The 72,089-nt window shown below is 39.7% G+C and overlaps 4 protein-coding genes and 1 non-coding gene across 5 annotated transcripts; all 5 read left to right on the forward strand.

The window, feature by feature from the left end:
- Positions 1 to 10,138: 10,138 nt before the first annotated feature.
- LOC102279312 (olfactory receptor 2A5) lies at positions 10,139 to 11,071 on the forward strand. The gene has a single exon (XM_005886740.2). It carries the CDS (start codon positions 10,139 to 10,141, stop codon positions 11,069 to 11,071), a length of 933 nt encoding a protein of 310 aa, XP_005886802.1.
- A 12,099-nt stretch (positions 11,072 to 23,170) lies between these two features.
- Positions 23,171 to 24,100, forward strand: LOC102279598 (olfactory receptor 2A25). The gene has a single exon (XM_005886741.2). The coding sequence runs from the start codon at positions 23,171 to 23,173 to the stop codon at positions 24,098 to 24,100; it is 930 nt and encodes a 309-aa protein (XP_005886803.2).
- Positions 24,101 to 39,850: 15,750 nt separating this feature from the next.
- On the forward strand, positions 39,851 to 40,783 carry LOC102279874 (olfactory receptor 2A12). Its single transcript, XM_005886742.1, has one exon. It carries the CDS (start codon positions 39,851 to 39,853, stop codon positions 40,781 to 40,783), a length of 933 nt encoding a protein of 310 aa, XP_005886804.1.
- A 19,622-nt stretch (positions 40,784 to 60,405) lies between these two features.
- On the forward strand, positions 60,406 to 60,478 carry TRNAG-UCC (transfer RNA glycine (anticodon UCC)). Its single transcript has one exon. It is a non-coding gene; the product is annotated as a tRNA-Gly (tRNA).
- Positions 60,479 to 70,510: 10,032 nt separating this feature from the next.
- LOC102280159 (olfactory receptor 2A14) lies at positions 70,511 to 71,443 on the forward strand. The gene has a single exon (XM_005886743.2). It carries the CDS (start codon positions 70,511 to 70,513, stop codon positions 71,441 to 71,443), a length of 933 nt encoding a protein of 310 aa, XP_005886805.2.
- The last annotated feature ends 646 nt before the right edge of the window (positions 71,444 to 72,089 follow it).

The raw sequence follows: 72,089 nt of genomic DNA on the forward strand, positions 1-72,089 counted from the left end.
TCTTCTCCTTTAGGTCTAGAGGTTATAAAAAATTTTATTAATAGCTCAAGTTTTGGCACTAGCCTAGGATCTTGCACTTTCCCCTGTGGTTTTCCCACACTTTGCACATACATTGTACATAGTCCCTTTATTAAATGTTCCTCAAATTATCACATTTGAGACTACCATCTGTTTTCAGCTGTGGCCCTAAGTGATACACATGCCTTGAGCGTTCCTTTCTCTCCATCACAGGAATCAAAGTGAAAGTAAAGTGAAAGTGAAGTCGCTCAGTCGTGTCCGACTCTTTGTGACCCATGGACTGTAGCCTAGCATGCTCCTCTGTCCATGGGATTTTCCAGGCAAGAGTACTGCAGTAGGGTGCCATTTCCTTCTCCAAGGAATCAGAAATCAGAATCACAGGAATCAGAGAGGCATCAAATAGCTCTTCAAGCTTTCATGCTATCCCTCCTTATTTTCCCTCATGGTGTTTTCCTAGTAAATCCCTTGCACAGCTAATCTTGTCTTGGCATCTGCTTCTTGGAGGACCCGGACAAACACTAGCTCATTAACCTCAAGTGTTACCCCATGCCTTGGGCCTTAGTTAAGGCTCACAGAAGAACTAAGAGGGGTGAATAATTGGGCATCAATTTGGTATCTATCTATTGAGATGATTCTATTGTAGCATATAAGCAAAGGTGTCTGATCTGATCTGATCTGATCTGATGGCAAAAAGATGGTTGTGTTAGACCTGGGATTAATACCAATGCAGACAGACACATGATAGCAGCAGGAAATGTTGAAATGGAAATAATGTTGCAAGAAGTTCTAGGTTTTATTCATCCTCATACTTCCTTTAATGTTGCTTTGTTTTGTCTTCCTTACTGTGGCTGAAAATAAATATACAGGGAAGCTGTTTGAGTAGCTGAACTTGAGAACTATGAGATGGTCTAGAGAGACCATGCTTGAGTTCATACTAGACTCTATTAACAGAAAGATGGAAAAGGCATCAAAATCAGTTTTGAATCGGGAGGCTGTCACTTATATGATCTTGGATGAGTTATTTAGCTTGCTGAGATTTGCTTCTTTTATAAATAGGCAGGTAATAAACATATACTTTAAAATGCCATTTTGATGATTCATAACAATTTGTATAAAGCTCTTAACAGTGTGCCTGGAATAAACTGCAGTTATTTGGTTTATTATTCTGTTGTCTAAATGTGTGGATGGGGAAAGAGCTCAATCTATTGGTAAGATACTTGGAGTCCCAGTCTCCAAGGAGGGTGTCCCCACACTCCACTTAAACATGAACTCTGGGGCCCCACAGGTGAGCAGCCAGGACTTTCCCCCAAAACTCCAAGCACCCACATGCTTTCCTGTGCAATTGCCCACTGAGAGCTCCGCTGTTGTGATTAATAGTGGCAAAGTTTTAATGAACTCCGCAAGGAGATTTTTACTGACACTTACTTTTTAGATCCTGAAATAGTCTCTATTCCTTCGAGATCAATTAAAAAGTTTTTTTTTTCTATCTTCTCCAAGATGCCTGAGGTAACTTTCCAGCTGTGTCTTTTTTTAATGAGTTCTCTAAGAGGCTCCTGTGCCTTGAGATTCTATAGCAAACAGACTGAAGTTGCAGGAGTTCTTGGGGAGTAAGGGTATGAAAACTGAGAAACCCTAAAGGTGATTTCCCTGGACAGGCTGAGAGGTTGCACACACCTTTTAACTCAGAATCTCTCTAGAATCATTTGCAGTCACTGAGGGAGGGAGGAAGTGAAGGAGAGTTCTTTGGAAGTCTTCAAAAAGTCACTGATAGGCAAGGCTCTTCCAATTAGTTTCATACTTGAGTACAGACTTTGGGCCTCTGTCCTACTGGCTGGCAACTGGAAGACCTACAGCATTGACCAGATCTACACTGGGGAGCAGAAGCACATATGCTCGCCCGCCCCATCCCCAGACTCAGGCTACCTCAGGGCTTTCATTAATCTGATGGCTGTGTCAAGTGATCCCCTCATCCCCAAGAATCAGCAAAGATTTAATGCATATATGTATGTGTACATATGCTATGCCATATGTGTATGTGCTTTTGTTGTTCTTGATATTTAGAGGCTAAGTCATATCCGATTCTTTGCGACCCCATGAACTGTAGACTGCCAGGCTCCTCTGTCCATGGGATTTCCCATGCAAGAATATTGGAGTGGGTTGCCATGTCCTTCTTCAGGGGGTCTTCCTGATCCAGGGATTGAACCTGTGTCTCCTGAATTGGCAGGCAGATTCTGTACCACTGGGCCACCAGGAAGCCCATGTATATGCTTCAGTTCAGTTTAGTTCAGTCACTCAGTCGTGTCTGACTCTCTGCGACCCCATGAATAACAGCATGCCAGGCCTCCCTGTCCATCACCAACTCCCAGAGTTCACTCAAACCCATGTCCATCAAGTCGGTGATGCCATCCAGCCATCTCATCCTCTGTCATCCCCTTCTCCTCCTGCCCCCAATCCCTCCCAGCATCAGAGTCTTTTCCAATGAGTCAACTCTTCGCATGAGGTGGCCAAAGTACTGGAGTTTCAGCTTTAGCATCAGTCCTTCCAATGAACACCCAGGACTGATCTCCTTTAGAATGGACTGGTTGGATCTCCTTGCAGTCCAAGGGACTCTCAAGAGTCTTCTCCAACACCACAGTTCAAAAGCATCAATTCTCTGGCGCTGAGCTTTCTTCACAGTCCAACTCTCACATCCATACATGACCACTGGAAAAACCATAGCTTTGACTAGACGGACCTTCATTGGCAAAGTAGTGTCTCTGCTTTTGAATATGCTATCTAGGTTGGTCGTAACTTTCCTTCCAAGGAGTAAGTGTCTTTTAATTTCATGGCTGCAATCACCATCTGCAGTGATTTTGGAGCCCAGAAAAATAAAGTCTGACACTGTTTCCACTGTTTCCCCATCTATTTCCCATGAAGTGATGGGACCAGATGCCATGATCTTTGTTTTCTGAATGCTGTGCTTTAAGCCAACTTTTTCACTCTCCTCTTTCACTTTCATCAAGAAGCTTTTTGGTTCCTCTTCACTTTCTGCCATAGGGGTGGTGTCATCTGCATATCTGAGGTTATTGATATTTCTCCCAGCAATCTTGATTCCAGCTTGTGCTTCTTCCAGCCCAGTGTTTCTCATGATGTACTCTGCGTAGAAGTTAAACAAGCAGGGTGACAATATACAGCCTTGATGTACTCCTTTTCCTGTTTGGAACCAGTCTGTTGTTCCATGTCCAGTTCTAACTGTTGCAGATTGAACATTTGATTGAACCAATCAAGCAATTCATGATGACAACCATTTAATTTAACCTCATTTGTAGAAGCAAGTTTGGGTGATGAAGCAGGTAATGGAAAGGACTGATATTTCTTGCTGATGTGACCAGTTCTTCCGAGTTCTTTGACCTTGCATTTACACTGGTTTTCATACTTAACATCAAGCATACCAATGGAGCAAGATTAGGATTAAAGTAAATAGAAGAAAAACCTAGGATAAATTCAATTTGTTATATACAGTCCAGGCAGGAGAGACATTGACAAGATATTGCTGATGGAATTTAATAAAGAAGATCTAGACCATTATGTAAAAACAAATAATTTCCCCATTTCTGAAAAACCTCCCCCCAAAATAAGCCAGCAAACAACTAGTAGTCAAAAAAGCTTCCTGAATATGCTAGGGTTCATTTCTTGTGTAAAAAATTAGATGAATTAAATTCAATTTATTTTAGAGAAAGATAATCTTAGGGTGAAGAACTACTTGATAGAAATATAGAATTTGAAGTGTTAAGTATTCTTTTAGAGCAAGGAAGCTTTATCGTACACGAGTATCTTTTCTTCCTTCACTGATATAGCTAATGGAGCAAAAGGTATAATCCACAAGAACAAACAGAATGGCAGAGGAGACATAAGAAACAAGAGAATTGTAACATTAAGATACATTTATAAGAGTACATGGAGGAATGTTAGCTAATATATCAGAGAGGAAGCAACCAAATAACAAGCATGCAGAAGGGGAAGCCACTAAGCAGTAAAATGTGTTACCTCGCACAGCCCCTGAGAGTCTGGAGACTTGAGGCTGGAGACAATGAAATCACTGCATATTTTTGTTGTATTTCTGGTTAACATCTTAATGACAGTCTCTTTGGAAATTTACATTTTCTATACATGTTGAATAACATTCACACTTGTACAGATCAAGGCAAGTGGAAAATGATGTGAAGAAGTATTGTTTGTCTTAAAGCATGATAATGCCTGTTTCTTAGTGACTTTGGATTCATTTACTTGCGTCTATAAATATTACCTTCAATGTAGCTCTATGCAGAATATTCTTGTACCTAAAAAATAAAGTTAGAATTACTCATAGGATTGAAGTGAATAGTTTGCACCCTGGCATAACATATAACATAGCTCACTGGGTTTTTTTTAAATTCATACTTTCTGGTTTGTTACTCATCTCTTATCTTTTCTTAGCTCTCACTGGGAGATTAACTTCCTCTCACCATCTCTTAAATATTGGTCTTTTGAAAATTGAAGTATAGTTAATTTATAATATTATATTAGTTTTAGATATACAACATAGTGATCCAATATTTTAATATATTGTATTGAACTCCATTTAAAGTTTTTTTTAACTTTGGCTGCATTTCCTGGGCAGTGTAATATATGCTTATACCTTATTTATTTTATACATAGCAGTGTGTACCTCTTAATCCCCCACCCCTATTTTATCTCTAAGCCCTTCTCCCTTCCTACTGGTAAGCACTGGTTTTGTTCTTCATGTCTGCAAGTCATTTGAGGATGTGTTACAGTTATATCCATTTATATCTTCACTTTTTAGATGCCAACATGTAAATTATAATATAGTATTTGCCTTTCTCGGACTTATTTCACTAAGCATAATGCCCTCCATATACGTCAATGTTAAAAATGGCAAAATTTCCTTTTTTTTCTGGCTGAGTAATATTCCATTGTTCATATAGACCAGTCTTCCGTATCCATTCATCTGTCAATGGACACTTACGTGATCCCGTATCTTGGCTATTGTTAATATTGCTATAATGAACATTGGGGTGCCTGTGTCATTTAGAATCAGTGCATTAATTTTTTGGATATATACATAGGAATTAAGTTGCTGGATTATATGGTAGTTCTATTTTTAGTTTTTTGAGCAACCTCCATGCCATTTTGTACAGTGCTGTAAGCTAAGTCGCTTCAGTCATGTCTGACTCTTTGCGACACTGTGGACTGTAGCCTGCCAGGCTCCTCTGTTCCTGGGATTCTCCAGGCAAGAATACTAGAATGGGTTGCCGTGCCTTCCTCCAGGGAATCTTCCCAACCCAGGGATAGAACCCAAGTGTCTTCTGTCTCCTGCATTGGCAGGCAGGTTCTTCACCACTAGATTCTGTACTGGTTTACATTCCTATCAACAGTGTACTAGGATCCCCTGGTCTCTACATCCTTACCAGCACTTCTCATTTGTGACCATTTTGATGATAGCCATTCTGACCGGTATAAGGTGATGCCTCATTGTTTTTCTGATTTACATTTCTCTGATGATTGAGCATCTTTTCATGTGCTCATTGGCCATCTGTACATCTTGTTTGGACAAATGTCCATTCAGGTCCTCTCCACATTTTTAAATTAGGGTTTTTTAACATTGAGTTGTATCAGCCGTATAAGTCAGATTCCTGGGATGCATCCAGGGTCTGCTTTTCTCCTCACCACACATCAAAGAGTCACAATACTGATACCTGTATTTCTTTTACATGTTTCATATACATTATCTCCTGTCCTATGTCTATAAACTACTACCTTAACTCAGGTACTCCTTACTCTCACATGATAACCCTTCAGGTAGCTTTGCTTCATAGTCCCCATCCTTATTCTTTTAAATAGTACTCTACACTTAGCAAAAAGTGTAACCATATATTTAGTCATATCATTATAATTATTTAAAATGAAGTCCAACATCTGACATGTTAGGGAAACTTGTCTGTGAGTCCCCTTTCCAATATTACTCTTTTGCTGTGCCCTCCTCACACCCTCAGATGCAGTCTGGCATGCCATATTCATCTTACAACTTATTGAAGAGGGTTTAAGCATCTCATTTACCAGGAAGCATGTCCCCACCACCTTTCAGAATAATCTAGCACCATTGTGTACTGAGCATACTCCTATCATAGTTCCTTAAATGTTTATTTGCCTGGCTAATTCTGTAGGGAGACTACAAGATCCTTGAAGATCAAGGCAATGTCTCACTAATGTTTGAATCTTTAGTGTCAAGGACAATGGCTGCATACAGCAGATACTCAGTAAATATAAATTGAATGAGTGAATTATGAATGAATGACATTTAAATTATTGTGATTCGTATGAGTAATCATGGATATTAACTATTCATGTACGAGTACTGTGTAGAAATTAGAAACCATCTTGGCAGTATTTTATTTAATTCTCCACTTTGGAGTAGTCAATTTCTTTTACCTTGTTAAGTTCTTCAGCTAGTTTCCTAGCCATGCAAAGCTTCTAAATTTTTCTAATCACTCCTCCAGAGATTTTAGGACAATTATTCCTTGAGCTTCTTTATTCTACCCATACAAATGTATGTGCTATGAATCCTTGATTAGGCAACCAAAAACTATAGGCATATTTCCTTCCATGTCTTTTTAGCAGAGAACCACATTGCTCATATGTTAACAATCTACTGGGCTGGCCCAAAAGTTCATTTTATGGAAAAACTTGAATGAACCTTTTAACCAATTAAATACTTCTCTTCTCTTCAGTAAAGAACTGGCTATGTTCTTAAAACAGAGCTTTGGCTATTTCTCTCCAAAACTTTGCCCAATAAATAAATGTATATATAAATATTCACACTCATACAGACACACATACAAACATACACACATATATATGTAGGTGTGACACACGTAAGAGAGACAATAAGAAGAATTTTCAAGAAACCCTCTACTGTTTTACTATGTGACTATAAAGACAACACCTCAGTCCAAGGCATCATTATATCACAAGGTTCACTGAACTTTTGAGTGTATCCCTGCTTATTTAACTTATATGCAGAGTACATCATGAGAAACACTGGGCTGGAAGAAGCACAAGCTGGAATCAAGATTGCCGGGAGAAATACCAATAACCTCAGATATGCAGATGACACCACCCTTATGGCAGAAAGTGAAGAGGAACTAAAAAGCCTCTTGATGAAAGTGAAAGTGGAGAGTGAAAAAGTTGGCTTAAAGCTCAACGTTCAGAAAATGAAGATCATGGCATCTGGTCCCATCACAAATAGCACAAATAGCATGGCAAATAGATGGGGCTTAAAGCTCAACATTCAGAAAATGAAGATCATGGCATCTGGTCCAATCACAAATAGCACAAATAGCATAGCAAATAGATGGGGAAACAGTGGAAACAGTGTCAGACTTTATTTTTTTGGGCTCCAAAATCACTGTAGATGGTGACTGCAGCCATGGAATTAAAAGATGCTTACTCCTTGGAAGAAAAGTTATGACCAACCTAAATAGCATATTGAAAAGCAGAGACATTACTTTGCCAACAAAGGTCTGTCTAGTCAAGGCTATGGTTTTTCCAGTGGTCATGTATGCATGTGAGAGTTGGACTGTGAAGAAGGCTGAGCGCCGAAGAATTGATGCTTTTGAACTGTGGTGTTGGAGAAGACTCTTAAGAGTCCCTTGGACTGCAAGGAGATCCAACTAGTCTATTCTAAAGGAGATCAGTCCTGGGTGTTCATTGGAAGGACTGATGCTAAAGCTGAAACTCCAATACTTTGGCTACCTCATGCGAAGAATTGACTCATTGGAAAATACCCTGATGCTGGGAGGGATTGGGGGCAGGAGGAAAAGGGGACGACAGAGGATGAGATGGCTGGATGGCATCACCGACTCAATGGACGTGAGTCTGAGTGAACTCCGGGAGTTGGTGATGGACAGGGAGGCCTGGCATGCTGTGATTCATGGGGTCGCAAAGAGTCGGACACGACTGAGCGACTGAACTGAACTGAAGGATATGAATTAGACATTTGTTGCCCTTCTACCAGATGCCTCTACCTGATGCCTCTTCAACACTAGCTCTACTCTGCTTTCTTTCCTTCCTTTCTCCTAACACCCTATATCACATTTCAGGTACAACCTGTAGAAGACTCAGCATCTTTCTCAGCACAGTGCAGGAAGGTTGGTAGAAGTGTTCTTATCTATTAACACTGACTTAGAGTTGTCTTAGGAGGAAAGGGGAAAGAAATTACTGCCAATTTCAAGTCAATTTCTCATTAAGAATGATGTTCTGCTTCCTCCTAGCTCCACTAAATCCATCTGGGGTAAGCCTGAGATCCAGGAACACACCACCATCGGAAGTACCTGGGGAGTGTAATTTACAACATGACCCCGGGAGTTTGTTTGTTCTTACTACTTCATGACTTTGATGTGCGTGAATTCATCTGGGTATTAAGTTATCACCTGCCAGCTTCTTTTTTCCTGAACATCCATCCCCAGAGTCCAGAGGAATGGAGACAAAAAGTTAAGTAATTTTTGTTCCCCTGCTAGAGATGGCATCTGTGTTTTGTATGTCCTAGTCCCCTCCCCCTCAGGGACACTCAGGGGACAATCTGGGAGGATTTGGGCAGAGATGAGCATAAAGCCTCTACTGCTGGTGCTGCTAGTGAGCAGGGATCCAGTCCCTGCATCCGCCTGTGTGAAAAAAGCGGGGATAATTCCTGCAGCTGCAGACCCCCTCATTCAGAGGCAGCTGAGGGGAGCCAGAGCCTCAGCTTGGATCTTCAAAATCTCTCCTGGCCTCTGTGCTGTTTCCTGTACATATAAACCTATCTCTGGGTTAAGACCAGTGCCACAGTGAGTAAAGGGCTTTTGGCCAAGTGTGATCATTTAGAGAAGCTGGGATCTGGAGAAGGGAAGGACTCCAGAAATCGGCACACTGAATGGGAAATTCGGGCCAGCTTATGGGCAGGCAGATTTCTGGGCTTAAAACAGCCTTGGGATTTGCAAAGCTGGGTCATAAGCTGCTCATTGAGAATGATCACGTATATCATGAACTGTCAGGTAATAGGTGTATACTTCTATGGAACATTTCAGGTTCTCCCTTTCTGTCACACTTCTCACCTTGTTAACCATGGGTGGCCATAAGGTTGGTGGAGTGGTAGCCAAAAAATTAAAGGAGAGTCAAAAGACTTGATTAAATTCCAGAATATGCTCTGGATGTTATTCCTAAAGTAATGCCTTTTATCCATCCTTTACCATCCATCCATTCATCCATTCAACAAATGCACTGTACAACTGCAAAGGGCCCAGAAATAACATCTCTCTAGAACCAGGGAAGCAGCCCTGCAAGAAGGTGGTATAGGACAGGAGTAGGAATATAATAGAGATCCTTGCCCTGATCAGAGATCATAAACAACTTCTGTGAATGCTGACCAGATCAGTGATGGCACTCTGCTCGTGCCCAGCATGGAAAAAGCTAGATTTTCCTGCATAGTATCAGGAAGAAAAAACTTGGTGTCAATTTCATTTGCTAAAGCTTTAAACCTAGTGGACACAGAAGGAAATATACCTCCTTGAAGTTGCATTTGTACATCTCATCCCCTGTTTTATTGGTGTATTTACTTCATGATCATTTATTGAGCAACTGCTGTGTGCAATGTACTCTGCACAAGCTTTAAAATAAGAGCAAATCAAATGATAAAGTATGAGCAAAATTTGAGAACTGAAGAAATAAGAAAGCAAAATGAGAGTGTAACTATGCGCCTTTCTTAAAAAGTAAAATGATTAGTCATTATGGAGAACAATTTATTCTGTGGCTGCCATCTTGACTGTATGAGTATAAACTTTGCAATCAGAGTTACATAAAATTCTGTAGAAATGGAAATAATGCATGACACCCTGTGTTCACTGATCCTATTTATGGGAGCCTTTCTGCTTTACTGTGGATTAAAAGACTTGACATGATGAATCTGAAAATGATTGTTAGCTGAGTCAGAACACAGTGCACACCACAACTTCCCTCTTTCTGTTAATGGCTAATCCAGACCCGCCTTTGTTTCTCAGCCCACAGGCACTGCAGCAGCTGTGATCAGCACAGGCACTGTCACCAGGGCATGACAGAAAATCAGACATGGGTCACAGAATTCATTCTCCTGGGATTTCCGCTCAGCCCAAGCATGCAGATGCTCCTCTTTGGGCTCTTCTCTCTGTTCTATGTCCTCACCCTGCTGGGGAACGGGGTCATCCTGGGGCTTATCTCACTGGACCCCAGACTGCACACCCCCATGTACTTCTTCCTCTCACACCTGGCCATCGTCGATATTTCATATGCATCAAACAATGTCCCGAAGATGCTGGTGAACCTTCTGAACAAGAAAAATACTATCTCCTTTGTCCCATGCATAATGCAGACCTTTTTGTACATGGCTTTTGCACACACTGAGTGTCTCATCTTGGTGGTGATGTCCCATGATCGGTACGTGGCCATCTGCCACCCTCTTCGTTACTCTGTCATCATGAGCTGGAGAGTGTGCACTGTTCAAGCTGTTGCTTCCTGGACATGTGGCTCCCTCCTGGCCCTGGTCCATGTGGGTCTCATCCTAAGGCTGCCCTTCTGTGGGCCTCATGAAATCAACCACTTCTTCTGTGAAATCCTGTCTGTCCTCAAGCTGGCCTGTGCTGACACTAAGCTCAACCAAGTTGTCATTTTGGCTGCTTCTGTGTTTGTCTTAGTCGGGCCCCTCTGCCTGGTGCTGGGCTCCTATGCGCGCATCCTGGCCGCCATCCTGAGGATCCAGTCCGCTGAGGGCCGCAGGAAGGCCTTCTCCACCTGCTCCTCCCACCTCTGTGTGGTCGGGCTCTTCTTTGGCAGTGCCATCGTTATGTACATGTCCCCCAAGTCCCGCCACCCTGAGGAGCAGCAGAAGATCCTTTCCCTGTTTTACAGTCTTTTCAACCCCATGCTGAACCCGCTGATCTACAGCCTGAGGAACAAAGAGGTCAAAGGTGCCTTTAGGAGAGTGTTGTGGAAGGACAGGCTAATGTGAGGGATGCCAGGGAGAGTCCTGAGGGTGGGAGGTTTGTTCTCTGCGAGATTTGGGAGAATGGCACTGTACATGCCTTAAAATCTCGTGTCTTAAATCTCTGGCATTAAGAATTTATATTGATCAGATGCTGTTCCTAACTCCTAAACATGGAGTTCTGTGCAGACCACAAACATGAGCAGAAGGTCACGGAGAATACAGGCCATGAGAGAAGAATCATGAGGAGGTGAATGCATGGCAGAGAGCCATCAATTCTCAGGGCCAGTTCCCAACACTGAGGTCTAGTTTCTTTTCTTTTGAGGTTTTGTTGTCTCAAATCTCTTCTTAAATTCCGTGACAGTTTCCTTCTCCCTTATAAATATATGCATATGCTAGTAATGTCATAATAAATGCTGCTACCTCTAACAAGACAGAATAAACACTGACCTTGGTTAAGCATGGATCCTTTTGGGAAATGCAGTAAGAACTATAGAAAGAGCCAACTACTTGGTCTGGAACTTAAAATCTAAGGAGGATCCCATGTGTTCTGAAAAATCACCTGAATCTGAGCCTAATGAATTTATTTGTGTGAAAACAAAAGCTTAATTTTGAGAATTTTTTTGATATGGGAGACAAAAAAATATGAAGATCTTTGTTTATTTCATTTAAGTTTGCACCATTTAATTAGAAAGAGTTTGTGTTTAGAATAACAGGCTCTCATATTTATATGAGAGTTACCTTTATAGGGAGAGTTACCTTTTTCAGAGTTCAGGTTACGAAACTGGGAGTAGGTGACAACTGACCCTTATGAAGAAATATTATGGGGTTTAGAAAATATTATAAAGGAAGTATCAGGAGGGGCTAATAGCTTGACATAATGTTGTAGGCCCACATTTCTTGATAAAGCCTTGCAGGAACTTCAACACAACTCCAAAGAGCGCCTGCTCCACGTGATATAAGTCGCATATTCTGGACCCAAGTGATCAGAATGATAAGGGAAGATTTATTTCCTTTTAACACAAGTTCAGGAACTAAATGGCCAACACAGTAAGGCAATGGTGATTTGTTCAACACAGAAGGAATGCTGTCTTTTGAAACTTCTTCTCTTCTCTTTTCTTGTAGCATCACATGCCATTTGAGTGTGTGATATATGATGATGGTATGATTATCTTTCTGTAGATCTTTGTTTTCACCCTAATTCTTTCTTGAGTCATTTCCATTGTACATCTTTCTTCTCCTATGAAATTAAAGAATCAAAGAGGAAACTTTTCCCTTCCACCTTTTCTCCTAACGCACTGTTTTCCGCTTGGTTCCCAGAAAGCTCACTTATTGACTCTTTTTATTGACTGTTCTGTTCACTAATTAATTTGGGCAAATCATTTTGTCTCTGGCCATTATCTTAGTCTTCTTACCCCAGCAGTATCAGGAAATTGCTAGCCCCCAGAAATCCACATTTATTCCAGGTCCCTCCCCACCCAAAAAGAATACTGTGAATAAAGAGATAAATATTAGCTTTAAATGTAACTTTTAAAGCACTATGTAATTATTATGTATCCTATTTTAAAGGTAGGAAAAAGCAGGTTAATATTTTCATAAAAATGACTTTTTAAGTATAACTAGAAAAATTATGTTCTCTGAAACGTGTATGTGAGTGCTCAGTCATGTCCTACTCTTTGCAACCCCATGGACTGTAGCCCACCAGGCTCCTTTGTCCATGAGATTCTCCATGCAAGAATACTGGAGTGGGTTGCCATGCTCTCCTCCAGGGGATCTTCCCAACCGAGATATCAAACCCACGTCTCTTAAGTCTCCTGCATTGGCAGGTGGGCTCTTTACCACTGGTGCCACCTGGGAAGCCCCCAAATATGTATACCTTATATTAAAAGAAGAGGAAGAGGAAAATATAGGATAATTTGCCTCATACAAAACATAAACCATTGGTTTGAACTCAGAATTTTTCTGTAAGGACTCATTAGAAAAATCAAGGGATTTTATTCACTCTTGTGTCAGTTCAAAAATACTTGAGAAAGAATTGACCAATCTTGTATGAAGGTAACTGGGGTAGATGAATTATAAAGAAATATCCTGTATCAAGTCTGAGGAGTGGCTCTGACTAAAAAAAAAAATGCAACAAAACTATTTCGTTAATAAATTGCATAAAACGCTTAAATAGATGAGAGATTACTATGAATTGTTTTAATATTTGTGTTATGAGATTTTAATAAACAAATTATATTTTGTTGTGATCCATTATATATATTTTATTTTAACACTTGCCATAGTTTTGAAAAGGCTGAGGGCAAGAGGCAAAAAGGATACATTTACTTGATGCTTAGGATTCTTCTGGATGTTTCCCAATGTTATTCTACTCACCTTTCACTCTAATACTGTAAAGTAGATTTAAAAAATTTACTGAAGAATATTTGCTTTACAGTGTTGTCTTAGTTTCTGCTTGCAGAAAAGTGAATCAGATATACATGTGTATATATATATATATATATATATATATATATATATACCCTCTTTTTGGATTTCCTTCCCATTTAGGTCACCACAGAGCACTGAGTACGGTTCTCTGTGTGGTTACAGTAGGTTCTCATTAGTTATCTATTTTATACACAGTATCATCAGTGTACATATGTCAACCTCAGTCTCCCAGTTCATCCCCTTCTCATTCCCCTCTCAGTGTCCATATAATTGTTCTCTAGAAAAATGGCACAGATGAACCTATTTGCAAGTAGAAATAGAGACACAGACATGTAAGGAAGGTATTATTTTCTAAAGTTTGGAATGATTTAGTAGCTTTCTCACACCTCACCTCACAGCCAGTAATAGGACAGAGTTGGGAGTTTAATATCATTGTACTGATTTCAAACCCACACTGCTTTTTAGTTTTCTTCCTGAAACATCACCAATTTTACCTGAACCTGTCTTAGGCTTGGCATCTGCATGACAGCAGTGTGGCAAAGAAATATATTATAAAAAGAGTAGAATGGAAATCTAAGTGATCACACAGTAAGATTATATGCTGATAAAACCCATGATTTAAAATCTACATTGTTTTGGAGAAAGTCTCATTCAAATGAGGTTGAAGAACAGTGCATAGGAGCCTGGATCTAAAATGGTTTTCATTGCTGTTGTTCAGTTGCCAAGTCATGTCCGCACTTCATGACCCCATAGACTGCAGTACATCAGGCTTCCCTGTCCCTCACCATCTCTCAGAGTTTGCCCAAGTTCATGTCCATTGAGTTGATAATGCCATCCAAACATCTCATCCTCTATGGTATCCTTCTTCTCTGACCTTCAATCTTTCCCAGCATCAGGGTCTTTTCAGATGAGTTAGCTCTTTGCATCAGGTGACCAAAGTATTGGAGCTTCAGCTACAGCATCAGTCCTTCCAATGTTAAGGACAGAGAAAGGGTATTCAGAGTTGATTTCCTTAAAGATTTACTGGTTTGATCGCCTTGCTATCCAAGGGACTCTCAAGAGTCTTCTCCAGCACCACAATTCCAAAACATTAATTCTTCGGTTCTCTGCCTTCTTTATGGTCCAGCTGTCACATCCGTATGTGACTATTGGAAAGACCATAGCCTTGAGTATATGGATCGTTGCCGGCAAAGTGATGTCTTTGCTTTTTAACTGCTGGGAGAAGTTGAAACTGTAAGAAGAAGTCTACATAAACTGTACACTCTGTATGTAGTGGCATTTGCAGAAGGATTCATGAGATAGCATCTAGGATAGGAAACACATACAAAAATCATCTCTCCGTAGTCTGTGGCTTTGTTACATTCACTTCCCTACCCACAACTAAGACTTCTCACCAGCTGTATGTCTAGAATAGCTCTACTAGGGAGTTTCAAGTTCTACATGTGGAAATATAAATTCAGTGTTGTTGTAACTTGCACATTGGTTGAAATTTCAGCACTTTTAGAGGTTTGCTCATTGTATAGCTTTCTCTGTCCTTAAGATTGCCTGCCAAAAATTGTTGTGAGATTAGAAGAAGAATAAATAGATGAGCGAATAAACAAATGAACAGATAAAACTTTAAAAGATACTATTAGTATTTAGGCTGGAAAAAAGAAATAAAGAGTTATTTTCAAATGCCCCACAGAATATCCTTTAAGAGGTAAAAGTGGTAGTTTATTGCTTCCCTGGTAGCTCAGCTGGTAAAGAATCCACCTGCAATGCAGGAAACCCCAGTTTGATCCCTAACTGGGAAAATTCCCTGGAGGAGGGCATGGAAACCAATTCTAGAATTCTTGCCTTGAGAATCCCCATGGACAGAGGTGCCTGGTGGTCTACAGTCCATGGGGTCACAAAGAGGTGGACACAGCTGAGCAACTAAGCACAGAGGGAAAAACTAGAATCAATAAGTAGGTATACAAGGAGATGGAATAAAAATCCATGTGAGAAAATGTTTTCTAGCATTGCAAGTTACCCAGCAATTATATCTTATTAATTGGTGTGCAGTCTTCCTATAAATATACAAGCAGAGGGTGAATGAATATACCTGGATTGAATGGATATTTGGAATATATTTTCTCCAATGCCTCTTCAGTCTTAAAAAATTTTTTTATTTCACAATAAGCTTTTAAATTTTATTTTTCACTGTGGGAAAGCTCAAATTGATTTTAAACAACCACTAGAGATTTTTAAATGGTAATAGAATTTGTCCATGTCAAAGTCCAAACTACCCCGTTCTTTCAATTATTGAGCCAATTCATCAAAAGAAAATATTGAAGTGGGAAAGAATGGTTGTATAAGCTCCATACTGGTGGTTCTCTTACTTTAATTTTTACACTGCCACCATGCTTTATTTCTGAATGTAGGTGGCTTCATATTTTAAAATACTAACTCAATCTCCAATCATAGTAGCTCAAAGACTTTTGCTTCAAACACAGAGCAGCAACAGATAAAGTATGAAAAAAGAAAATTAAAAAGACAAAATCAGCCTGCAAGGCAAGATAAACATCTGTGTGGACCAGAAAGAAAGCATATAAATGACCTGTAAATGATGCTAACACCATGGGTTTGCTGGCTGAGCCTGAAAGCTGTCAGGAGAGGCAACATCTTTTCTCTTAGAAACAAAAGATAATGAAGCACTCCGTGTGATAATGAGGAACTTGGGTCAGGCTTCTTCCTTGAAAATAAGGTATGAGGAGGGCAGGAGGGAATCCCTCTGTTTGTTAATGGAGCTCAAAAAATTTTTTTCCCCCAAACAGCTTCACAATATAGCCTTAGGAGAATTGTAGGATAAGAATGTCAGAACCTCCAGGCTTAACACTGCAGCCTGACAAGGAATCCAGCCATCCACTCTGTATGTACTGGATCTCTGAAATACTGAATATCACCTAGGGAAATAATCCTAAACTGTTAATATAGGATCTAAGTCTGGATATGATGGCTCATAAATTAAGCTAAGACAGTCTGTAATCTTCTATATGAGAGAGAGAGAGGGGAAGGAAGGGAGGAAGAAAAGGAAGGAGGGAAGAAGAGAGGAAGGAAAAAAGAAAGGAAGGGAGGAAGAAAGAAAGGAAGAAACTGGTCTGAAGAATAAGCTTTGAATCTATTTTCATGACTTGAGGAAATCAGTGCTGAGAAAAACAGCCAAAAACATCAACTGTAATACAAACTCACTTCTGATGATATTCATTTTGTGACATAAGGAATGAGCAATTTGACAAACACCTTATATTTATATGTTTCAAATGCATAAACAGACTTTTTAAAGCCCTGACAACTGTTTTAAATGACCAGGGAATTAAAAAGATTAGAAAATAACAAGTAGATTTCAAAAAGAATCATTTAAAAATCTTAAAACTATCATCCCTGAAATAGAACAGAATAAAATCAACAAACAGGATGAATTCTAGACTGAGCACATTAGAAGAAAGAGTTTGTGAAATACAGGATGTGAAGTGAAAGTATTAGATACTCAGTCATGTCCGACTTTTTGTAACCCTGTGGACTGTAGCCCACCAGGTTCCTCTGTCCCTGGAATTCTCCAAGCAAGAATACTGTAGTTGGTAACCATTCCCTTCTCCAGGAGATCTTCCCAACCCAGGGACTGAACCTGGGTCTCCTGCATTGCAGGCAGATTCCTTACCATCTGAGTTACCAGGGAAGCCCAAAACAGAGGATACTAGTGAACAATTTACTAAAAATGCAACATATTATTTTTTAAGAAAATTGAATAAAAATCATATACAAGCTAGACTGAAATGCAATATTCATTTATCTTATAGGAATTCCAGAAGGAAGGACAAAATGAGGCAGAACACTAGTTGAATATATCACTCTTGAGATTTTTTTTTCTGATTGATGAATGTGTGAATTCTCAAATCAAGAGAGTACTCTGAGTATCAAACAATGGTGAAGAAAAATAAATCCATGTCTAGACATATTATGCATAATTAAAACTCAGAACATTAAGGAGAAGGAGAAAACTTACAAAAGTTTCAGAGGAAATAATAGCTACAAAAGAATAACAATTAAAGTAATAGCAGACTTCTCCTCAGCAAAACAGATGGCAGAAGAGATTTTTCAAAATGATGAGGGAAATGTCGAATTGTGTGTCAAATGAAACTTGAACAATTGAATAATGATTTTTATGTCCTTTATTTAAGGGAAAACAACCCATGGATTGGAGGAATGCAGTGCCTCATAACCAGTGGAGCACTGTTCCCAAAGGATTTTGGACAAGAGCAAATTTTATAAAGTGTTGGAAGAGGTCATACAGGAACAGGACTTGATTGGCCAGGAGGCTGGGGATTTCTTTATAAAGCTGGCAGGTCCTATTTCCTAGGGTAAGGTAAGCCAGCTAAAGCTGAGTTGTAGGACTCTGTTTAATGTATGTTAGGTCTCCTTGACAGGTGCTTCCCATAAGTACAGGCTGAATTAGGTTTATTTTGTGGTGTGTATCAGGTCACTGGGGTAGCCTACATTCTGTGGGTCTTGATACACAAATTAACTTTATCACAGAGTATGGTAGTGAGGGGGCTTCCCTGGTGGTTCATACAGTGAAGAATACACCTGCAATGCAGGAGACCTGGGTTTTATCTCTGGGTCAGGAAGATCCCCTGGAGAAGGGAATGGAAACCCACTCCAGAATTCTTGCTTGGGAAATCCCATAGATGGAGGAGCCTGGTGGGCTATAGTCCATGGGGCTGCAAAAAGTCAGACATGACTGAGCAACTAACATTTCACTTTCATAGTAGTGAGGAGGTCCAATGGGATGAACCTTATCAAGAAGGCAGACTAAGTACAGTTTTGAGGAATTCTATTTTTCTTTGGGAGGCATTAATTCATGGTGGAGGATTTTGCCTTTCATTAGAGGATGAATTTCGTTGACCACGAGAGCAATGATAATGACAGCATTCAGCTCTTGCCTTGAATGGATAACCACCCAGTTAATGTCATCAAAAACCTTCAAGGAAAATGAGCCCAAATAAAGTGAAATTTATAATCCTAAAATAAAATATGTTGTTCTCATTAACCTGTTAGATATGCAACAAAATCTGTCAGTAAACACAATCTATGAACCTACAGAAAATATAGTTGGTGGAAACCGGGTGTTGAAATGAGGATTTATGAAGAATATAAAAGAAGGCAAAAACTGATGAAAAGAAAAAGGGAAGAGAATAAAAAGCATGGAAGGAGTTCTTGCCCTTGGCTGAACTTTGAATCACGTAGAAGCTCTGGAAAACCTGTGGGCACCCACAGACTAAATAAATCAGTTTCTGATGATGAGTCCTAACTGTCAGTAATTTTTAAGGCTCCCCAGGTACAAGATTGTAGAACCATGACTCTAATGAGAATATATATCACATTAAAATCAGTATAAACATTGCAAAAATCAAATGTATTAAAAAAACCCTTTAGATTTTCAAAGAATCAACATCACTAGAACTCATTATTTTACCACAATACATTTAAAATTAACAGAGATAATACAAATATTTGGAAACCAAAAATATACTTCTGCATAATTTATGTTTTATTGACAATGTTAATGATAAATTTTCTGGATAACAAGCAAGATGTATAACTAAAATGGTATTATAAAGTGCAAATTATTTTTAAAAACCACACTTAATAATCAGCTCAGGAATATACAATGACCAAGAATTGAAATAAAGAGAGAGTATAGTTTATTTAAGAGCAGACTTTACTTATAAAGTAAGGAATTATAAAGATAATTAAAATAAAAACCTAGTTTTTACAAATGTCACCAAAATAGATTGATGACAAAAGAGGGGAAAGTTCTATATATACAATATTAGTAATAAAATGTAATATGACCCCAAATAAAAAATTTTAAAATGATAATATCAATATAGGGAGCAATTTCTTTCCAATATGTGAGGGTATAATTTAGACTCTTGTCACCAATAAGCCTTTAACCAAACAGATTTGATGAGGAAAATCCTATTTCAGATCTATTGCAGGTCATCACTCTCACGGTAAAAGATAATTGCCCTATTGTTTTCTTAATTTGTTGCTGTGTACACTAAAACAACTCTAATTTAGGAAATTATATTCTACCTACTTTATTATTTGAATATAGGAATGGTGTTGTTGTTCAGTTGCTAAGTCGTGTCTGACTCTTTGCCACCCCATGGACTGTAGCTTGCCAGTCTCTTCTGTCCATGGGATTTTCTAGGCATGAATACTGGAGTGGGTTGCTATTTCCGACTCCAGAGTATCTTTCCTACCCAGGGATCGAACCCAGGTCTCCATTGCAGGTGAATTCTTTACCACTGTGCCCCCTGGGTAGCCCATAGTGACGTGAGGTCAGTTAATTTCCATTTCAGGAAGAAGAGAAAATAATAGTAGTTACAGACCTAGGGGAACTTTGGTGTTTCTTCCCACAACCCCCTGGGCTCAGAATCTCTGGAAGCTAAAGAACAGGATTTAACAAGTCCCACTGGGATACCTTATCCTCTTTCCTGACTCCTCGACATATTCTCTATAGCTTCTGTAGATCCTGCTACCGGTCTCACTGTATGAATTGCATTCCTTGTGGTGATGATGGAAAAAATATATGGGATACCTGCTCAGGTCAGGTGTAATATAAAACTCAAACAGTACTAGAGACGATGCGAATAATATATGGGTCTCATGTGCCCTAAATACTACTTAATGTATTTGGTGGGTTAAAGAAGCGGGAAATGTCAGAGTTCTTGAAATTAGAAACAAGTATAAGCTCTCGAGAGCCCCCTTTCCCTGGAAGAAACAGGTGGTGGTGTGCAGTGCATCTTTATCCCTCCCCTACATCAAACTCTCAGAAGTGTTTTAAAGGTAGTTGAGCTGGGAGAGAATCATCTCTTTTGAGAGGTATCTTGTTGCCTCTATGGAGACAATTTCTTTTCTCAGATAATCCTTGGAAGAAAAGAATTTCAACACTGATTTACAGATGCCATTTATTATATTTTATGGGTGTGCTGTCACTTCACCCAGCTCACGCTCATCTTGTCTTCTCATATTTAGCTGTGAATTTGAAGTAAGTTTGTTATATCGTCTAGCCTTTTTTTGTTATATAATTTCAGATAGATTTTAATGAAAATCACAGTGTTAAATGCAGTTGTTATTATCTTCTAATAGCAAATTTCTTCTATTTATGGATAGCTAATAGGAAAATTTAAAAGTCATCATCTCTTTTAGAAACAACTAATATAGGTTATTACTTTGATGCATTTAGTATTGAATTTCTTACTTAAACTATAAGATAAATAGCTATTTGAGAGATTTCCTTACTAACCTTTCTATTACCTCATGAAGTTAAGTAGTGTCTTCATGAAATAATGGGCCAAATTGACTACAAAATGAGTTTGTTACAGAGACGTGTCCTGAAGGTTTTATTTTTAACATGAACTTTCTTTTGTTGAGTCATTAAATACGAGAAATTTCATCTTTGTGAGTTCTTTTAACAGTCTTACCATTCCAAGCAGGTTGTATACATCAGCAGACAGGGACTATCTTGTATATACTTAGCTGAAACATGTAGCAAAACATAGAATGTGTTCAGTAAATATCTGTAGATTTTATGTTTTGTGTTTTAGCTACTTGCAGATTAGGAGGAAGGGGAGGTGCCACTCAGTGATTTTTCTACTTTAGTTTCTTGTGTGCTTTAGGATGTGACATTTTACAAATAGCATTGCTAATTAAGTGGCCCCAAGTATTGCAAGGAAGTTGAAGTGAAAATGGTTAACACTTTTCTATACATTGAAGGCCGATGAATCTATAGTTGGAAAAGACCTTAGCATAACACAAGGAATCCATCTTGAATAGATGATTAATCAATCTTTGATTTAAAACATTCACTAACATAAAGTTCAGTCCTAATACATCAACCAGTTTTCAAGGAGGTGATTCTAATTGTTATAAAGTTATTTCTTAATAAGAAATCATACCCTCCCAGTAATTTCTACTATGAATTTGATTCTCCCTTTGAAGTAGGGTGAAAGTTTATCAACTTTTGTTTAGGAAGCCTTCCAAATATTAACTTATCAGAAAAATTTAATGGGGACTTATAGAGAAGAACTGAATTAGGAATTTTTTTAGATTGATATTTTAGTGAAATTCAGATGTATTCTGGACTGATGAAGGCTATAGAGTCAGACAGGCAAGAAAACAGACAGTGGTTTGAAAGTTACAATGCCAGTCCAGGTTCGATGCACGATACTGGATGCTTGGGGCTGGTGCACTGGGACGACCAAGAGGGATGGTATGGGGAGGGAGGAGGGAGGAGGGTTCAGGATGGGGAACACATGCATACCTGTGGCGGATACATTTCAATATTTGGCAAAACCAATACAATATTGTAAAGTTTAAAAATAAAATAAAGTGAAAAAAAAAAAAGAAAGTTACAATGGTTCAAACCTACTCTATTGTGGAATGATTTTTAAAAATTTGATAAGCCACAACAAACTAAAGATTCATGATAAATAATAACTTTTACATTAGAGTTGAGAAGATGTAAAATATATAAAAGATTCTGTGACAATGACTCTACAGTTAGGGCTTTAGCTCTAATCTTGGATATAAATCAATATTTTTTAAATTCCAGGTTATGACCCATTACAAAATCATTCAGCCAGCATTTTTACTAATGAAATAGAGTGGAATAATATAGAAAAGAAAACAGTGCACATAGTGGGGATTCAAAAAATATGTGTGTGTGTGTGTATATATATATGTATATATACATATATATATATATTCTTCATGCATATATGTTCCCAGCAGATGTTTTACTGTATGATATGGTGAAAATATTGGGAAAACTCAAGTATAGATAAATATAGATATATGTATGTGTATATATATAAACACACACACATGTATAAACATATGAATGTGGTGGATATGTCTGTGTATATATGTGTATGTGTATAAACATACTTAAAGATATAGAGTATAAATATCCATATAGAATATAAGAGGGGCGACAGGGGTAATGTAATGATCATGAGACAGTGTGATCAGAATACCCATTGTGGGTACAAAAATCAAAAGACAAAGGTCTCTACTTTAAATCTAATTGAAGTTGTAACAAACTGCTTGCCATGCTCTTGAATTAACTGTGTTATGCTATCAGTAAAGATCACAAGCCCACAAGTAAGTCACTTATGAAAGGCACAAATTTGTGAGACATCCTGATAGATGAATCACTGACATGTTCCTCATTTTTCTTTCTTTCTTCATATAGAGATGTAAAGACAGTAGTGCAAATTTACACACATGTATATATGTACACAGCAGCTCAGGAGTACACGCGAGCAAACCTCTGATATAATCAGCCCAGACTGAGAAAAACTCCACTGCTATGAAGGCAATTTCAGTATTAATATATTTTGAGCTGTGATAAAATTGGTTTGGGAATAAAGATTTATTGGATACTAGGACTTCCGAATACTAGCATTTAGCATACCACAGTGAAAATGTTTCCTTCTGTCTCATGTGGCATGCATAGTTTTCATTTATTAAATGACTAACAGGACAATAATATCATTGAAGATGTTTTACTAGGGAATAAACAGCGACTGACAAAGATTCAGCATGTTAAAACTCTTCCCTTGGACATTCCGATTTGGCAAGATTCATTGTCTCTTTCACAGGGAAATGGAGGGAAATCAGACCTCTGTCACAGAATTCATCCTACTGGGATTTCCCCTTAACACAAGCATGCAGATGCTCCTCTTTGGGCTCTTCTCCCTGTTCTATGTCCTCACCCTGCTGGGGAATGGGGTCATCCTGGGGCTCATTTCACTGGACTGCAGACTGCACACCCCCATGTACTTCTTCCTGTCACACCTGGCCATCGTTGACATGGCCTACGCCTGCAGCACGGTGCCCCAGATGCTGGTCAACCTCCTGAGTCCAGCCAAGCCCATCTCCTTTGCTGGCTGCATCACGCAGACCTTTCTCTTTCTGAGTTTTGCTCACACCGAGTGTCTGCTCCTGGTGGTGATGTCCTATGATCGGTATGTGGCCATCTGCTACCCCCTCCGATATTCAGTCATCATGAGCTGGAGAGTCTGCATCACCCTGGCAGTGACTTCTTGGGTTTTCGGAGTCCTCCTAGCCCTAGTCCACTTGGTATTACTCCTACCATTACCCTTCTGTGGGCCCTATCAAATTAATCACTTTTTCTGTGAAATCATAGCTGTTCTCAAGCTGGCCTGTGCAGACACCCACATTAATGAGACCATGGTTTTGGCTGGGGCGGTGTCTGTGCTGGTGGGACCATTCTCCTCAATTGTGGTGTCTTATATTCATATTCTATGTGCCATCCTAAAGATCCGGTCAGGAGAAGGGCGCCAGAAAGCCTTCTCCACTTGCTCATCCCACCTCTGTGTGTTTGGGCTCTTTTATGGCACAGCCATTATCATGTATGTTGGGCCCCGATATGGGGACTCTAAGGATGGGAAAAAATACCTTTTGCTGTTTCATAGCCTTTTCAATCCCATGCTCAACCCCCTGATCTATAGTCTGAGGAATAAAGAGGTCAAAGCTGCTCTGAAGAGAATGCTTGATAAAGACAGAAGTTGACAAAAAAACTTGAATAATGAAGTGACTCAGTTTAAAGGGACCTAAGAGGTCATCTCGTCCAATAACTACACAGATATCAAAACATGCTCTACACAGACATAAAACTACACAGATATCAAAAAGTCCCCATATTGGGGCCCAACATATATGATAATGGCTGTACCATACTGTGGCCACGTGATGCGAAGAGCTGACTCATTTGAAAAGACCCTGATGCTGGGAAAGATTGAGGGCAGGAGGAGAAGGGACGACAGAGGATGAGATGGTTGGATGGCATCATCGACTCAATGGACATGGGTTTCGGTGGACTCCAGGAGTTGGTGATGGACAGGGAGGCCTGGTGTGCTGCAGTTCATGGGGTCGCAAAGAGCCGGACATGACTGAGTGGCTGAACTGTACTGATAACAGAGCCCAAAGGATCTCTCCTGAGCAGGCATTTTCTTCATCTTATGCAAAGTTTCCTAAGGCTGTCTTCCAAGAAAGCCTGGTCCACATTTGTGGCTCTGGTAGTAAAGCTAGTGCTGCACAAGAAAACGCAAATAGCTTCCAAATAGCTGCATAGTGTGTACACTCTTAATGTGGTTATGTGAAATATTCTGAATAAGAAGAAATAAGTGTGTATATTTTTTCTTCTGTTATCAGAACTTATAGACAAAATGTTATGGAATAAAGCAAGGTATTTGTAGAATATTTAAGGTAAAGGAGTTGGGAGATTAATAACATAGTAGTTAGATATTTTAAATTCAGCAACTATTGTCTCTTTCAAAAATTGGTTTACACTTGAAATATTTCTTTACATTTCCATGATAGTGATGTTTCCTAAGGCATAACCAGCTTAAATGAAGTAGAGCATGAGCCATGGCTTCAAGGGAAAGAGAATTAAGAATATAACTGTGATGCAATTAACAGCAACAGGAAAACAGCAAATGATGTCATGCTAATAAATATATAGACATACCAGAGCTTTCTCAGTCAGTTTTTTCTCTACTTGTGGAGTGTGGGTGTCAATCCATGGATTGTGGAGGTGAGAGAAGAGAGGAGAATGGAAGTAACAAAGTCCTTGAAAGAACTCTCTTTTTTCCTCATTGGCTTGGTCATGGGAAATGACCAAATGACCTTGTCTCTTGCAGGAAATGATCAAAATTTGAGAAAACACCCTAGCAAATGAGAACACACTGTAATTGTGAAGATTGTTTGACAAGAGATACTAGAGCTACAACTTATCAGAAATCATTTGATTTTAAATTGATATTTGAGTAAGTTATATATGGCAGAAAGTTAAGAGGAACTAAAGAGCCTCTTGATGAAAGTGAAAGTGGAGAGTGAAAAAGTTGGCTTAAAGCTCAACATTCAGAAAATGAGGATCATGGCATCTGGTCCCATCACTTCAAGGGAAATGGGGAAACAGTGGAAACAGTGTGAGACTTTAATTTTCTGGGCTCCAAAATCACTAAAGATGGTGATCCAGCCATGAAATTAAAAGACGCTTACTCCTTGGAAGGAAAGTTATGACCAACCTAGACACCATAATAAAAAGCAGACATTACTTTGCCAACAAAGGTCCATCTAGTCAAGGCTATGGTTTTTCCAGTGGTCATGTATGGATGTGAGAGTTGGACTGTAAAGAAAGCTGAGCACCAAAGAATTGATGCTTTTGAACTGTGGTGTTAGAGAAGACTCTTGAGAATCCCTTGGACTGCAAAGAGATCCAACCAGTCCATTCTAAAGGAGATCAGGCCTGGGTGTTCATTGGAAGGACTGATGCTAAAGCTGAAACTCCAATACTTTGGCCACCTCATGCGAAGAGTTGACTCATTGGAAAAGACCCTGATGCTGGGAGGGATTGGGGGCAGGAGGAGAAGGGGATGACAGAGGAGGAGATGGCTGGATGGTATCACTGACTCAATGGACATGAGTTTGAGTAAGCTCCAGGAGTTGGTGATGGACAGGGAGGCCTGGAGTGCTGCAGTTCATGGGGTTGCAAATAGTCGGACACGACTGAGAGACTGAGCTGAACTGAATCAAGCATGAAATTCTAACAATTATGAAGTGATAGAAAATAGTTAAGAAGTAATGGAAAATGATATATAGAGAAGCTTTTTTTGTTTTTTACCTCTTCCTCAAATTACATAATTAAACCTTCTAAATATTTAAACTGTATATAAAGGAATTATTCAAATTTTAAAATAAGATCTTTTGTGAAAAAGTGTTTTGAAGATGAAAACATACGAATTTCTCTTATAAAACAGATCCTTTTAAAGGATATCTGTTATGAAGGCATTTTATCCATTGCCAAAAAAAAGGGTTAAAAACATGCATATTTTGAGTTCAGCTAGAGCTTGGTTTCTATTAAGGTCTTTCAGTTGCTATGTGTGCAACTTACCTAAATTCTTTGAAATTTAGTTTTAATATATGTAAAAAGTTCACTGATACTAAGTTCACAGGTTTGTTGTGAAGAGAAAATACCTATATGCAAAATGCTTGCCAGAATCCATGACTCATAGTAAGAGCTCAACAAATGGTATTACTATCATCTACAACATAAACTTAGTATACCTTTAAAGAAGAAGACCTATAACCTATAAATAAGACAGTAGCAAATTAGATTTCCCACTATACTAGAAAGAACCAGGAATATTATAAAATGTAGCCTTTTACCTGATGCAAAATAATTTATGAAGTCAATGACTCATAATGTCTTTACTTGGCAATCTTAATTCTCTAAAGAGATAATGAACAGTTAAAAATACATGAATAAATACAAGTCAATATTGTTAAAATTCATTCACATGTGTGTACACTCACACACACATTTTGTGCTGTTAAGTCTGGAAATGAAAACATGAAAAGAATACATTTTTTACTATGACTTTATTCACTGTCTAGTGGGGATAACAACAGATGAATAAATGAAATTAACCTTGCCATGTGTCTGACCCTTTGCGATCCCGTGGACTGTAGCCCACCAGGCTTCTCTGTCCATGGGATTCTCCAGGCAAGAATACTAGAGTGGGTCGCCATTTCCTTCTCCAGGGGATCTTCCCAACCCAGGGATCGAACCCAGGTCTCCCGCCTTGCAGGCAGACACTTTAAACTCCGAGCCACCAGGGAAGCAGCTCTGCAGAGGGTAGTGCTAATATAGCTCAGGAAAGTATAACTCACTTAGAGTGAGAGTGGCTAAGAAAGACTTCCAGGAGAAGATCATCTTAAAGGATGAGTGAGAGTTAACCAGAAGTATGAGGTGGCGTGGCAGAAATATGTATTCCGCCTAATCAGTAGAAGGAGCAAAAGCCCAAAGGGAGTAAGCGACATGTATGGGGTGGGGGAAACTATAAAGCTCAGGGTTTTTTGACAGAAAAACACAAAGCAAGCATTGATGAGAAGCAAGGTTGGAGAGAAAGCAGCATGGAAACACTCATATTTCAAGCTACTGATCCAGATATATGTCCTGTGTGAAATGTGAAGCCGTTAAAGGGTTGTAAGTATGAAAATATCAAGTGGACAGACCTTAATTTAGGCTGCTTCTAGGGCTGTGTGGAGCAAGGATTTGAAGTATCCAAACCGGTATCAAAGAAAGAATTTAAAAGTTACTATTAGTCCAGGCAAGAAATGCTGGCTAGATGATGGCCTGGAGGAATGCACATAGGTTAGAGCGGTAGTGACGGACCTGAGAGGTAAGAAGGGAAAACGTTGTTCAGTTGCTCGGTCGTGTCCAACTCTCTGCAACCGCATGAACTGCAGCACACCAGGCTTCCCTGTCCTTCACTATCTCCTGGAGTTTGCTCAAACTCATGTCCATTGAATTGATGATGCCATCCAACCGTCTCATGCTCTGTCACTTCCTTCTCCTTGTGCCTTCAATCTTTCCCAGCATCAGGGTCTTTTCCATTGAGTCAGCTCTTCACATCAGGTGGCCAATATACGGGAGCTTCAGTTTCAGCATCAGTCCTTCCAATCAATATTCAGGATTGATTTCCTTTGGACTGATTGGTTTGATCTCCTTGCTGTCCAAGGGACTCTTCAGAGTCTTCTCCAGCACCATAATTCAAAAGCATTAATTCTTAGACACTCAGCTTTCTTTATGGTCCAACTCTCACATCCAGACATGACTACTGGAAAAACCATAGCTTTGACTAGATGGACCTTTGTCGGCAAAGCAGACCTGTTTCTGCTTTTTAATACGCTGTCTAGGTTGGTCATAGCTTTTCTTCCAGGGAGCAAGTGTCTTTTAATTTCATGGCTGCAGTGATTTTGGAGCCACTATAGTCTGCCACTGTTTCCATTGTTTCCCCATCTATTCACCATGAAGTGATGGGACTAGATGCCATGGTCTTCGTTTTTTTGAATGTTGAGTTTTAAGCCAGCGTTTTTACTCTCCTCTTTCACTTTCATCAAGAGACACTTCAATTCCTCTTCGCTTTCTGCCCTAAGGTTGGTGTCATCTGCATATCTGAGGTTACTGATATTTCTTTCAGCAATCTCAATCCAGTCTGTGCTTTATACAGTCCAGCATTTTACATGATGTACTCTGCATATAAGTTAAATAAGCAGGGTGACAAAATGCAGTCTTCACGTACTCCTTTCCCAATTTGGAACCAGTCTGTTGTTCCATGTCTAGTTCTAACTTGCTTCTTGACCTGCATACAGATTTCTCAGGAGGCAGGTAGAATTATTTAAGTCCCTGCCAGAGGCAGCAAGGGTCCAGGAGAGCTGTCTCACTGCTCCTGGATCCAGACACAACAGTTCTTGAGTGCTTATCTCTCCTTGCTCAATCTTATGTGATGTTTTCATGCAATTGTTTTGCACATTGTTCTCCAGCCAGAGATACTAATGGGAAATGTTAGGGAAATATTCATATATTTTGAGATTTATTCTCACTGTATCCAACAGCCCCCTGTCTGTGATTTTAAGCCAGAACAGGAAACCCAGTATATATATGCATCTGACCAACAATGTTTTCTTACTTGTCTTCCTTTCCCTTCTATTTCAGTGGGACCAGAAGAACAGAGTTTCTGCCTCTCTGAAAACAGAGAATACCCCTACATCTTAGGCTGGATTCTCTCTGTCACTAGATTTTTGCAACTTCAGTGGCTCCATTATCCTGGGTTCCCCCAAAATAAAAGCTTATGTATGTAAGAAAGTGTTAGTCGCTCAGTCATTTCCCACTTTGTGACCCCATGGGCTATAGCCCACCAGGCTCCTCTGTCCATGGAATTCTCCAGGCAAGAATACTGCAGTGGATAGCCATCCCCTTCTCCATGAGATCTTCCCGACCCAGGGACCAAATCCACGTCTCCGCATTGCAGACAGATTCCTTACCATCTGAGCCACCAGGCAAGCACCAACATTTAATAATAAATAAGGAAAAAGAGGAGTGAGACAAGAGTTGGGAGAGGAAGTTCAAGGGTGCTTTACTGATGCTGGCATTACTTCTTGGTTTTAGAAACAATTAAGTGTCCTACTTCACGGGATTGTCTTACGAGAAGCCTTATGAAATACGTCTTTTGGAACAGTCCATCCAAGAACAGATAAGTGAATAACTTAATTGCTTATCTCACTGATAAATGAGTGTCTCACTCCATGGGGTATTAATTATCCTACCTTATAGGTTATATGCACATCATGGCCACCAAGGAGTCCAGTGTGACTTTCTCCAGGGGTAAAGGAAAACCTTGGCCCAGGAAGCAAGAGGAATGCAAAGTTACATGAGGTGAGGTGTTATTGTCTTTTACACAGTGAAGGCAACCAGGTTAGACTAGAGTTAGTCACATGGATGGCTGAGATGGGATAAGTGGATGAATATTCCAGAGAGCAAAGACTGAGAGATGTGAGGAAGTGAGAGAGTGATATCTGCCACAAGGGTTAAGTCCCAGGGAACTAAGTCTTGATTTATCCATGAAGCACAATGAATTTAGACAGAGTCTACTATGTTTTCTGACTTTTATATTGGTATGGACTTTTTTGGACTACTTTTATGATTGCTATATTGATATGGACTCAAAACCTTTATTCTAGCTGTCAAAATAAGAATATGGAATGATTGAGAATGTGACTGAGGCTTGTCCATTATAGTTTGTATAGAATGTACTTGTGTGTTTAAATATTAAGTTACAATGAGTTAATAAAAACTATACTGATGAATTTATTAATTTAGAGCTTTTTGGAGGAATTTGTGTTCATTTTTCTGAATCAGTAGTGCAAACACAGCATCACAATTATCTAGCAGCAAAGAAATTCAGTAAAACTACATGATAATGTATTCACAATGGTAAGAAAAAGAAAGAAAAGAGAAGGAAGGTAAGAAAACTTTCTTAGAAAGCCAAACTGCCTTTCAGTTAAATTTCAGTATTCATTATCAAGCTTTCAGTTTTTAACTGTCTCTATTCTAAATAAATAAAGCTTTTTAGCAACTAAGTTAAAGCTGTTTAACAGCTAAGTTTTTGAAATGTTTCAAGAGTTTGAAGTAGAAAAACAAAGACTTGAATAGAACACAAAATTTAAGCTGTTCTTTAAGCATTTTCAGAACACTTTAAAATTAATTTCCCAAATTATCATCATTCATATAAAAATATAAATAATAAATAAATGTTGAAGTTAAAAAGAGATACAATTATCTGTAATTAATATTGATGACTTCTTCAATTTTATTCTCTCTTTATGGCAAGCCTTAAGAAAATAGGTAATACTATTTTGTGTTCATAGGAGCCTAAAGCCCTATATCTTTCTTCAGGGAAATTTGATACAAAGAGATGAACACTGTTAGTTTCAACCCAATAATTCCAATTTAAAGAATTTATCTGAGGACATAATTATGTGAGCAAAGATGCCTCATTGTAGCAGTACTTATAGTAGCTAAAAGGTTGGAAACATCCAAAGTTTCTACTATTAGGAGATAGATAAAACATGTACTTTATGCAACATGCATTCAAAAGAATATATTCTTAAAAAGCAACCTTTATCATATATGTATTGACTTGTAATATTTTTATTAAATTCATTTTAAATGAAAAAGATCACTAATGCCATTCATACACTATGCATTTTTTGAGAGTAAATTCACATAAAGAAAATATTTTCTTAATCTGAATTTTTAAGTCCAAATATGATGAGCATATATTAACTATATAATGAAGAAATAGAAAGTTTTGGAAAGTATAGTTTTAAAAATAGAAAATCTATAATATGAAACAGTTAAATTAAGGTTTATAAACAATCTGATCATGTAGAGACAAGAAAAATTATGGGCTGGAAAAATTGGGGAATACAAAAATCTGATGGGTAAATAAAAGAAACTAGAAAATGGAAATGGTGAAAATACGATGAAATAACACTTAAGTGGAGAAATTGGAATAGAGAATGTAGAATCAACAATTCTCAGAAATAATATCTTCAAAATTTGTTTTATTCCTATTTTATCTTTTTTTTTTCATTAGTATATATTAGAATTTTTACCATATTCCCATATGTCTTTCAGACTCAGCTCCATTTTTCATTACTTTTAATGCTATTGCTTATTAGTTTCTTATTAATCTTCATATAAGTTCATTGGTCCTGCTTGCTGTTGGGGGCAGTCATCTGTTAAATCTATCCAATGTTTTCTTAATTTAAGATAATACATATTGCTGTTTCAGAATAGATATTTGATTCTTTTTGTAGACTCTAATACTTCAGTGAAATATTATATTTTTCATTTTTTCTATCTTTGTTTCCCATTTCTTCAATATAAATTGTAGTTATTTGGTAACTTTATTTGTAACTTCACTATCTGTATTATGTCTGGGACCTTTTCTGTCGACGAATGTATCTCTTGAGCACTGATCATTTCTTTCTGATTTTCAATGGTTAAATGATACATTGTAGAAGTTATCAATTATATTATACTTCTATGAAAGTGAAAGTGAAGTTGCTCAGTCATGTCCGACTCTTTGCGGCCCCATGGACTGTAGCCCACCAGGCTCCTCCATCCATGGAGTTTTCCAGGCAAGAGTACTGGAGTGCGTTGCCATTTCCTTCTCCAGGGGATCTTCCCGACCCAGGGATGGAACCTAGGTCTCCCGCATTGCAGGCAGACACTTTACCCTCTGAGCCACCAGGGAAGCCCTTATACTTCTATAAAGATTATTTATTTTTTTGTGCTTTTCCCCTGAGCAAACAATTACGTTTTTGGAGATCACCTTGTTTCTCTTGGGCCTTGGTTTTAGGTTTATTAATATGGGTCTATTTTATTGTTACTCTTACTCTCTGGATGTCATAAAGATCAAAATCTTTATGAAGATCTCTCCAGGTTCGCTAGATTATAACTCCAACTTCTAGACATTTTGCAACATCTGAAATATCTGTTCAGCTATGCTCAGCTCTTCTCACCTCTCAGTCCCTCAACAACTGTTCCCTGTTAGGTTTTTTTTTTTTTCTTTTTAATTCTAAATTTTTAAAAGAAAATCCTAACCCTGTTAGGTTTTAACATTCACGTGCTTTAGGGTTAAGAAATACCTCACAAAAACTCTTGCACAAATATTGGGGGCTCCTTATCTACAGATATTTCTTTTTCCAAATACCCCCACAACTCAATTCCTAGCCCTCTTATACTCCGTATCTCCATTTTCGAATACTTCCATCCAACAAGACTGTAGCTTTCTGCTCAGATTCCATTTTTATGGTCATCGTTTTGAAAATGCCTCTCAGAACTAGGCCTCTGGGAAAGTGAGCTCAGCTGGCATGTCCTTTTTCTCAAGGATCACAGGTTATACTATTGACTCATTTGAAGCCTAAGTTCACCAACAATTATGTTGATAACTTCCTCAAATAATCATTAAATATTATCAAAGAATTTTTTGAAGAATTAATCTTCAGCATGTAACAAATTTTTGTTAAATTCATTAATGATTAAGGCAGCCTGAAATCCCTTGGAGAGGGTTTGGCAAGGGTATTTATACATAGTTTATGCAAATGCCGATCTGCTCCAGTTAATGTTTTTATTTTTATAATGAGGTCTTTATTAGTAGGAAAGTAAAAACTGGGGCAATGCAATCCTGAGCCATATTCCAAAAGAGATGATTATTCTTAAATGTCAGGTCATATACCTGAAAGCCAATATTCAGCAAGTTGACTTATGGCTGTTAATCATGCACACCACATGGCAACATTTCATTGTCTGAAAAGTGAGTAATTAGCCACTTTATACTGAGTTGTGTCCCCTCAAAGTTAATATATAGAAACCAGGGCCCCAGAGTACATATAAATGTGACTTTTCAGAGATAAGATTTATGGAGGTAATTATATTAATGTGAGGTATTTATAGTGGCCCTAATTCGAAGTGACCAATGTCCTTATAAGGAGATAGAATATAGACATGAATAGAGGGAAGACTTCGTGAAGATATAGGGAGAAGACAGTCATCTAGAAACCAGGAAGAGTGGCTTCAGAAGAAACCAAACCTGTCAACACCTTACTCTTTGCCTACAAACCCCTAGGACTGTGAGAAAATAAATTTCTATTATTTATGTGGTGGTTAGGTTTTGGAAATCCTAGAAGACTAGGCCATTAGCTCAGAGTTACAAAAGACTCAAATGAATGTTAGCGGAGAACCTAGGGACATCCTACTGTCGGCTTTAAATCATCTCTAGATTACTTATAATACCTACTTGCAAGATTGTGTTTGACCTGGCTCACCCCTCTCATTGTGTATTTATAGAATAGAGTGTTTATGGAAAAAAGTGAGAGACATTTATTAAGCATCACAGCTGTCGGAGGTATGATAACAGGCATTACACATGAAGATATGGTGCCAGACTGTCTGACTAAAAACTTCAGAGGAAAAGCTGAGCAATGAGATGGATACAGGTGGCTCTGAAAGGCTCCAGCATCTTCCTGGGGCTCTAGAGGACCATGCACATGCGTAGGGATGTCTGCATGTCCAGCACTCAGGTATCTACAAGGAAAAAGTGAGAAGGTTCTGAACTCTCACCCTCTACCTGACCTTAGGAGTCTGTACAGATATAAAAAGTGAAGGCTTGTGTGGAGAGATGAACTGCCCACCTGAGCACTGATATTTTGCTCTCCTGGTGGCCCTTCTACTTTCCTGGTTGCTCCTCATCATTTCCCATTTCCAAAAAAACTGGCATTTTTCAGGGTTGATTCTTCATATCTATTTTCTATCTACTTTCTATGGACCTCATCAGTCTCAGTGATTACAATAAATTATATACGCTTGTGCTGTTGTGCTTTGTTGCTCAGTTGTGTCCAATTCTTTGCAACCCTATGGACTATATGTACCCTGCCAGGCTCCTCTGTCCATGATTCTCCAGGCAAGAATATTGAAGTGGGTTGCCGTGCCTTCCCCCAGGGGATCTTCCCAAGCCAGGGATCAAACCTAGGTCTTATGCATTGCAGGTGATTTCTTTACTGTCTGAGCCACCAGGGAAGCCCATTACATATGCTGCTAACCCATAAATTAATATCTCAATCCAGGTCTCTTCCCAAAACGTGGTGGTCCAGAACAGATGTTGGCCTACTGCATGCTGGCCCGAAACAGTAGTGCCTGATGACTTTCTATCTCAAGAGAGTAAGTCCAGTATTTTTAAAGTCACAAAACTTGCCTTAATTATAAGAGAATAGAGTTCAATCCTTATGAGTTTCTGAGTAAAAACAATTATTTGTAATGGAAGATTTTGGTAGTTCATTTCATAATAACACTGTTCAGCAGACGAAGATTGTACACTCTCCAGGGAGGATTTGGTCCTTTGAGGTGCTGTCTTAACAAGCTCCATGGGGTCCACATGTACCATATCATGACATTTAAATCATTCCAAAAGGGGATATGGAGGCAGGCATGACTTGAAGATCAAGTACATAATAAGTCTAATTACTTAGAGATTGTTCTGTGTGACATGATCCATAATATATGACTTAGACTTGTTAAATTTTCATACCAAGATCCCTCTGAGTGGATTACCCCAGCCATTCTTCCTGAGTTCTTATTTCTCTGCTTAAGTAGTTACACACACACACACACACACACACACACACACACTCACGGATGGCAAACCTGGAAAGCAAAGAGGGGAGGGGTAGGTTTTGCTCTACTCTGTAGGGAAGACAGAATGGTGAGAAGGCTTAGTAATTTGTTCCCTGGGCTTGACAGGAATGTCTCTGGGGAATGGGCTGGTTTTAGGTGATTAGACTCTAAAACCCTCCCACCTCAAAGCTCCTGAGCACCCTGAGTCCTGTCCTTTCGTCAGGACAGAAAAGGTGCCTGGGATTCCCCATCCACTGCACTCACTCCAGGGAGCAGGTGCCTCAGCTCCAGCCATTCCCATCTCTGTGAGTTTTCCTCTACATTTAAGCCCAAGTTGAGGAAAAGATCAGAAGTAGTGCCAGCCCATAGTCGCACAAATCATTATTTATATACTGGTCAATGGTTTACAGAAGAGGACAGAAGGCTGGCAGAAATCATCAGGCTTAGGAAGACAAAAATGGCACTTTTGAGAAGACCCCTTTCCTGCTCTGTGCTGGGGTCTCAGAGTCACATCTGATACCCATACTGTCTCACCATAGGTTCCTCATTCCTCTGACTAGGCCCTCCCAGGTCACAGGGTTCCAGCCTTGTTCTGCAGGGGTGGTGGTTCTGATCCCAGGAAAACCCTTAATCAGATCCTAGAGTGGGATCATGTGGCTCCACCATCACTTATGTTTAGAGGAAAGTATTTGCTGCTGGAAATTTGGTAAAACATTCTACTATGAAAGCTGTTTCTCCAGTTCACCTCTGTTCTGTATCTGGCATCATGTTCAGTAAAAACATTTGCTTTATAAAAACTTTTAAAATTTAAATGTCTTCTTTCTGTCTTTTTCTTAATCACTTTCTAAGAAATGGTTGCTAAAAATATTAACCTAAGTGAAAATGTGTTGTTCTTAAATTTAGAAATCCAAAAAGAAAAGGAAATCCAGTCAGAATGTATACTATTGATATGAGACAATCTTCTTCTTTTGGATTCTGTTTAAGAAATATTGCAACTCCAAGATCCTCTAATTTGTATTCTGGAAGATTTGCTTGTATCTTTTATGTTTAGTTCTAAAACCTACCTGGAATTTATTCTCTATATTATATATGGTAAGGTTCATGTCTTAGTTTTCTTCCTCATGGATAGCCATCCTACCCAGCACTGTTTATTGAAAATACCAGTTCCACCTTTGTCTTAGATCAAGCGTGTATGTGTGTGTGTTTATGTGTATGTATTTCTGAGTTAACCACGCTGTTTCATTGGTTTATTTCTTCACCCTTGCCCCAATACCACATTGACTAATAATTGTAGTACTTTATAGTACTTTTATTATAAATAATAATCTATAGTACTTCATTTTAATCAATAAATTCATTTTATTTCATTTTTTAGTCTCAGATATTTTTGGCTATCCTTGATCTTTGACATTTTTGTACACAAAATTTAGAATAAGATTATTAATTTCCACAAATAAAGAAAATTTCCTAGAATTCTGATTTGGATTTCATTGAAAGTATAGATGAATTTGGAAAAGTTTAGAGTCTTTACAAATTTTCCAATTTTTAAACATCTATATATTTTCATTTTTTGCATTGACTTTTAATTCAGAATTTTTATAATTACACTTAATTTCAACAGTTCATCTATAGTTTTTTCTTCATACACAATTGGTATTTTGTATTTTCTATTTTAATGTGCTCTTTATTATTCTTTTTGCCTGTTACTGACTAGTTGAGTCAATGTTAAATAGACGCATTTTCAGTGAAGCATATTAGGTTTATTTTCTAACTCATAAGAAAAGTTTTTATCATTTTACCATTAAATATAATTTTTCTGTAAGTTTTGGAGATATTTTTCTCAGATTAAAGATGTTTCTTCCTATCTTTGCTGTTTGCTGTCTTTGTAGGGAATACATTCTGAATTTTATCATTTTGGAGGATTACCTTTTCGTTGTTATTCTGTAGTAGTTCCTGTGTGTCTTAAATGCTTTGAAGTTATCTCAGTATTGCAACTACCAGATTCTATTTGGCTCAAACATGCTTTTCCATTATTTCATCTGTAACCTTGGTCCGTGTGTGAGAAAGACAGAGATGGAGACAAGGGCAGTGACAGGGAGTTTGTATGTTTGTATTTACGTTTAGGTAGTTTAGGTATGACTCTTGAAGGGATTTTGTAACTTGATTTTCTTTTTTCCTTTTATTATGATTAACTGTATCTTTTAATGGAGAAGGAAATGGCACCCCATTCCAGTATTCTTGCCTGTAAAATCCCATGGATGGAGGAGCCTGGCGGGCTACAGTCCATGAGGTCATAGAGTCAGACACGACTAGTGACTTCACCCTACCTGTCTTTTAATGTCTTCCATTTATGCATACTGTTTAATTTACATACATAGATTTATTAATATCAGCTTAAACTGTGTTTTCTGTTTGTTATAAAATTATTTGTTCCTTTATTTCTCCTTTTCTTCCTTCTGCTGCTGTGGATTCATAATGCTTTTATTTTCTTTTCATTTGTCTTGTAATTTGGGGATCCATAGATTTTATGTCATACCTTTTTAAAATGATTTCCATTAATTGATAGTGTCTAAATTTAATCAAGTACTCTAACAAATTTCAAGTGATTCAAGATTCAATTCTTATCAAGAACATTTATATTAACTATCTAATGTCCCTTTCTCTGTTTACTCATTTTCAAAAATTTAATGTCCCCTTTTAAAATGCCAAAATAATCATTTTATAATCTATAGGTTCAAAACTAATCAATATAACTTTTTCAAATTATAAATGCTTTGAAAAAATAGGTAGAGGGGATAGATGGTAACCTGGCATCTTTCATAGAATAAATGTGCAATTGAATGATAGTTATAAAATGTCTAAAACATGATGAAAAGAGTAAAAAGAAATCTAAGAGGATAATTAAGAGCCTTAAGATAGGTTGATAGACTACAACATTGATTGAATAGGAACTCCACAAGGTCAATACACAGTGAAATGTAGAGAATGAAGAAAAGACAATAGTCAAAGAGATGATTGTTAAGAATTTACAGTTTTTTGAGAATTTATTTTTTATTTATCCTACTCTGTTCTCTGAGTACATTTTTTTCTAAAGATTATATCATCTTCAGTTATGAAAAATTGAGTGTATATTATGTTTATGTATTGCAATCATTAAGTGTGATAAATATTTGCATCTTAAGGACTTAGGTCTATTTTTAATACTGGAATGTTTATGTGAAATCTCTTCAAATACTATTTCTTCACCATTTTCTTCATTCTTTTTTGCTCTGGAAACTTTATCTTTTCTAAGCGCAGCCTCTTATCTATTATTCATGTCTCTAAACTCCATTTTCAAAATATTACCCCTCTTTCTGTATTCAAGTCTGAGTGGATTCTTAATGTGACCTCCCAAGACTCTATTTTCCTCCTTAACATTAGGACTGGAAATCATTTTATTTACTGATTTTTAAAAATTGTATGGCTATATTTCTTATTTCAGAGGTTCATAGTTGATCTATTTTTACACACTGATTGTGTTTTCCTGCTTTCCTTATTTATTTTTCTTAACTTCTTAAACACTTGAATAAATAGCATACCCTTTATTAATATATTGAAACATCTTAACCATCCTTTATTATATTAGAGTTTTATGAAGATTCTTCTATAAATTTAGTTTCATCTTGAACAAATCAAATTTCAGTTATTTACCTTGTTTTCCTCTTTAGCATGAAATTTTTTTGTATGCTTTTTAGGCACATATTTTGAGTGAAAGTCTTTTTGTTTTTGCCAGTATTTTTATTTTGATTTGGTCTTTCCACCTTTTTTTCTTCCTCCCTTGTGGTTTTAAGTTTTTTTTGCTCTTCAGATGACTTCATGGGCCCTTTACATAGAATCAGGTCCTATATAATAGTGTCTCAGGCACTAGCGATCTATTGACACAGCCAGCGAGCATATTGACTTCCTTAGAATCACTCTATCTAGCAGCCCAATGGCAGTGTTTTTTGTTTTGTTTTGTTTTGATCTCATTTTATGGGCCCAACCCAAGCCTGTAGTTTCAATCAACCATATTAGTACCCCATATCCAAAAATCTGTCCTGACCACATACCAGGTGAGTTCCAGGTATGATTCTCTGATTTCATACTTGGACCATATCATGTTTCTGATTAATTTCTGTTTGAAGAATTGTCTTGCTTTAAACTCTGGTTGTGTATTTGTGGGTGGGGGGTGAGTTCATTTTATATTTTATTTCTATGTGTTTGAAGTACAGGAGAACCTAAGAACTCATCTTGGGGATGAATATTTACTTTTTCCTTAATATAAATCAATAGTTTAAGTATACTGATAAAATTGTTCAGCATCATTAAACTTCATTTTCTGTGAGAAAATAGAGATTAGTGAAAACAGTGGTAAATAAAACAATCTGCCACTATCTTCTCATTAGCTTCAGCTAATGAATTTTAAGAAATGACAAATATTTTATTTTTTGAAAAGAAGACAGAGATCCCAATTTTTATGCAAAATCTACTAATTTTAAAAATTGATCAATAACTAAAATTGTTAAAATATCAATAAAAGGCAAATTATCTAATCAATACCACAGGACTTTGGGCTGATTGGATACAGGAATTACTGATTTGTGGCCTCTGGCATAAATTCTCACTTTGTATGAGTGTATCAACTTTTTTCCTTCTCTGACCCTTAGCTCTAAAATTTCTGTCCCAAGTGCAGCATTTTATTTATCTGTCAAAAGAGCATGGGAAGCAATCAGACATGGATCTCAGAAGTCATCCTGCTGGGATTCCAAGTTGACCCAGAACTTGAAGTTTTCCTCTTTGGCCTCTTCTTGTTATTCTACAGCCTCACGCTGCTGGGGAACGGGGTCATCCTGGGGCTCATCTGCCTGGACTCCAGACTGCACACCCCCATGTACTTCTTCCTGTCACACCTGGCCATCGTTGACATGGCCTATGCCTCAAGCACTGTCCCTAAGATGCTGGCGAATCTTATAATGCAGAAGAAAACCATCTCTTTTGCTCCATGCATACTTCAGACTTTTCTGTATTTAGCATTTGCAGTCACAGAGTGTCTGAGTCTGGTGGTGATGTCCTACGATCGGTACGTGGCCATCTGCCACCCCCTGTACTACTCGGTCATCATGAGCTGGAGAGTGTGCACAGTCCTGGCTGCCACATGCTGGATTTTCAGCTTCCTCTTGGCTCTGGTCCATATTTCTCTCATTCTGAGGCTACCCTTTTGTGGAGCACAAAAAATAAACCACTTTTTCTGTCAAATCATATCAGTATTCAAATTGGCCTGTGCCGACACCAGGCTCAACCAAATCGTCCTCTTTGTAGGCTCCGTGTTTGTCTTAGTCGGACCTCTCTGCCTGGTTCTGGGCTCCTATGCGCGGATCCTGGCCGCCATCTTGAGGATCCAGTCAGCTGAGGGCCGCAGGAAGGCCTTCTCCACCTGCTCCTCCCACCTCTGCGTGGTCGGGCTCTTCTTTGGCACTGCCATCGTCATGTACTTGGCGCCCAAGTCCAGCCATTCTCAAGAACAAAGGAAGATTCTGTCATTGTTTTACAGTCTTTTCAACCCTATGCTGAATCCCTTAATCTACAGTTTGAGGAATGCAGAGGTGAAGGGTGCCCTGAGGAGATTTCTGGAGAAGAAGAGATCCTTGTGAGAGATGGTTTGAAGTATGGTGTGTCAGCCTGTCCTTGTGACTCTGAACCTTGAATGTCTTTTTGAGTCCTTTAACAAACCCTGTAGTCTTTATTTTTGGAATTCTTATAAAATGAGAAAATAACTATCTTTACTGTTCAAGCTCTTGATAGTAGCCCCGAGTTAAACATTATGAAATAGAAAACACAGTCTAATCCTATTCATGAATACAAATGCAAATATCTTAAAATATTAGTAAAACAAGTCCATAAAAAGTAAATTATGATAAAGTTTTTATCCTGAAAAGTAAATAATTGTTTAACTTTCAATGAAAAAAAAATTGTCACATTAACAAAATATACAATGAAGAAATTGACAAAATTTAACATCAGTTAATGGTAAAACTCTTTTCAAACTAAAGATTTACCGCCAAAATATAAATAAAACAATCAGAATAATAAATTAACTTATTAATGTAATCCATAGTTTAAATGAAATTTTATAAAATGTCACCATAAGTAACAAATTTAAAATGCTTAGAAATAAATCTAACAAAAGATGTACAAAACTATAAAGAGACAATTAGAAAAATTATTGAGGCACTATGGTAACTAAATATACATATATATGATATGAGATATATCAGGCTCTTGAATTGAGAGACATAATATTGTAAATATTTAGTGTCTCCAAATTGATGAATATATTCAGTGTAATTCTAATAAATATCTTACAATATCTCAGAAATGTGTGGGTATCTGCAGAACTTGAAAAGCTGATTCTAAAATATGAAGAGCAACAGCTAGACCAAGCACCATTAAAAAGGATGAAGTACAAGGTGGGAGGATTTTACAACAAAATGTACTATAAAGTGCAAATAAATAAAACAGTGTAGTCTTTATCCGGGGATTCTCCAATAAACAAACTGGAAAAAAAAAAAAGTAAGGAAGCTGACTCATGACTTTATAAACAGTTGCTATATGAGTCCATATATGACATAGAATATCACTGGGGAAAGGAAGGGCTTTGCAGGAAATACTTCTGGTACTATTGACTAACCATTAGATGCTCAAGCATGCTAAAAAACCATTCCTAGCATTTTCAAGTCCTAAGTGTCAAAGGCAAAACTATAAAGCTTTTAAAAGTATGAAAGGGAAGGATTTTTAAACCAATATACAAATGAGCCACCAGAGAAAACATTGATAAATTTGACTAGACTGGAATTAAAAATATCTATTAATCAGCAAAAAGCTTAAAAAGACTGAGAAGACAAGACGGAGATTCCTATTTTACTGGATCTTCTAATTCATCAGGTCTCAAACATCATAGACTTCAAATTTCTTCCTCACAGACCAGCATATTTCAGAGTCCCACTTGTCAGAACTAGGTGAGTTTCTATCACGTATCTCTGAAGTGTCTCTTTTTCATGACATTTTTAAGTATCTGAAGTTTTCCTCCTTTGTATTTGTTCATAGGTTTATTTACAGTTTACAGTCTCTAACATACAAAATCACTATCACCATAAGTATCCCCTTTGTCTTCCTCATAGCTGTGTCTGTAGTAACTAGAACAGAACAAGACACAGAGAAAGTCCTCCTTAAATCTCTGTAGCAAACTGACCAATAGGCATCCCCATGTTTTCTTCTTGAAACCAAGGAGCGCTCAAGTTAGGGGAGAGACAAATACATTTTTATTTTATACTTTTAAATCTCATTTTTTAAACAGGAGAAGACCAAGGAATAGAGAGGCTGAGTAATTTATCCAGAGTCATTGTTGAGGTAGCATATGAAAAAGTTGGTGCTAATGTTGTAGCCATGTGTTCTGGGAAACAAACTCACTCAGAAGGACAGTGCAGATAGTGGAGTGCAGTTTATTACACTGGCGGGCCCAAGGCAGAGTCTCCTCTTAGCCAAGGACCCTGACCAACTTTTGTGAAATCCTTAAGTGTACTGCTCAAGCCCACATCCCCACATTCCTTGAACCTAGGCTGGAAAGTGTTAAAGGGAGATACAATCAGATTACAGCCATGATTCCTAATCAGAAGGGTCAGCTGGTTATACACTGTAGCCTACACCAGTGGGTGCCATAAAGATTACAAAGGTGATTGACTACGTTTGGGATTACTAGATTCTTTTTGGCAATGGGAATTCTTGGTATGGAATCTGGTGTTTATCAGCCTGGGAGGCCGGTTTGGCCGTAGGTATGTTATCCCCATGGCTACTAGGCACATGGTCCAAAGCTCACTGAAAGTGCAAGATGGGGTTTCCTTCTTTTCCAAGATGGAATCAGCTCAGCCTGTTCCTTTCCTCCCTCATTCCCCACCCTCTTGATGCTCCCAACTTCCAGTGTGAGCATCACTCATCAGGATGTACTGCATTTTAGGTTTCCTGCTATATATTTGGGTAAATGAATTTAGCCTCCGTGATACAAAGTTAACAACACATTGGAGAATACAAGGTCCACATAACAGAATAAACAGAACAACTATAACAATGGTTAATATAGTTTTCACCAATCACCCTTTACCCATGATAGAATAGAAGTCCAAAAAGGAAGATTATCATCAGACATAGCTTTTACCTGACCTTTCATGTCATCTAGGGTGACTGATATATAGCCAGATAAATCAGGAATATATACACAGCATTCAATTATACCACAGGTCCCTCCTTGTGCTGAAACTATGGTTAGTCTCAAGATGATACCAGCAAGTCCTTGTAGCAGCAGTTGATTGTAGAGCTTCATCTCTTCTTCTTCTTTAAGATGATCTTGGTTTCATGGGGATCAGTGGGCTCCTTTTGTGTAGTCCACTCAGTGTCCTCTGAGTCTGCGTGGCATGCTTTCTTCAGCCTCATCTGGTGGATCCAGGGAGTGACACCTGTAACTTTAACTGCTATAGGGCTGGTTAGAACAACAGTACATGGACCCTTCCAATGTGGGGCCAAGGAGTCATGTTTCCAGTCCTTGACCCACACCTGAGCCCCAGGCACAAATTCGTGAATCTGTTCCCCAAAGGGGAATGGCACCTTTTCTTGTACAAACTTAGTTACCTGATTTATTATCTTACCCAGTTGTTCCATCTGCTGTGAAATCTCATCTCCCCTTACCTGAGGCAAATTTGTTGACACCTGTTTTACAATGGGAGGGGGCCTCCCAGACACAATTTTGTATGGAGAATAGCCATGGAACCATGGGTCATCTTGAGTCTGGGCAGAGCCTTTGGAAGCAAGTCCACCGGGGAGCAGTCAGTCTCTATGATCCACTTGGAGAGTGTCTCTTTTAAGTGTCTGGTTGGTTCATTCCACCATCCCAGAACTCTGGGGCCTATATGCCGTATGTAATTTCCACTTGATATTTAGAGCTTTACATACCTGTTGAATTAAGTCGGGTACAAAGGCAGGGCGTTGTCTGATCCTATACTGGTTGGGAACACAATCTGGGGATTATTTCTCAAAGCAGACAGTGAGCCACTTCATTTGCTTTTTCAGTTGGGGTGGGGAAGGCCTCCACCCATCCTGAGAAGGTACATACCATGAGTGTCAGCAGGGTTTAAAGTCCACTTAGAGTGCCTTTTAACTGTATTCCTGGAGGTTTTTGTTCATGTCCCGGGGCAGCATTGCCCTTTTTCATTTTTGGTGGCCCTTTCTGCTTCAGCCAGCTGGTCTTGGGCCAGGGTATACTGTGGGAGAGTTAAAGTTAACTCAGGCCTTTTTTAGAGTACAAAGGTTTTGAAAGATGCCTCCCCCCCACCCCACAAGCAGGCCCAGATTTCTCAGCCGCGTGTTTTGCGGCTTTATCTGCTAGTCGGTTTCCCCTCATTTGTGGGGTGTCTTCCTTTTGGTGACCCCAACAATGCATCACTGCTACCTTTTCAAGTTCCCATACAGCATCTAATGGAGTTGAGATTTCTTCTTTGTTTTTAATGTCCTTTCTGTTGGCTGTCAGAGGACCTTGCTCTTTATATAAAGCCCCGTGTACATGTAAAGTAGCAAAAGCATACCTGGAGTCTGTGTAAATGTTTGTCTTCTTGCCTTTTGAGAGCTGGAGGGCCCGGATTAGACACATATTTTGGCCCGTTGAGCAGACCAGTGTGATGGCAGAGAGCGAGCCTCAACGATGGCTTCTTCCATGACTACTGCGTATCCCGACAGTCGTCGTCCTTGTTTCGCCAGGCTGGTGCCTTTGTGTACAGGACCCACTCTGGGTCCGGGATTGGCTGGTCTCTCAAGTCAGGTCTGCTGGCATAAACTTCTTCTAGGATTTCCTTGCAATCATGTGAGGGCCTACCTTCTCCCACAGGAAGGAGAGTGGCTGGATTCAGGGCCTGACAAGGCTCAATAGTAACGTGGGGATTCTCACATAACAGTCCCTGGTATTGAGTAATCCGGGATGTCGACAGCCATTTATGGGGTCCCCTCACAGGAGAGTGTTGACCTTGTGTGGGACTTTTACGATCAAATCTTGGCCTGAAGTCAGCTTGGTTGTCTCCTGGACCAGTAAGGCAACCATAGCAACTGTCCGTAAGCATCCCGGCCATCCAGGGGCAACATTGTCCAGCCAATTCGAGAGATAAGCCACGGGTCTGTCCTGTGTCCCCATAGTCTGGGACAACACTCCCATAGCCACCTTGTCCTTTTCAGTCATGTAAAGAGTCAGCAGCTTAGCAAGGTCTGGCAGGCCCAAGGCGGGTGTGGACATAATTGTACCGGGTTTGAGGGTTTGAGTTCTGTTACCAGTGGGGCTTGTTTTGCAAGCCTGGGTGGGGAGCGGGGCGGGGGGGGGCGTGGTTGTCTTCCGCCCAGACCTCAGGGAATTGTTGAGTTAACTCTCTCTCTCAACTGGTCAGCTTGTTCAGTTTCCCTTCTGGGAGATCGTGCAATCTCCATTCATCTTGAGGGGTTACTGAGAGGAAGAGTAAATAGGTGGTTGAGCCCACTTGAAGAGTGGGTATTTCGTGGGGGGAAAGGTCACTCGTGCCCCCAATTTAGACAGCAAGTCTCTTCCAAACTAAGGTACTGGGCATTCAGGGATGTATAAAAATTCATGAGTTGCCAGTCAGAATGGCTGCGATCCAAAAGTCTACAAGCAATAAATGCTGGAGAGGGTGTGGAGAAAAGGGAACCCTCTTACACTGTTGGTGGGAATGCAAACTAGTACAGCCACTATGGAGAACAGGGTGAAGATTCCTTAAAAAACTGGAAATAGAACTGCCTTATGATCCAGCAATCCCACTGCTGGGCATACACACTGAGGAAACCAGAATTGAAAGAGACACGTGTACCCCAATGTTCATCGCAGCACTGTTTATAATAGCCAGGACATGGAAGCAACCTAGATGTCCATCAGCAGATGAATGGATAAGAAAGCAATGGTACATATACACAATGGAGTATTACTCAGCCATTAAAAAGAATACATTTGAATCAGTTCTAATGAGGTTGATGAAACTGGAGCCTATTATACAGATTGAAGTAAGCCAAAAAGAAAAACACCAATACAGTATACTAATGCATATATATGGAATTTAGAAAAATGGTAACAATACCCCTGTATACGAGACAGCAAAAGAGACACTGATGTATGGAACAGTCTTTTGGACTCTGTGGGAGGGGGAGAGGGTGGGATGATTTCGGAGAATGGCGTTGAAATACACATAATATCATATATGGAACGAGTCACCAGTCCAGGTTCGACCCACAATACTGGATGCTTGGGGCTGGTGCACTGGGACGACCCAGAGGGATGGTATGGGGAGGGAGGAGGGAGGAGGGTTCAGGATGGGGAATACATGTATACCTGTGGTGGATTCATTTTGATATTTGGCAAAACCAATACAATATTGTAAAGTTTAAAAATGAAATAAAATTTTAAAAAAAATTCATGAGTCCCTTGGTGTCCCCCGATCTGACATTTTCAGGGTAGGCTAGAGACACAAAGGCTGCATTTATCACCACCTGAGACCCAGCAGGCTCTGGATCTATAAAGTCTATAGGTCTCGCACAGTCTTTTATAGAACTCAGAGGGTGATTCGCTTTCCCTTTGAATCACTTCAGAGGGTTTTACCATATTCATAGGTTTTTGGGCCCCCGCTCTTGAGACCTTGTAAAATGGCCGCCTGATATCTCTCCAGGTGGCCCCTCCCTTCCTCTGTGTTACAGTCCCAGCTGGGCCTCTCAACGCGGGTGGCTCATTCTGCCCACCGCTGCTGGGTTTGCAGTACCCTCAGGTGCCATTTCTCTTAACCATTTTCTGGCCTCTGTTAGGATCCTGTGTCTTTCCTTAGTGCTGAAAAGGGAGACTAGTAGTTGGATTATGTCATCCCATGTAGGGTGGTGGGCTTGAAAAATAGTCTCCATTAGCCTAATCATGGCTTGTGGCTCCCTGGAGTACAGTGGAGCATGTCTCTGCCAGTTTAATATATCTGTAGAGGAAAATGGCTGGTAATACTAGGCTACAGGGGGCTGATGGTAGCGCCCCCATGCGTCCTGAACTGGAGGCTGTTGTAGCTCTCTGAGGGGCATCTGTAGTGGTGTTCTTTCCCCCTGTTCCTTGGTGGAGTGCAGCCTCTGTCTAATTCCTGTGTTTTCTTCCCCCTTCCCATCAGTACTCTCCAGGAGAGGTGGATACAATCTAGGTGATCCGGTTGAGGTGGAATCCTGGGGGCGTTGACCAGAAGTCTCCATTGCTGGGATAGGAGCCTGCCGAAATGGTGGCTCTGCGATCTCTGGGAGAGCTGGTGGAGGAGCAGGGGCTGCTGCAGGAACTTCACCTGGCCCTGGATCAGTCAGCAAGGCAGCCTCCAGTCCTGGTGGTGTGCTGGGCAGTGGGCATGTCATCGTCCAGTATGGGGTAGGTCATCCCCATCCAAATCCTCTAGAATTTCTTTTTTATCATCAGTCAATTTTTGTGCCATTAATATTTTTCCCTTTCCCTTCTGGATACAAAACCTCCTCCAAGGAGGAGGGTCTTGAGCTAACCCTAGCCATGAGTCAATATATGGATATTGATCCGGGTGTCCCAGCTCTCCTGTGACTACTGTGTAGACTGCTTCCACTATTTTTAAGTTCACAGTGTCCTCTGGTGGCCATCCTACTCCCACAGGGGGCCATTCAACCTCACAGAGTATGTGGAGGTGGTTAGGTGTCATCTTCACCCCATAGTCTCCTCTAAATCCCTTCTTTAAATTTTTAATCATGCACTCCAATACAGTTGCCTTAGATTCATTTCCTCCCATCTTGCTTACCTTCTCGGACCTTCTTCTACTTTTCCTTCTCGTCTGTCTATGAAGTTCTCAGTACCCTATGTTCTTCTGATATTTCCACTCAATGAAACACTTAAATTGCCATTCCACCTCCTTCATAATTGGGGTGAGAAGAGCCTTACCTGCCAGACCCCAGAGAGAGAAGGGGAATCGGCATGTCTTCACCTGCCGGTTGGCATGGTCAAACCAGAACACCACGTGATCCAAGACTGTTTCTCCCTTAGCTTTTAAAGTATGTTCTGCCTTGGTGGGCTTGATCAGGTGTGGATGAATAGACAGATGGGTTAAATAGCCCACGTCCCAGGCTGTCTCTGGAAAAGCCAATTCATACCCACTTATGTATCCTTCTCCCCTCCTTCTAGCCTGACAATTCTGAGGGGCTCAAGAATTTCACGGCAGATGGGACACTTCCTAGGGGAGGGAATAATACAAGCATACAAAGACCAAGTTTCTTCTCCTAACAATCCCCTGGCGATTGCTTGGTAATAATTTTCCCCAAGATGGCATGGACACCACCTTCTAAATGACATTCACAAATTTCCTTCCTAAGCCCTAAAACACTCATCAACCTGTGTACCAAGCAATTGCCTCCACCTGCCTATTCCAGTCTCCTGCAGGTCCTTGCCCCTTCTAGTCCCTCCCAGGGGGGTGATTAGGCCCCTTCTTCCACCCTACTGGGTGAGTTCCTCCTCACCTGAGCACTCAATTCCCCTGCTGTCGTCCACTAACTGCTAACTTGAAAGGTCTGGGTGTTGAGAAGCAGAATCCTTCCAGAAGGGCGAGGTGCCTTCCCCCGTCTAGAAGATTTGAGTCGCAAGGCCTTGGAGTAGTCCCAAATGGGACTTGTCTCCTCAAAGTGAGGAGTTTTCTGGTCAATGCACCAAAAGTTGTAGCCACGCGTTCCAGGAGACAAATTCACTCAGAGGGACAATGCAGATAGTAGAGTGCAGCTTATTACACTGGTGGGCCCAAGGCAGAGTCTCCTCTTAGCCAAGGACCCTGACTGACTTTTGTGAAAACCTTATATACCTTAAGTGTACTGCTTAAGCCCACATCCCCAAATTCCTTAAACCTAGCCTGGAAAGTGTTAAACGGGGATACAATCAGGTTACAGCCATGATTCCTAATCAGAAGGGTCAGCTGGTTATACATTGTAGCCTACACCAATGGGTGCCATAAAGATTACAAAGGTGATTTACTACATAGGGGATTATTGCATTCTTTTTGGTGATGGGAAATCTTGGTATGGCATCTGATTTTTATCAGTCCAGGAGGCCAGTTCAGCTACAGGTATGTTATCCCCATGGTTACCAGGCATATGGTCTAAAGCTCACTGAGAGTGCAAGAGGGAGTTTCCTTCTTTTTCAAGATGGAATCAGCTCAGCCTGTTCCTTTCCTCCCTCACTAAAACATGGGTAATCTAGATCCAGACCCTGTATTCTTAATCTAATTATATATGCAAGTGTGCTACTGCTGCTAAGCCGCTTCAGTCGTGTCCGACTCTGTGCGACCCCATAGACGGCAGCCCACCAGGCTTCCCCGTCCCTGGGATTCTCCAGGCAAGAACACTGGAGTGGGTTGCCATTTCCTTCTCCAGTGCATGAAAGTGAAAAGTGAAAGTGAAGTCGCTAAGTCGTGCCTGACTCTTAGTGACCCCATGGACTGATATGCAAGTGTAGTTTACACCAAGAATCCAATGACTCCACACGATACATAGATATTTCTCTCCTCTGTCCCAAGGAGAAAGAGTTAGCAAAAATTACCAAAGGAGAATAAAGATAAGACAAAAGTAGAAAGAAAATAAGATATTTAATTCCCAAAACAATCTTCAAGAAAGAAAGCAGTATGAATATATTTATGGGAGCAATATGGTTGATAAACTATATTCAGATGTTTTGGTGGTAGAACTTTTCTGGCATAACAATATTTAAAATTTATAAAGAAGCAAAGAGAAAGAAAGAAATAGAGGAAAACAGTAGAATGGGAAAGACTAGAGATCTCCTCAAGAAAATTAGAGATACCAAGGGAACATTTCATGCAAAGATGGGCACTATAAAGGACATAGATGGTATGGACCTAGAAGAAGCAGAAGATATTAAGAAGAGGTGGCAAGAATACACAGAAGAACTATACAAAAAACATCTTCATGATTCAGATAACCATGATGGTGTGATCACTTACCTAGAGCCAGACATACCGGAATATAAAGTCAAGCGGGCCTTAGGAAGTTCAGTTCAGTTCAGTCACTCAGTCGTGTCTGACTCTTTGTGACCCCATGAATCGCAGCATGCCAGGCTTCCCTGTCCATCACCAACTCCTGGAGTTCACCCAGACTCACGTCCATTGAGTTAGTGATGCCATCCAGCCATCTCATCCTCTGTAGTCCCCTTCTCCTCTTGCCCCCAATCCCTCCCAGCATGAGAGTCTTTTCCAATGAGTCAACTCTTCGCATGAGGTGGCCAAAGTACTGGAGTTTCAGCTTTAGCATCATTCCTTCCAAAGAGATCCCAGGGCTGATCTCCTTCAGAATGGACTGGTTGGATCTCCTTGCAGTCCAAGGGACTCTCAAGAGTCTTCTCCAGCACCACAGTTCAAAAGCATCAATTCTTCGGCGCACAGCCTTCTTCACATTAGGAAGCATGACCACAAACAAAGTTAGTGGAGCTGATGGAATTCCAGTTGAGGTATTTCAAATGCCAAAAGATGATGCTGTTAAAGTGCTACACTCAATATGTCAGCAAATTTGGAAAACTCAGCAGTGGCCACAGGACTGGAAAAGGTCAGTTTTCATTTCAATCCCAAAGAAAGGCAATACCAAAGAATGTTCAAACTACCGCACAATTAAACTCATCTCACACACTAACAAAGTAATGCTCAAAATTCTCCAGGCCAGGCTTCAACAGTGTATGAACCGTTAACTTTCAGATGTTCAATCTGGATTTATAAAATGCAGAGGAACCAGAGATCGAATTGCCAACATCCATTGGATCATCAAAAAAGCAAGAGAGTTCCAAGAAAACATCTACTTTTGCTTTATTGACTACACCAAAGCCTTTAACTGTGTGGATCACAGCAAACTGTGGAAAATTCTGAAAGAGATGGGAATACCAGACCACCTTACCTGCCTCCTGAGAAATCTGTATGCAGGTCAAGAAGCAACAGTTAGAACCAGACATGGAACAACAGACTGGCTCCAAATTGGGAAAAGAGTACATCAGGGCAGTATATTGTCACCCTGCTTATTAAACTTCTATGCAGAGTACACCATGTGAAATGCTGGGCTGGATGAAGCACAAGCTGAAATCAAGATTGCCAGGGGAAATATCAATAACTTCAGATATGCAGATGACACTACCCTTGTGGTAGAAAGTGAAGAGGAAATGAAGAGCCTCTTGATGAAAGTGAAAGAGGAGAGTGGAAAACCTAGCTTAAAACTCAACATTCAAAAAACTAAGATCATGGCATCTGGTCCCGTCACTTCATGGCAAATAGATGGGGAAACAATGGAAACAGTGATAGAGTATTTTGGGGGGCTCAAAAATCACTGCAGATGGTGACTGCAGCCATGAAATTAAAAGATACTTCCTCCTTGGAAGAAAAGCTATGACCAACCTAGACATTATACTTAAAAGCAGAGACATCACTTGGCCGACAAAGTTCTGTCTAGTCAAAGCAATGGTTTTTCCAGTAGTCACGTATTGATGTGAGAGTTGAACTATAAAGAAAGCTGAGCGCCAAAGAATTGATGCTTTTGAACGGTGGTGTTGGAGAAGACTCTTGAGAGTCCCTTGGACTTCAAGGAAATCCAACCAGTCCATCCTAAAGGAAATCAGTCCTGAAAATTCATTGGAAGAACTGATGTTGAAGCTGAAGCTCCAATACTTTGGCCACCTGATGTGAAGAACTGACTCCTTGGAAAAGACCCTGATGCTGGAAAAGATTGAAGGTAGAAGGAAAAGGGGATGACAGAGAATGAGATGGTTGGATGTCATCAACGACTCAATAGACATGAGTTTGAGCAAGCTCTGGGAGTTGGTGATGGATAGGAAAGCCTGGCATGCTCCAGTCCATGGGGTTCCAGAATCAGACACAACTGAGTGACTGAACTGAATTGAAAGAGAAAGTCTTTTTGTATGTCTTTCTCTTCTCATCAGGAAAGAATTTTCCAGAACTATTTCTTCTCAGCAGATTTTTCGTTGTATTCCATTGGCCAAATTGGGTCAAATAGCTATCTCTAAACAAACACTGAAAAAGAGGATGAAATTGAGAGCTTAATTTGTATCAGTTCCCTGTGACTCGGGGGTTTCCTTGGTGGCTCAGATGGTAAAGAATCCGCCTGCAATGCAGGAGACCCGGCTTCAATCCCTGGGTCGGGAAGCTCCCCTGGAGAAGGAAATGGCAACCCACTCCAGTATTCTTGCCTGGAGAATCCCATGGACAGAGGGAACTTGGTGGGCTACAGTCCACGGGGTTGCAGTGTCAGACACGACTTAATGACAAAGCACAGGCAGGCTTGTGACTCATTGAGGCCCCTTTCTCTGATAACTTCACCACCAGATACCTGAAGATCATTGCTAGGACAGCAAAAAGGGATAATTGCCATAGGGCAGACAACTGGCAGTATCTGCTAACCAGTTTCAGTTCTGAAGCAAACTTTCTTAAATCTTGAGTAGAAAATTGAAATGTGCTAATGTTCTCATCTTTCAGTTTTGATACTCTCTCAAAATAAGGCAGTATGGTTAGAGACCTAACGGCTACAATCTAAATACAATGAAGAATTATACTTATATCAAGAAGATTGATTTAAGAATTTTTGTAGTAAATTAAGCATTTTAGTTTCATAATAGATATTTTTGTAGTAAATTAAGCATTTTAGTTTCATAACAGATATTTTTGTAGTAAATTAAGCATTTTAGTTTCATAATAGATATTTTTCCTTCTGCTATATTAAATATATATATACATGCAAGGGGAGCCTGGTGGGCTGCCATGTATGGGGTTGCACAGAGTCGGACACGACTAAAATGACTTAGCAGCAGCAGCAGCAGCATGCATATATATTAAAAAAGTATGAGGAACATGAACCAATTTATATAAAAATAATTTCTCATTATCTGTTTACCTTTTTCTGTTTATATTTTTCTAAGACCAAAAGAAATGTAGGATTCTAGTAACCAAATGTGTGACTGATATGGTTGTAATTCTCTAAATTGCTTATTTTCATATTCAGAAAATATTCCCTTTACACATAAAAATGTCAAATTACTGTTCTAAAATATCCTATAATTACATGGTGTTAAATTATTCATCCATCTGTCCTATTAGCCTGGAGTCTGTACATATTCATGAAGAAATCACTGAGATGCTGAGCTGTTAATCCTAATGGCTAGTTTAGGTGATCTGATATGGAACACTTTTAGATTTTTCCTTAGAACTTTTTAGAATTGCTTTATTTTGTATTATGGAGCTTATGTCCTTTTTACAATAAAAACATTACATTTTTTCCCCTAAAAGTGGGTGGAGAGAGAGAAAGGTAAAGAATGGTGGAGAATTTAAAGAAAGAAGGCAAGGTGGATGCAGCCTTCCTGTTTACTCCAAGGATGTGAGTCAGAGGAATGCAGGTTTTGGCTCTCTGAATCAGTGATGTCCCTTAATGCCTTAACCTAAAGGGTGCCTGATGTTAATGGTACATGATAAACACTTGATAAGGGTTAGCACCAACTCTGCAGCTTCTGAGTAAAGTGCAACACGGTGTGTGTTCCCATTAATCAGCCCAATGAAGGAGGAGAAATCCCTAAGACATCCATGGTTGTTAGAGCACCATGCTCTAACATGGGGGTTGAAGTGGGGGTTGAAGCAGCACCCCCACTTGAAGCCCATTCACCCACAGCACATCAGCCATGACAGCAAGTTTGACTAGAAAACCTTTTATTAAGCAATATTTTCTGTCACATGATTTTCTAAGCAAGAAGTATGGAGGGATTAAAGGCTTACAGCTGCAAGTAATAAAAGTGATGTTAACCAGTTCCCTACTTTTCCCCCCCTCTGCTTGGATTCTTTGTGCCAATGGCTAAGACTTTCCACACTTTACAAACCTCCTCAGCCACCTCTGATAATATACCCATCTCTGCAGAGATTCTATTTTCCTTCTGTCTGGATTGGATGCTTTCTAGGCACTTCATCTGCCTTTATTATGTGTTGTACTCCTTAGTATTTTAATCTCATATATATCTCTTTCCTGGTTTATTCCTTTGTTTTCATGGAGCACATCCTACAATAGCTTCCTCTGGTTAAAAAGGTGTTGCATGACAGAAGTTATGGTAAAAAGAGTCATCAACACTTATAATTTCTCATCATTTCTTATAACATTTATCTTTCTTCAAATACCCCATTGAAACAGTACATGCTAAAAGGACTTTAAAAATAAGAAAGAACTCAATCTTGTGTAGGGAGAATTTCTGTCTCAGAGATAGCAAAACAATAAAATGATATTTAGGTGCAGCTGTAGATATGTATTTAACTGTAATCTGAAAACACTTTTATCTCTAAATTGACTTTCATTTAATAGGTGTCCATTAATGGGTGTTCTTTAGAAGGAATGATGCTAAAGGTGAAACTCCAGTACTTTGGCCGCCTCATGCGAAGAGTTGACTCATTGGAAAAGACTCTGATCCTGGGAGGGATTGGGGGCAGGAGGAGAAGGGGACGACAGAGGATGAGATGGCTGGATCACTGACTCAATGGACATGAGTCTGAGTGAACTCTGGGAGTTGGTGATGGACAGGGAGGCCTGGAGTACTGCAATTCATGGGGTCGCAAAGAGTCAGACATGACTGAGCGACTGAACTCAACTGAACTGAACTGAATGACTGAGCCAATTATGCTTTATAATATTTATTCTTACTAAAATATAAAATATTGATGAATATGCTGCTGCTGCTGCTGCTAAGTCACTTCAGTCGTGTCCAACTCTGTGTGACCCCATAGACAGCAGCCCACCAGGCTTCCCCGTCCCTGGGATTCTCCAGGCAAGAAGACTGGAGTGGGTTGCCATTTCCTTCTCCAATGCATGAAAGTGAAAAGTGAAAGTGAAGTCTCTCAGTCGTGTCCGACTCTAGCGACCCCATGGACTGCAGCCTACCAGGCTCCTCTGTCCACAGGATTTTCCAGGCAAAAGTATTGGAGTGGGATGCCATTGCCTCCTCCGATTGATGAATATAAATATTAAATAAATACATGAAGTCTAAGACTTTTCAGAATAAATATTTTTGCCCTAGCCAATTCAAATATTAAGTAAAAAAAAAAAATGGAGACAGATGGTTATACCTTTTTGTATCCACAAAGCTACAATAACTGTCACCATACTGTCTTTATCAAAATAAATAACATTATAATTGTGCTCAGTCATGTCCAACTTTTTGCAACCCTATGGACTGTAGCCCACCAGGCTCCTCTTGTCCATGTTATTTTTCAGGCAAGAATACTGGAGCGGGTTGCCATTTCCCTCCTCCAGGGGATCTTCCCGACCTATTGATTCAAACCCATGTCTCGTTGTCTCCTGTATTGGCAGGCAGATTCTATACCACTAGCGCCACCTGGGAGGCTCTAAATTCAGAGGCTCTATCTGACTGTTGGTGAAGAAAATTTGTTTTTCTGTAATAATCTGGCTTCACTTATAAAATAGAGGAAAGATAGATAGTACAATTACTAAAATGTAAAAAGAAATTAAACATAACCTTAAAGGATGCAATCAGTGTTTTTAGTAGACCAGAAAAAGGGAGTCCAATTTGGTCTGAGATAGTTGAAGAGGCTTCATGAGTGTTTTGAAGGATTAGTATTGTGTTTGGAGTCAAGTGGGTAATACAAGGATAAAATTGACTTGAAACAAGGAATAAGAATTTGAGAGCAGAAGTACTGGGGAATTTCCTGGGGCTTCCTTGGTGGCTCAGATAGTAAAGAATCTGCCTGCAATGCAGGAGACTGGGGTTCAATTCCTGGGTCAGGAAAATCCCCTGGAGTAGGAGATGGCAACCCACTCTGGTATTCTTGCCTGGAGAATCCATGGACAGAGGAGCCTGGAAGTCTACAGACCATGGGTTCACAAAGAGTCAGACACGACTGAGTGACTAACACTTTCACTTTCACTGGGGAGAAGTGCTTGAATGGATAGAGTGTGCATTAGAGAATAAGGAAGTAAGTAGACTGAGGCTTTACTGGACACACAAGATTACCAGAAGAAAAAAAAGATAACCCCAATTTGCCTCCTCTTAAATATGTTTTTGTCTGCTCTCTAATACATTAAATATATATCTTTTATGTTAAAGTGCTCCATCCAACCCAGTTTAAGAACTAAGACCCTCTAGAAAACTGAATTAAGATCAAAACCTAGAAAGTTAGGTCTGTAAGAGCTTTGTAATCATCAAACAGTATCACTTAGTGCATCAGAAGGAGGACAATTGAAAGAGACAGAGAGATTAAAAGAAAAGTGTAAATTTCAACTGTATGGCCTTAATCTGCAATGAAGAGATAAAAATGTAGCTCTAAAATCTAGAGATGTTTGAAAAGGAGGGCCAATTAAAGAAGGTTAAGGAGAGGTATAGCTAAGCTGCCAAGTCAAATATTTGAAAGTGATAAAAGTGCAGTGATTACTTGGCAATATTTTCTACATTGGGGATGACTGTCTCCCTGAGATGATGTCTTAACAGGGTCCATAGCACCCCTCCCATGAGAAATCGAGAAATCACAGCTTCTCCTTTATGAACAGGAGTTAGAGGTAGAACTACTTTGAGTTTAACAACATAAGCACTGAGACAAATTAATGTATGACATGATCTTGACTTTTTTTTTTTTTTAATTTTCTGAGCCGAGTCCAACATAGTAGAGTGACATCTGGGACTCACTCAATCTCAGGAAAACACAAATACACACAAACAAATGCCAAACAAGACCCATGATAATTCCAATGGCATCCTGAAAGAACTAAATGAATAAACACGGGAAATGCTTTCACTGGCTCACTCACTGATGGGAAAGCAGCAGACACTTTAATTCTCTCTGGGGAGGATGTGAGTAGAGCTGAAACACAGGCTTCTGTCCCCTGATCATTATTCCTGTCTTTAGGGATGGGGTTGGGTCCAAATGATAGAAAAAGCCTTCACTTGCAGGAGCACGTCTATCATACAGGTCTGTGTCTGGGCTTCACCTCTCTAGGAGGCCCCCGTGGAGGAGAACAATCCTAGCCTGCCCTCCGTGTGAAGTCTCCTCTCAACCAGAGGCCATGTTGAAGAGGACAGCACAGATTCCACACGGTAAGAGGGTTCATTAGTCATGAGAAAGCTTGGCAGGTGGAAACAGGAAAGGGAGAGTGAATGAAATCACTGCCTTCAGGAGTCAGAGACTCAAAGCCTTCCCCGTGTCCTAAGCCTAACTTTAGACTGTGGTCCTGAGGGTATTTCTAGGGACCCCCACCTAGCGCCATTGTGCTTCCTTTATGCTCAGCTGGTAAAGAATCCGCCCACAATGCAGGAGACCTGGGTTCGATCCCTGGGTTGGGAAGATGCCCTGGAGAAGGGAAAGGTTCCCCACTCCAGTATTCTGGCCTGGAGAATTCCATGGACTGAATAGTCCACAGGGTTGCAAAGAGTCGGACACGACTGAGCAACTTTCACTTTCGCTCACGTTACCTAGCACCATGCTGTGGCCTTGATGCCTCTGACCTTCCAGGATGCCTGTCCATGTCCCTTCATCATCCTTCTGAGGCAGCTCCTGGGTTTGTCACGACCGTGTCAGACAAGAGGGGTAGGCTCCATGTAGGACAGGATCTGGCTAAAGGGCTACAGAGGGCATCGGAGGACACATGGCCCATGTGCCTCTTCTCCGCAGAAAACACCCTGAAGGCAGAGGCCAGTGGTTCGCTTACCCAGTGTCTCCTGGAATATAGATTCTGTTCCTTATTTCAGCAGGGAAGTGTTACGATCTCTAACCTGCCTCTTTATGAAATTAGATCCAGAATTCACTCTCCAATATTGACTTCCACTCCTTATAGTAAATATTTAAATGCTAAGGTGGCTTATGTGAGTTAACTCATTTAACTTTTCAAACATCCTATGAGTTAAGGTTTATCTACCCCAATTTGCAGCTGCAGAAACGAAAGGACAGAGAGGAACAAAGAGATCACCAACCTAGCCTACCACAAAGCCAGGACTTGAACCCATGCAGTCAGGACTGGAGTCCGTGTCTGCCTTTTTTTTTTTTTTTAAACTAGCTACTCATGAAGATTAAGCTGTGCTGACATTACTAACAGAGAGAGTAACTAATATCTGAGTAATTGTGAAAATTGGACAAATCTCTACTTCCTCAGTGCTTCGGCTTTGACAACCCCAAGGCACATATTCTGAGAGAGTGATCTACAGAAACATTTAATTTGAGTCAGTGTGGTATTCTAAATTAAGATTTACTTTCTCTCACATTGGTATTTTGGCATAGCAGAACTGCAGTTTAACTATTAAAACCCTCATTTTCTTCTTCAATCCAGAAGTGAGGTTACTTTCAAGGATTCTTCTATTTTTTTAAATCTATTCTAAGTTTAATTATAAAAATCATAATATAAAAAATTAATAGAAATAAGAGTAAAGTGGTGTGTTTTCTATTTAAAATAAAAAATAACCCAAACAAGCAAGATAAATATGAAAGAATGTACATACCATAATTTTGTTGCCTCTTTATATTTAATTTATATTCCCAGTGATTTTATATTCTCTTGGAATTGTGGTCCCTTTAATACAATTAGTAAAAGCTAACATTTATTTCTGGCTTCCCTGGTGACTCAGTGGGTAAGAATCCACCTGCAATGCAGGAGACACATGTTCGATCCCTGGGTCAGGAAGATCCCCTGGAGAAGGAAATGGTAACCCACTCCAGTATTCTTGCATGGCAAATCCCAAGGATAAGGGAACCTGGTCAGCTACAGTCCTTGAGGTCACAAAAGAATCAGGCATGACTTAACAACTAAACCACCATCACCCAACATTTATTTAACTCCTACTGTGTACCTGCTTAACAGTATTTATTCTTATATCAGTCCCTTAGACCTTGCTGTCACCATCTTCCAGATGAAAACAATGATGCTGAGAATCAGTGACTCAGGCTCACTGGTCCCCCTGCAGAGAGGGCAGTGGTGGGCTGACCAGTGCTGCTGGCCCTGCTCTTTTCACCCCTTTTCAGGGATTTTGCTCTTTTCAGTTCCTGCTGATTTTCATGCTATGGAAGAACAGAGCGATGTATCCATGAGACTTTTTGTATCATTCTGTGCATTGACGACTTTTCCTTAAGGGACAGCAAGATGGACACTTTTTAAAGGCATCTTCATTTCAGGTGTTTGTATCTCTATTTTATCTGTCACAGGCTTTCTCTCACAGGAAAAAAACTCTATAGATTCTTGAACTGTGAAATTCAAAATGCAAAACCATACCAATATTTAAAGGGAGAAAAATCAATTTCACCTTATGCTACATTTTTCTGCTTTTCTTGTCCTGACAAACGAGTTGGTCAACAACTATTGTGTGTAGACAGCCACCATGGCAGTGCTGTTGCCTCCTGACTTTGCTATAAAACTGTGAGACACGCACTTGACATCTGTGGTTTGTCTAAATTTCACACCTGATGAAAAATGTTGTGTCATAATTCGTTCTATTTGTCTCCTTATTTGTTGCTGCCTCTTGAAAATAGGTTTCTTCTAAGATAATTTCTTTAAAATTTCTCTTGCCAAAAATATTGCATGTACAAGTGTAATTTCAGATTGTTTGAATTACCAACTGGGATTCGTCCAACAATTCTAATCATTTGGGAAAGGGAGGCTAATGACTTGCCTATCCCTGTGTCTGCTACCTTCGATCCCTGGTCTGGGTACAGTAGGAGCACAGATGCTCACAGCACAGCTGAGCCCGCTGGGCTTTTCCCCTGTTGCTCTCCCAGGACCCATCTCAGGCCCACACAGGCTTCCCTGGCCCAGAGCCTGACTCAGCCTGTCTGTCCTTCAAGTTCTTACTCACACTTCCCCTGCCGTAGGCCTCCCATGACTCATTCAAACACTCTCCTTGGAAAGAGATACAGTTTCCTGTGTATTTATTAGCCCTAACACCTGAATATGAGACTATTTCTGAAGTAATTTTTAAAATTTTGATTATTATTTTTGTTCCTTCTTATTCAAAATGAACCTTAAAAAAAAATATCACAAGAAGTTCATCCTGCAGGCGTCCCAGAGATTAAGAGCTCCGAAACCGTCCTCTTCAGCTTGAATCAGTGAGAGCAATCCGCACAGTACTTGGTGTCTCCCCAAAGTGCCATACTCCATCCTGTCATTACATTTGTATTGTCCAGGGACTTCCCTGGCAGTCCAGTGGTTAAGACTCTGCATTTCCACTGCAGGGGGCCCAGGTTCAATCCCTAGTCAGGGAACTAAGATACCACATCCTGCAATGCTGCACAGAGCAGTCCAAAGATTTTTAAAATTTGTATTGTCCTGGAAATTGGCAGTTTCCCATTTCATATTTCCTAATGGGACTTGGACTGTGAAGAAAGTTGAGCGCCAAAGAATTGATGCTTTTGAGTTGTGGTGTTGGAGAAGACTCTTGAGAGTCCCTTGGACTGCAAGGAGATCCAACCAGTCCATTCTAAAGGAGATCAGTCCTGGGTGTTCTTTGGAAGGAATGATGCTAAAGCTGAAACTCCAGTACTTTGGCCACCTCATGCGAAGAGTTGACTCATTGGAAAAGACTCTGATGCTGGGAGGGATTGGGGGCAGGAGGAGAAGGGGATGACAGAGGATGAGATGGCTGGATGGCATCACCAACTCGATGGACGTGAGTTTGAGTGAACTCCGGGAGCTGGTGACGGACAGGGACGCCTGGCGTGCTGTGATTCATGGGATTGCAAAGAGTTGGACATGACTGAGCTACTGAACTGAACTGAACTGAATGGGACTAATTCAACTAGAATATATATCCTTTGATTATGCTCTGTATGTGTGAATTTTAAAATAAATCTGTTAAGAAGAAGCCAAACAATTTCTATCAGCTCAAATAAGATCAATTCCATAACAGCTCAATGACTTGGTAAGATATTTTATTGACTATAATTTGCTGCTATTTGGGAAACTCTAGTGAAGTGAATACTCATAACTTTGGAAATTAGTGTAAGAGAAACACCAAATCTGTGTAGGCGTAGACACAGAAGTTCACATGCAGGAGGGTAAATGTCTCTGAAATTTGCAATTTTATAGCACTCTGATCAAATGTGTCTTCTAGTGAGCATATTGGTTAATCCCAGGAATATAAATAAGAGGCGTTCACAGAGGCAAACCCTGGCCTGTGTCATTCGAGTGGTATGCAGGGAAAGTGGAGGCTTTCATGAGTCCATCTGAAATACATGGTCCCTCTAGCAAGCAGTTTGATACTAAGTGACTTTTTCTAAGTAATTGATATAAAAATTCCTGGACTAGAGGACTGCTAAATTCCCTGTAACTTCTCATTCTGAATTTACATGTATTGGTTTTATTATTGTTTTCAATGTTTTGGTTTCTAAATCTGAAATCCCCAGAAGCTACCTTACAGATGAAAAAGGGCATTGAAATCTACTTTGCATGACAAAGGTCACTTTCTTTGATCTGTGCAACAACAAAACTTAGCTTTGTCTGTGCTCCTCCTCATAATTGGTTGATGTTGCAATAATTTTCAAGCTGATTTATTATCTATTTCTCCTTTTATTCAATAGAAGATCTTGATCTTTTTCTCTATTTGGACAATTCAGGAAAAACAATCTCTAAAGAAAAATGAGATTGAGATTTTCAGTTTCCCCTTTCTTGCCAAAAGTTAACTATATCCTAATGTTATGACTTATTCCTCCCTTTTGAAGCTCTAAGAAAATCTACTCAAACTTGAGATTTTGGTTATACTTGGTATTAGCTGTTTTCAGCAGGAATAATGTACAACTTTAGCCTTATATTGTTATTGTTGTTGTTCAGTCACTAAGTCATGTCTGACTCTTTGTGACCCCATGGACCACAGCACGCCAGGCTCCTCTGTGTTCATTGTCTTCCAGAGTTTGCTCAAATTCATGTTCATTGCATCGGTGATGCTATCTCTCTCATCCTCTGCTGCTTTCTTTTCCTTTTTCTTCAGTCTTTCTCAGCATCAGGATCTTTTCCAATGAGTAAGTTCTTCACATCAGGTGGGCAGAGAGTTAGAGCTTCAGCTTCAGCATCAGTTCTTCCAAAGAATATTCAGGGATGATTTCCTTTAGGATGGACTGGTTTGATTCCCTTGCTGTCCAAGGGACTCTCAAGAGTCTTCTCCAGCACCACAGTTCAAAAGCATCCATTCTTCAGCACTCAGCCTTCTTTTTGATCCAACTCTTACATTCATACATGACTACTGGAAAAACTATAGCTTTGACTATACCGATCTATGTTGGCAAAGTGATATATTTGCTTTTTAATACATTGTCTAAATTTGTCATAGCTTTCCTTCCAAGGAGCAATCAATTGTCTTTTAACTTCATGGCTGCAGTCACCATTTGCAGAGATTTTGGAGCCCAAGAAGAGAAAATCTGTCACTGCTTCCACTTTTTCCCCTTCTACTTGCCATAAAGTGATGAGACCAAATGCCTTGATCTTAGTTTTTTGAGTGTTGAGCTTTAAGCCAGCTTTTTCACTCTCCTCATTTACCCTCATAAAGAAGCTTTTTAGTTTCTCTTCACTTTCTGTCTTCAGAGTGATATCATCTGCATATCTGAACTTGTTGATATTTCTCCCAGAAATCTTATTTCCAGCTTGTGAGTCATCGAGCCTGGCATTTCACCTGATGTATTCCTCATAGGTGTTAAATAAGCAAGACAGAATATATAGCCTTGATGTACTCCTTTCCCAATTTTGAATCAGTCAGTTGATCCATGTAAGGTTCTAACTGTTGCTTCTTGACCCACATTCAGGTTAATCAGGAGACAGGTAAGATGGTCTGGGAACGTGAGAACATGTCTTTAAGAACTTTCCACAGTTTGTTGTGATCCAGATAGTCAAAGGCATTCAGTTCAGTTCAGTTCAGTTCAGTCGCTCAGTCATGTCCAACTCTTTGGGACCCCATGAATTACAGCATGCCAGGCCTCCTGTCCATCACCACCTCCCGGAGTTTACTGAAACTCATGTGCTTCGAGTCAGTGATGCCATCCAGCCATCTCATCCTCTGTTGTCCCCTTCTCCCCCTGCCCCCAATCCCTCCCAGCATCAGGGTCTGTTCCAATGAGTCAACTCTTTGCATGAGGTGGCCAAAGTACTGGAGTTTCAGCTTTAGCATCATTCCTTCCAAAGAAATCCCAGGGCTGATCTCCTTCAGAATGGACTGGTTGGATCTCCTTGCAATCCAAGGGACTCTCAAGAGTCTTCTCCAACACCACAGTTCAAAAGCATCAATTCTTCAGTGCTCAGCTTTCTTCGAGTCCAACTCACATCCATACATGATCACTGGAAAAACCATAGCCTTGACTAGACAGACCTTTGTTGGCAAAGTAATGTCTCTGCTTTTTATATGCTATCTAGGTTGGTCATAACTTTCCTTCCAAGGAGTAAGCATCTTTTAATTTTATGGCTGCAATCACCATCTGCAGTGATTTTGGAGCTAATAAAAATAAAGTCTGACACTGTTTCCACTGTTTCCCCATCTATTTCCTGTAAAGAGATGGGACCAGATGCCATGATCTTAGTTTTCTGAATGTTGAGCTTTAAGCCAACTTTTTCACTCTCCTCTTTCACTTTCATCAAGAGGCTTTTTGGTACCTCTTCACTTTCTGCCATAAGGGTGGTGTCATCTGCATATCTGAGATTATTGATATTTCTCCCAGCAATCTTGATTCCATCTTGTGCTTCCTCCAGCCCAGCATTTCTCATGATGTACTCTACATATAAGTTAAATGAGCAAGATGACAATATACAGCTTTGACGTTCTCCTTTTCCTATTTGGAACCAGTCTGTTGTTCCATGTCCAGTTCTAACTGTTGCTTCCTGACCTGCATAAATGTTTCTCAAGAGGCAGGTCAGGTAGTCTGGTATTCCCATCTCTTTCAGAATTTTCCACAGTTTATTGTGATCCACACAGTCAAAGGCTTTGGCATAATCAATAAAGCAGAAATAGATGTTTTTCTGGAACTCCCTTGCTTTTTCGATAATCCAGTGGATGTTGGCAATTTGGTCTCTGGTTCCTCTGCCTTTTCTAAAACCAACTTGAACATCTGGAAGTTCACAGTTCATGTATTGCTGAAGCCTGGCTTGGAGAATTTTGAGCATTACTTTACTAGCATGTGAGATGAGTGCAATTGTGCGGTAGTTTGAGCATTCTTTGGCATTGCCTTTCTTTGGGATTGGAATAAAAACTGACCTCTTCCAGTCCTGTGGCCACTGCTGAGTTTTCCAGGTTTGCTGTCATATTGAGTGCAGCACTTTCACAGCATCATCTTTTAGGATTTGAAATAGCTCAACTGGGATTCCATCACCTCCACCAGCTTTGTTCGTAGTGATGCTTTCTAAGGCCCACTTGACTTCACATTCCAGGATGTCTGGCTCTAGGTGAGTGATCAAACCATCGTGATTATCTGGGTCGTGAAGATCTTTTTTGTATAGTTCTTCTGTGTATTCTTGCCACCTCTTCTCAATATCTTCTGCTTCTGTTAGGTCCATACCATTTCTGCCCTTTATCGAGCCCATCTTTGCATGAAATATTCCCTTGGTATCTCTAATTTTCTTGAAGAGATCTCTAGTCTTTCCCATTCTGTTGTTTTCCTCTATTTCTTTGCACTGATCGCTGAGGAAGGCTTTCCTATCTTTTCTTGCTATTCTTTGGAACTCTGCATTCAGATGCTTATATCTTTCCTTTTCTCCTTTGCTTTTCGCTTCTCTTCTTTTCACAGCTATTTGTAAGGCCTCCTCACACAGCCATTTTGCTTTTTTGCATTTCATTTTCATGGGGATGGTCTTGATCCCTGTCTCCTGTACAATGTCACGAACCTCCATCCATAGTTCATCAGGCACTCTGTCTATCAGATCTCGTCCCTTAAATCTATTTCTCACTTCCACTGTATAGTCATAAGGGATTTGATTTAGGTCATACCTGAAGGGTCTAGCGGTTTTCCCTACTTTCTTTAATTTAAGTCTGAATTTGGCAATAAGGAGTTCATGATCTGAGCCACAGTTAGCTCTAGTTCTTGTTTTTGCTGACTGTATGGAGCTTCTCCGTCTTTGGCTGCAAAGAATATAATCAATCTGATTTCGGTGTTGACCATCTGGTGATGTCCATGTGTAAGAGTCTTCTCTTGTGTTGTTGGAAGAGAGTGTTTGCTATGACTAGTGTGTTCTCTTGGCAAAACTCTATTAGCCATTGCCATGCTTCTTTCCATACTCCAAGGCCAAATTTGCCTGTTACTCCAGGTGTTTCTTGACTTCCTAGTTTTGCATTCCAGTCTCCTGTAATGAAAAGGACATCTTTTTGGGTGTTAGTTTTAAAAGGTCTTGTAGGTCTTCATAGAATCATTCAACTTCAGCTTCTTCAGTGTTACTGGTTGGGGCATAGGCTTGGATTACTGTGATATTGAATGGTTTGCCTTGGAAATGAACAGAGATCATTCTGTCGTTTTTGAGATTGCATCCAAGTACTGCATTTTGGACTCTTGTTGACCATGATGGCTACTCTGTTTCTTCTATGGGATTCCTGCCCACAGTAGTAGATATAATGGTCATCTGAGTTAAATTCACCCATTCCAGTCCATTTTAGTTCGCTGATTCCTAGAATGTTGACGTTCACTCTTGCCATCTCCTGTTTGACCACTTCCAATTTGCCTTGATTCATGGACCTGACATTCCAGGTTCCTATGCAATATTGCTCTTTACAGCATTGGACCTTGCTTCTATCACCAGTCACATCCATAACTGGGTATTCTTTTTGCTTTGGCTCCATCCCTTCATTCTTTCTGGAGTTATTTCTTCACTGATCTCCAGTAGCATATTGGGCACCTACTGACCTGGGGAGTTCCTCTTTAAGTATCCTATCATTTTGCCTTTTCATACTGTTCATGGGGTTCTCAAGGCAAGAATACTGAAGTGGTTTGCCATTCCCTTTTCCAGTGGACCATATTCTGTCAGACCTCTCCACCATGACCTTTCCGTCTTGGGTGGCCCCACACAGCATGGCTTAGTTTCACTGAGTTAGACCAGGCTGTAGTCCGTGTGATCAGATTGGCTAGTTTTCTGTGATTATGGCGCAGAAGTGCACCGACTGTGACGGACTGTGCAGAAGCATGGCCAAGATGAGCTACCCCTCATGCAAGGTCAGGGGCGGCGGCCGAGAGGAGCAACCCCACGTCCAAGGAGTGGCGGCTGCGCGGGCGCAGGAGGGCCAAGAGGAGCTACTCCACATTCAAGGTCAGGAGGGGCGGTCATGAGGAGATACCCCTCGTCCAAGGTAAAGAGCAGTGGCTGCGCTTTGCTGGAGCAGCCATGAAGAGATACCCTACGTCCAAGGTAAGAGAAACCCAAGTAAGATGGTAGGTGTTGCCAGAGGGCATCAGAGGGCAGACACACTGAAACCATACTCACAGAAACCTAGCCAAAGGCATTAGCATAGTCAATAAAGCAGAAGTAGATGTTCTTGTGAAATTCCCTTGCTTTTTCTATGATCCAGCAAATGTTGGCAATTTGATCTCTGGTTCCTCTGCCTTTTCTAAATCCAGCTTGTATATCTGGAATTTCTCAGTTTGCATATTGCTGAAGCCTAGCTTGAAGGATTTTGAGCATAACCTTGCTAGCATGTGAAATGAGCGCAATTGTTTTTTAATGGGAACATTCTCTGGCATTGCCCTTCTTTAGGATTGGAGTGAAAACTGACCTCTTCTAGTCCTGTGGCCACTGCTGAATTTTCCAAATTTGCTGACCTATTAAGTACAGCACTTTAACAGTATCATCTTTTAGGATTTGAAATAGTTCAACTGGAATTCCATTACTTTGTTTGTAGTGATGCTTCTTAAGACCCACTTGACTTCACATTCCAGGATGTCTGATTTTAGGTTAGTGACTATACCATCATGGTTTTCCAGGTCATTAAGACCTTTTTTGTATAGTTTTGTGTATTCTTTCCACCTCTTCTTAATATCTTCTGCTTCTGATAAGTCTTTACTGTTTCTGTCCTTTATCTTGCCCATCCTTGCACGAAATGTTCCCTTGATAACTCCAGTTTTCTTGAAGAGATCTTTAGTCATTCCCATTCTATTGTTTTCCTCTATTTTTTTGCATTGTCCATTTAAGGTCTTCACACCTCTCTCTGCTATGCTCTGGAACTGTGCATTCAGTTGAGTAGATCTTTCCCTTTCTCCCTTGCTTTTCACTTCTCTTCTTTTCTCGGCTGTTTGTAAAGCCTCATCAGACAACCATATTGCCTTCTTGCATTTTTTTCCCTTTGGTATGGTTTGGTTACTTCCTCCTGTATAATGTTACAAACCTCTGTCCATAGTTCTTCAGGCACTCTGTCTACCAGATTTAATCCCTTGAATCTATTATTCATCACCTCCACTGTACAATCATAAAGGATTTATTCAAGTCATACCTGAATGGCCTAGTGGTTTCCCCTACTTTCTTCAATTTAAACCTGAATTTTGCCATAAAGAGCTCATGGTCTGAGCCTCAGTCAGCTCCAGTTCTTATTTTTGCTGACTGTGTAGAGCTTCTCCATCTTGGGCTGCAAATAATATAATCAATCTGATTTCAATATTGACCTTTTGGTGATATCCATGTGTAGCATCCCCTCTTGAGTTGTTGGAAAATGTCGTTTACTATGATCAGTGTGTTCTCTTGACAAAACTCTGTTAGCCTTTGCCCTGCTTCATTTTGTACTCCAAGGCCAAACTTGCCTGTTACTCCAGGTTTCCCCAGATATCCAACTTTTTATATTTTAACCCTCTGTGATGAAAAGGACATCTTTTTGGTGCCAGTTCTAGAAGATCTTGTAGGTCTTTATAGAACCAGTCAACTTATATTGAATGATAGATTTTTAAAAAATGAATGTCTTATTTTATCCTGTGATAATGCACAGGTTTATTAAAAAACAAACAAAACTACAGTAAACAAACAATACCTACAAAATGTAAGACCCTCCATAATGCTATTCTCTAGAGTTAATTAATTGAGATTTCATGTGTAACTTAAAGAATCTTCCTACATATATCTGAAGAGGCCCTAAAGACATATTATGTATAGATATGTTTGTATTTTAAAATATAAATAGAATCATATTACACATACATCCTTTGACTTTATGTGGAAAAAATTTCATTCCACCCTATAAAGATCTGTATTATCCTTTTTAATGCATGAGAGGATGAGATTGTTGGATAGCGTCCCCAGTTCAATGGACTTGAACTTGGGCAAGCTCCAGGAGATAGTGAGGGACAGAAAAGCCTGGCATGCTGCATTTCATGGGGTCACAAAGAGTCAGACACGATTTAGTGATTAACCAACAGCCATGGTATTATATATCATACAATTTGCCAAAATTTCAGTTCATCTCCAGCTTTCAAACTTTATATCAATTCTAAATTTTTGAAACTATAAACTGGATAACAGTGAATAATTCCAACCTCTTGGTCACTACGTTTCGTGTACATTAGACTGTTTTCTGTTTCCATTACTCACCAAGTCCTTCCTACCCAACACTTCGCCTTTACTATTCCCCGTGCAGGAAGCAGTCCACTTTGGCTGTTGTCAGGTGGCACTTCCTTTACCACTTAGACTCTACCCATGTGTCTCCTCTTTAAGAAGCCTTCTCCTGACAATCCCAGCTAAAGGAGCCTCTCCAAGCCAAGTCACTTGCTACTAGTTTTCCCTGTTCTTTTTCTTTCATAATGCCTTTTCATCAACACCTATTTTATGTTTTTTGTACTTTTGGTGTTTTAAGGGTGGTGATTAACCACGACATCTCTTTGCTCCATGTCAGGCTGTCTCTGGAAAAAATGTGAGGAAATGTAAAGAGACAGCACCTGGTTACAAGGCTTCTCAGTGTAATGTTGCCATCCATCCCTTTCATGACCACTCTCCTGTGGATAGACCTAGGCACTGCCCAGGACGAGCTCCCTAGAGAGAACTAACCAATGGATGCTCCAGCTGATCCTACTCCCTGTGACTGACTCAGAATCCAAAAGAACAGCAGTAGGTGGTCAGCATGGTAACAGGTGATGAGGAAGGGATTCAGGAGATATGATGGCAATAATACTGCAACAACTAAAGATTCTTTTCACAACAGATTCTCAAATTTGCCTCTGTATTACATTATAAAGGGAAAAGAGAAAAGAGGTGAATAAAATGTAATTAAAAAGCAGGGGTCAAAATGAATTGGTGTTTTTCCTTCTGGCTTACTTCACTCTGTATAATAGGCTCCAGTTTCTTCCACCTCATTAGAACTGATTCAAATGTATTCTTTGTGATGGATTCATTTTGATATTCGCAAAACTAATACAATTATGTAAAGTTTAAAAATAAAATAAAATTAAAATTACAAAAAAAAAAAAAAAAGCAGGGGTCATCTTTAAACACACCCACAGAGAATGTAAATTCATTTTCACCTTTTGAATTTCATACTTAGGCTGCAGAAATGTCGCCATGCTTAACTGAATTTAAGACAATATGTGTGCCTGTGTTCATCTACTCTGATAATTTTTCACTTATGCTTAAATTTCAGGATCAGGTGCTGATAAAAAAATAAATAAGACAGTACAAATAAAATTGCAAACTCTAGAGATGGGAAAGAAATGGCAGAAGATGCTTCTATGGAATAATTAGTCCACTGTTGAGAGGAGTTTTATGCAAAGTTTGAAATACTACAAAATTTAGAGGTTATTTAATAAGGGAATTCAAATCTGAAATAAGTGGATAGAAAAGCATATGAGAAGGTAAGTGGAAAAATAAGCAACATGTAAATAACAAAGTATCATAAACACTTTATTTCTTGAACCAAGAAGATAAGCAAGATTAGGAAATGAAACTACCTCTTACTACATATGGACTGTCAGGGTTGTCTCTCTTCTAAGCACATTAATAATCAACACTCACACCTTTGAAGGGAAGCCAGGATACTTGAATTTTACTAAACAGTGCACGTCTGTATTTGTGTGTATACTATTACACAGAGTATATAATAATGCATTTATCATGTTATATATTTTATTATCTATATTTTACATATCTTAGTATCCATTGGTAAAAGGGGAATTTGTTTCTGATTTGTATGATCACACCAAGTTTGTGTATATAGTGTATCTAAAAATAAGTTATAGAAAACCCACTCAAAGTAATACATCCAAATGCTCATTTTGTTACACTCAGAAGGTATTTTGTGTCTTGATTTCCCTACAACTCTGACTGTCCTATTGAAGCCTTGGGCTTCTCTGTTTCTAGCCAGGAGCATGGGAAGCAACCAGACATGGATCACAGAAGTCACCCTCCTGGGATTCCAGGTCGATTCAGCACTGGAGTTTTTCCTCTTTGGACTTTTCTCTCTCTTCTACACCCTCACCCTTCTGGGGAATGGAGTCATCCTGGGGCTTATCTGCTTAGACTCAAGACTTCACACCCCCATGTACTTCTTTCTCTCACACTTGGCCATCATTGACATATCCTATGCCTCCAACAATGTCCCCAAGATGCTGGCAAATCTTGTGAGTCAGAAAACAACCATCTCCTTTGTTCCTTGCATTATGCAGACATTTTTGTATCTGGCTTTTGCTGCTGCAGAGTGCCTGATTTTGGTGGTGATGTCCTATGACAGGTATGTGGCCATCTGCCACCCCCTCCATTACACTTTCATCATGAGCTGGAGAGTATGCACTGTCCTGACCAGCACTTCCTGGGCATTTAGCTTTCTCTGGGATCTTGTGCACTTAGTTCTTATCCTGAAGCTGCCCTTCTGTGGGCCTCATGAAATCAACCACTTCTTTTGTGAAATCCTGTCTGTCCTCAAGTTGGCTTGTGCCGATACTTGGCTGAACCAAATTATCATCGTTGCATCCTGTGTTTGCATTTTAGTCGGGCCCCTCTGCCTGGTGCTGGGCTCCTATGCGCGGATCCTGGCCGCCATCCTGAGAATCCAGTCCGCTGAGGGCCGCAGGAAGGCCTTCTCCACCTGCTCCTCCCACCTCTGCGTGGTTGGGCTCTTCTTTGGCAGTGCCATCGTCTTGTACATGACCCCCAGATCCAGCCATTCTCAGGAACAAAGGAAGATTCTGTCATTGTTTTACAGCCTTTTCAACCCTATGCTGAATCCCTTAATCTACAGTTTGAGGAATGCAGAGGTGAAGGGTGCCCTGAGAAAAATTCTGGGGAAGAAGAGGTCAGTGTGAGGGATGGTTTGGAGTGTCCTGTGTGAGCCTGTCTTTATGACTCTGGACCTTTGAATGCTCTTTTGAAACCATTAATTTAACAAATTAGCACCCTTTATCTTCAACATTTTTAAAAACTGAGAAAATAAATACTCATATTTAGTCATTGATAGCAAACCTGAAGTAAACATCATAAATAAGAAAGTTATAATCTAATCCTATTCTTTAACACAGGTGCAAGTATCTTAAAATATTAGTCAATCAAGTAATAAAAAGATACTAAATTATGATACAATTTTTATCTCTAAAATGCAAAAATTGTGTAACTTTCAAAGCAAGAAAAAAATTGGCCCATTAACAAATTAAAGTATCCATTGTCAGTAGATCAAAGCAAGTGTTTGACAAAATTTAACATCAGTTCATGATAAAGCTCTTTACAACCTAGCATAACAATAAACATTCCTAGAAAAAGATTTATCAAAAAACCCCAGTACCATAAACATTCACATATCAGACATTATACTTAATGGTAAAATGCTAGTATCTTTCTCCATAAAATAAAAAATAAATAAAATAAGATGTACACCATCACCACTTGTTTTTCTTATTTTTCAGATTTTTGTTAGAGATATTGATGTGTACAGTTAAACAAAAAGAAGAGATATAT

The sequence above is a fragment of the Bos mutus genome, chromosome 4 (assembly GCF_027580195.1).
Source record: "Bos mutus isolate GX-2022 chromosome 4, NWIPB_WYAK_1.1, whole genome shotgun sequence".
Classification (NCBI taxonomy): domain Eukaryota; kingdom Metazoa; phylum Chordata; class Mammalia; order Artiodactyla; family Bovidae; genus Bos; species Bos mutus.

What these genes read in the sequence shown, in the direction of transcription:
- LOC102280159 (XM_005886743.2), top strand. Translation starts at nt 70,511, where the DNA reads ATGGGAAGCAACCAGACATGGATCACAGAAGTCACCCTCCTGGGATTC.
- LOC102279874 (XM_005886742.1), top strand. Translation starts at nt 39,851, where the DNA reads ATGGGAAGCAATCAGACATGGATCTCAGAAGTCATCCTGCTGGGATTC.
- LOC102279598 (XM_005886741.2), top strand. Translation starts at nt 23,171, where the DNA reads ATGGAGGGAAATCAGACCTCTGTCACAGAATTCATCCTACTGGGATTT.
- LOC102279312 (XM_005886740.2), top strand. Translation starts at nt 10,139, where the DNA reads ATGACAGAAAATCAGACATGGGTCACAGAATTCATTCTCCTGGGATTT.